The sequence below is a fragment of the Aethalodelphis obliquidens genome, unplaced genomic scaffold (genome assembly GCF_003676395.1).
Source record: "Aethalodelphis obliquidens isolate GAN/ISIS:26980383/991018 unplaced genomic scaffold, ASM367639v1 scaffold108, whole genome shotgun sequence".
NCBI classification, from domain to species: Eukaryota; Metazoa; Chordata; class Mammalia; order Artiodactyla; family Delphinidae; genus Aethalodelphis; species Aethalodelphis obliquidens.
The window spans coordinates 882,419-949,754 of NW_020838052.1; the positions used below are offsets into that span (position 1 = coordinate 882,419).

The 67,336-nt window shown below is 44.9% G+C and overlaps 2 protein-coding genes and 1 non-coding gene across 8 annotated transcripts; 2 read left to right on the plus strand and 1 right to left on the minus strand.

Moving 5' to 3' along the window:
• Positions 1–12,287: 12,287 nt before the first annotated feature.
• On the minus strand, positions 12,288–49,390 carry ITIH6 (inter-alpha-trypsin inhibitor heavy chain family member 6). The gene is given in 19 exon segments (XM_027096785.1): positions 12,288–12,499; positions 13,760–14,079; positions 14,081–14,132; positions 15,114–15,227; positions 25,814–25,851; positions 27,181–27,271; positions 29,502–30,488; positions 30,491–30,553; positions 30,556–30,602; positions 30,604–31,355; positions 31,357–31,550; positions 32,279–32,450; positions 38,169–38,285; positions 43,026–43,195; positions 45,358–45,537; positions 45,540–45,601; positions 46,445–46,464; positions 46,466–46,556; positions 49,380–49,390. Coding segments are annotated over 19 exon segments (3,693 nt in total).
• Positions 43,277–60,733, plus strand: MAGED2 (MAGE family member D2). Of its 6 annotated transcripts, none has more exons than XM_027096764.1 (13): positions 43,277–43,287; positions 54,096–54,169; positions 54,555–55,046; positions 55,620–55,928; positions 56,049–56,112; positions 56,372–56,451; positions 57,007–57,101; positions 57,804–57,883; positions 57,977–58,019; positions 58,364–58,426; positions 59,519–59,633; positions 60,006–60,412; positions 60,599–60,733. In XM_027096764.1, the coding sequence occupies exons 2-12, from the start codon at positions 54,125–54,127 to the stop codon at positions 60,402–60,404; spliced, it is 1,785 nt and encodes a 594-aa protein (XP_026952565.1). In that variant the 5' UTR covers positions 43,277–43,287; positions 54,096–54,124; the 3' UTR covers positions 60,405–60,412; positions 60,599–60,733. The 6 variants fall into 6 exon arrangements, with proteins under 6 accessions (XP_026952565.1, XP_026952563.1, XP_026952562.1 ...); XM_027096762.1 differs by lacking the exon at positions 43,277–43,287 and adding an exon at positions 52,382–52,590; XM_027096761.1 differs by lacking the exon at positions 43,277–43,287 and adding an exon at positions 53,128–53,221.
• On the plus strand, positions 59,229–59,357 carry LOC113614951 (small nucleolar RNA SNORA11). The gene has a single exon (XR_003430792.1). It is a non-coding gene; the product is annotated as a small nucleolar RNA SNORA11 (small nucleolar RNA).
• Positions 60,734–67,336: the final 6,603 nt, after the last annotated feature.

The window sequence follows — 67,336 nt, forward strand, 5'->3', positions numbered from 1 at the left end:
TCTTTCTCTAGTTCCCTTAGGTGTAAGGTAGATTGTTTATTTGAGATTTTTCTTGTTTCATGAGGTAGGGTTGTATAGCTATAAACTTCTCTCTTAGAACTATAGGTTTTGGATTGTTCTGTTTTCATTGTCATTCGTCTGTAGGTATTTTTTGATTTCCTCTTTGATTTCTTCAGTGATCTCTTGGTAATTTAGTAACGTATTGTCTAGCCTCCATGTGTTTGTGTTTTTTACGTTTTTTCCCCTTTAATTCATTTCTAATCTCATAGCATTGTGGTCAGAAAAGATGCTTGGTATGACTTCAATATTCTTAAATTTACTGAGGCTTGATTTATGACCCAAGTAGTGATCTATAGTGGAGAATGTTCCATGCACACTTGAGAAGAAAGTGTAATTTGCTGTTTTTGGATGGAATGTCCTTTAAATATCAATTAAGTCTATCTGGTCTACTGTGTCATTTAAAGCTTCTGTTTCCTTATTTATTTTCATTTTTGATGTCTATCCATTGGTGTAAGTGAGGTGTTAAAGTCTCCCACTGTTATTGTGTTACTGTCGATTTCCTCTTTTATAGCTGTTAGCAGTTGCCTTATGTATTGAGGTGCTCCTATGTTGGGGGCATATATATATTTATAATTTTTATATCTTCTTCTTGGATTTATCTCTTGATCATTATGTAGTGTCTTTCCTTGTCTCTTGTAACATTCTTTATTTTAAAGTCTATTTTATCTGTTATGAATATTGCTACTCCAGCTTTCTTTAGATTTCCATTTGCATGGAATATCTTTTTCCATCCCCTCACTTTCAATCTGTATGTGTTCATAGGTCTGAAGTTGGTGTCTTTTAGACATCATACATATGGGTCTTGTTTTTGTATCCATTCAGCTAGCCTGTGTCTTTTGGTTGGAGCATTTAATCCATTCATGTTTAAGGTAAAGCATAATTCAAAAGGAGTCATGTACCAATATGTTCATTGCAGCTCTCTTTAGAATAGCCAGGACATGGAAACAACCTAAGTGTCCATCAACAGATGAATGGATAAAGAAGATGTCATGCATGTATACAATGGAATATTACTCATTCATAAAAGGAAACGAAATTGAGTTATTTATAGTGAGGTGGATGGACCTAGAGTCTGTCATACAGAGTGAAGTAAGTCAGAAAGAGAAAAACAAATACCGTATGCTAACACATATATATGGAATCTAAGAAAAAAAAAAAGGTCATGAAGAACCTAGGGGTAAGACGGGAATAAAGACACAGACCTACTAGAGAATAGAGTTGAGGATATGGGGAGGGGGAAGGGTAAGCTGTGACAAAGTGAGAGAGTGGCATGGACATATATACACTACCAAACGTAAAATAGATAGCTAGTGGGAAGCAGCTGCATAGCACAGGGAGGTCAGCTAGGTGGTTTGTGACCACCTAGAGTGGTGGGATAGGGAGGGTGGTGGGAGGGAGACACAAGAAGGAAGATATATCGGAACATATGTATATGTATAACTGATTCACTTTGTTATAAAGCAGAAACTAACACACCATTGTAAAGCAATTATACTCCAATAAAGATGTTAAAAAATAATTATCGATATGTATGATCCTATGACCATTTTCTTAATCGTTTTGGATTTGTTTTTGTTGTTCCTTTTCTTCTCTCATGTTTCTCACTTAGAGAAGTTCCTTTAGCATTTGTTGTACACCTGGTTTGGTGGTGCTGAATTCTGTTAGCTTTTGCTTGTCTGTAAAGCTTATGATTTCTCTGTAGAATCTGAATGAGATCCTTGCCGGGTAGAGTAATCTTGCTTGTAGGTTCTTCCCTTTCATCACTTTATGTATATCATGCCAGTCCCTTCTGGCTTGTAGAGTTTCTGCTGAGAAATCAGCTGTTAACCTATGGGAGTTCCCTTGTATGTTATTTGTCATTTTTCCCTTGCTGCTTTCAATAATTTATCTTTGTCTTTAATTTTTGCCAATTTGATTACTATGTGTCTTGGTGTGTTTCTCTTTGGTTTATTCTGTGTGGGACTTGCTGCCCTGCCTGAACTCGGGTGGCTATTTTCTCTCCCATGTTAGGGAAGTTTTTGACTATAAGCTCTTGAAATATTTTCTCTGGTCCTTTCTCTTTCTCTTCTCCTTCTGGGAGCCCTATAATGTGAATGTTGTTGCATTTAATCTTGTCCCAGAAGTCTCTTAGGCTGTCTTCATTTCTTTCACTCTTTTTACTTTATTGTGTTCCACAGCAGTGAATTCCACATTCTGTCTTCCATGTCACTTATCTTTTCTTCTGCCTCAGTTATTCTGCTCTTGATTCCTTCTAGTGTTGTTTCCATTTCAGTTATTTTATTGTTCGCCTCTGTTTGTTTTTTCTTTAATTCCTCTAGGTGTTTGTTAAACATTTCTTGCATCTTCTCGATCTTTGCCTCCATTCTTTTTCCGAGGTCCTGGATCATCTTCACTATCATTATTCTGAATTCTTTTTCTGGAAGGTTGCCTATCTCCACTTCATTTAGTTGTTTTTCTGGGGTTTTATCTTATTCCTTCATCTGGTACATAGCCCTCTGCCTTTTCATCTTGTCTATCTTTCTGTGAATCAACACTACTTTTGCCTTATTAATTTTCAGTTCCAGATGATATGTTCACTGATGTAACTAGGGTGTTAAAGTTGCCTACTATCATTGTATTATTGTCAATTTCTCCCTTTATGTCTGTTAGTGTTTGCTTTGTATATTTAGGTGCTCCTGTTTTCAGTGTGTTTATGTTAATGAGTGCAATATCCTCTTCTTGTACTGATCCCTTTATCATTATATAATGTCCTCTTTTTTCTTTTGTTTTAGACTTTGTTATAAATTCTATTTTGTCTGATATGAGTATTGTTACCTTCCCTTTCTTGTCTTTTCTTTTTACATAAAATGTCTTTTTCTATCTGTTAACTTTCAGTCTGTGTGTCTTTAGCTCTGAAGTGAGTCTCCTGTAGGCAGCATACAGATAGGTCTTGTTTTTTATTCAATCAGCACCCTAGGTCTTTTTTTTTTTTTAACATCTTTATTGGGGTACAATTGCTTTACAATGGTGTGTTAGTTTCTGCTTTATAACAAAGTGAACCAGTTATACATATACATATATTCCCATATCTCTTCCCTCTTGCGTCTCCCTCCCTCCCACCCTCCCTATCCCACCCCTCCAGGCTGTCACAAAGCACCGAGCCAATATCCCTGTGCCATGCGGCTGCTTCCCACTAGCTATCTACCTTACTACGTTTGTTAGTGTGTATATGTCCATGACTCTCCCTCGCCCTGTCACAGCTCACCCTTCTCCCTCCCCATAACCTCAAGTCCGTTCTCTAGGAGGTCTGCGTCTTTATTCCTGCCTTACCCCTAGGTTCTTCATGACATTTTTTTTTCTTAAATTCCATATATGTGTGTTAGCATACGGTATTTGACCCTAAGTCTTTTGATTGGATCATTTATTCCACTGATATATAATGTGATTATTGAAAGAAACACACTGCCATTTTATTACTTGTTTTTCAGTTGTTTTTGTAGTTATTCTCTGTTAATTTCTTCCTTTTTGGTTTGATGATTTTCTTTAGCAGTATTTGCGTTCCTTTCTTTTTAGTGTCTGTGTATCTATTGTAGGTTTTTGACTTGTGGTTACCAGGGTGTTCACGTATGTTAACCTATAACTATACGTACTTTTCTAAAACTGGCAGTCATTTAAGTTCAAACACATTCTGAAATATGTACACTTTTTATCCCCCACCCCCACATTTTTTGTTTCTGATGTCACATTTTACATCTTCATGTTTATCCCTTAACTGTTTATTGTAGTTATAACTGCTTTACAATTTTTTAAATCTTTTAATCTTCATAGTAGCTTATTTAAATGGTGAAACTCAGTCCCTACTATATACTTGCCTTTACTATTGGGATTTTTCCTTTCCTATAAATTCTTACTTCTTGTTATAGTCTTTTCTTTTCCACTTAGAGAAGACCCTTGAACATTTATTTAGGGTGGGTTTAATATTGATGAACTCTTTAGGTTTTGCTTGTCTGAGAACTTCTTTATCTATTGTTCAATTCTAAATGAAAATATTGCTGGGTAGAGTATCCTAGGTTGCAGATTTTTCCTTTTCAATCCTTTGAATATATTATGCCACTCCCTTCTGACCTACAAAATATCTGCCAAAAAATCAACTAATAGTCTTGTGGGTGTTCCCTTGTATATAATGCTTTGTTTTTCTCTTGCTGCCTTTATAATTCTCTCTTTATATTTAACTTTTACCATATTAATTATGATATGTCTTGGTGTGGGTCTGTTTGAGTTCCTCTTGATTGAGACCCTCTGTGTTCCCTGTACTTGGATATCTGTTTCCTTCTTCAGGTTGGGAAGTTTTCACCCATGATTTCATTCAATAAAATTTCAACTCCCTTCTCTCTCTTCTCCTTCTGGGACCCGTATAAGGTGAATATTGGTATGCTTGATGTTATCCCAAATATCCCTTAAATTGTTATCATTAAAACTTTTTTCTTTTTGCTGTTCTGATTGGTTGATTTCCAATATTCTATCTCTCAGATAACTTATGCATTTTGCTGTATCACCTAGTCTGCTGTTTATTCCTTGTAGTGTGTTTTTCCTTTCAGTTATTGTATTCTTCAGTTCTGACTGATTCTTTTCTATATTTTTGAGTTACTTTTAAAAATTCTCACTGTGTTCATCTATTCTTTCCCCTAATTCAGTTAGCATTCTTATTATCTGGTAGATTAATTAACCAAGGAAGTAAAAGACCTATACTCTGAAAACTATAAAACATTGATAAAGGAAATTGAAGATGATACAAAGAAATGGAAAAATATCCCATATTCTTGGATTGGAAGAATTAACATTGTTAAAATGGCCATACTGCCCAAAGCAGTCTACAGATTTAATGCAATCCCTATCAAATTACCCATGACAATTTTCACAGAACTAGAGCAAATAATCCTAAAATTTATATGGAACCATGAAAGACCCAGAATTGCCAAAGCAACCCTGAGGAAAAAGAACAAAGCTAGAGGTATCACACTCCCTGACTTCATACTATACCACAAAGCTGCAGTAGTCAAAACAACATGGTACAGACACATAGGTCAGTGGAACAGAACAGAGAGTGTAGAAATAAACCCACACACTTATGGCCCATTAATATACAACAAAGGAGGAGAAAAGATATATAACGGAGAAAAGACAGTCTGTTCAATAAGTAGTACTGGGAAAACTGGACAGCTACATGTAAAAGAATGAGATTAGAATATTTTATCACACCATATATGAAAAATAAACTCAAAATGGATTAAATACCTAAACATAAGACCTGAAACCATAAAACTCTTAGAAGAAAATATAGGCAGAACACCCTTTGACATAAATTGTAACTATATTTTTTTGGATCTGTCTCCTACAGCAAATGAAATTTAAAAATACTAAAGAAATAAGACCTAATTAAACTTAAAAGCTTTTGCACAACAAAGGAACCCATTGATGAAATGAAAAGACAACCTACTGAATGGGAGAAAATATTTGCAAATGATATGACCAATAAGGGGTTAATATCCAAAATATATAAACAGCTCATACAACTCAACATCAAAAAATCAAACAACCCAATTAAAAACTGGGCAGAAGACCTGAATAGACATTTTTCCAAAGAAGACATATGCATGGCCAATAGGCACATAAAAAGATGCTCGATGTCACTAATTATTAGAGAAATGCAAATCAAAACAACAACAAGATATCACCTCACATCTGTCAGAATGACTATCTTCAAAAAGTCAACAAATAACAAATGTTGGCAAGGATGTAGAGAAAAGGGAACGCTTGTACACTGTTGGTGGGAATATAAATTGGTGCAGCCACTTTGGAAGACAGTATGGAGGTTCCTCAAAAAACTAAAAATAGGACTACCATATGATCCAACAATTCCACTCCTGGGTATATATCTAGAAAAAACAAAAATATTAATTCAAAAGATACATGTACCCGATGTTCATAACAGCATATTTTATAATTGCCAAAATATGGAAGCAACCTAAGTGTCCATCAACAGATGAATGGATAAAGAAGATATATATATATATATATATGCGCATATATATATACATACACATATACATAACTCAGCCATAAAAAAGAATGTAATTCTGTCATTTGCAATATTGTGGATGGATGGACCTAGAGAATATTAGGCTAAGTGAAATAACTCTGGCAGAGAATGACAAATACTATATGATATCACTTATATGTGGAATGTAAAAAATAATACAAATGAATGTATATAGTGAAACAGAAACAGACTCATAGATATAGAAAACAAACTAGTGGTTACCAGTGTGGAGAGGGAATTGGGGAGGGACAAGTTAGGGGTATGGGATTAAGAGATACAAACTACCATGTTTAAAATAGATAAGCAACAAGGTATATTGTACAGAACAAGGAATTATAACCATTATTTTGTAATAACTTTTAATGGAGTATAATCTATAAAAATATTGAATCACTATGTTGTACATCTGAAACTAATATAATATTTTTAATGAAATATTAAAATATTCAATTAAGAAAAAGGAGTGTGAATGTGCACCAAGGATAGAGTTTTGTGTTTGTGCATTCCCACCCACTAACACCTCAGAAAGGCATTCTCTTCTCCCCTCTCCTCTCCTCCCATCCTATCAGACCAAGCTCCTCAAGTCTGGCTTCAAACACCATCCCTTGCCCCAAGCTGCACTGGTTCTACTGGCCCTGGAAGAAAACTCACATTTCTCATCCACACTCCCTCTTTCCACTTCACTCGTTTTACCCTGCCATCCACTCTCCTCACTAGATCACTCTCATGCTTACCCCTGTCACAAGGCTCAGTATGAGACCACTCCCTCTCCTAGTCTCTCCTTTTCTCCTCTTTGTCAATGGTAAAGCAATGGTAAAAGTCCTACAAGGCCTGGCATCAAGAACACCTTCAGATCCTTTGTGTCCCATTCCTATGTCTCCCACTGTTTGTGTATCCCAGTGTCTTTGTGTCTCAAACTTTGAGTGTCACAGTGTTTGTGTATATCCCAGCAACATTGTGTCCAAATGTTTTAGTTTCTGTGTGTCCTAATGTCTTTATGCCCTGGTGTCTCTGTGTTCCAGTGTTTGTATGTCCTAATGACTGTGTGTCATAGCTTTTCTCTATGCCCAAGTGTCTATGCGTCTTGGGGTCAGTGTTTGAATATCCCAGCACCGTGTCCCCACTGTTGGTATTTACCCTTATGTGTAAATGCCAGTATCTCTGTGCCCCAGTGTCTGTACATGTCCCAATGACTATATTGAACAGTGATGTTATCTTAGCATCTGTGTATATCTCAGAACCTTTGTGTTTCCAGTTTCAATATGTCCCAGTGGCTGTATATCTCAATGTCTGTGTTTCCTAGGGTCTGTGAGTTGCAGGGTCCAGGTATGTTCCAATGACTGTTTGTCCTAGTCTCTGGGTCCCAGTGTCTGTGTCCCAGGGTCTCTGTGTTACAATGTCTTTGTGTGTCCCATTGACCAAGTGTGCCTGTGTTTCTGTGTCCCAGTCAGTGGTTCTTATTGTCAGTATGTACTAACTCCTGCTTTCCAGTGTCTATGCATCCTATTTACTGTATGTTCCAATGTTGTATATTTCCTGATGGCAGTATATCCCAGTGTTTATGAGCCTTACTTTCTGTGTGTTCCCATATCTGTATGCCTCAGTGTTTGTGTATCCCAATGCTTGTGTTTCCTGGTGTCTGTGCTTCATAGAATCTGTGAAAGCCCCAGTGTTGGTGTGTCCCAATGTCTGTGTACCTTGTGTGTGTGCACCAATATCTATGTGTTCCAGTGCCTGTATATCCCAGAGTCTGAGTATCCTAGTGACTATGCACCAGTATCTACATTCCCAGTGTCTGAGTGTCTCAATGAATATATATCCCCATGTCACTGTATATCAAAGTTTCTATGTGTCTCAAGTTCTATGTGTCTCTGTCTATGTACCACAATGTCTATGTATACCAATTTCTCTATCTCTGTAAATAAGTGCATTAGTGTCCATGTGCCCCCAGTGTCTGTGTGTCATAGTGTCAGCATGTTGGTTTTATAGTTCAGTTTCAGTGTTTCTGTGTGCCTCAGTTTCTATCCCAGTCTGTGTGCCCTAGTGTTTTCATACTAGTGTCTGTGTTTTAATATCTGTGGAAAGAGTGTCTGTACGTCCCAGTGTCAGTGTATCCCCATGTCTGTAAGTTTCAGTGTCTATGTGTCCTAGTGTCTATGCAAGTCCCAATGGACTATATGTTCTATTGTCTGTCAATGTCTGTATGTCCCAGTGTTTGTGTGTTCCAAAGTGACTGTGTGTTCCAGAGTAAGCATGTTGCAGTGTGTCTATGTATTTCAGTGTTTTGTGTGCCTTAGTGTCTGTACCCCAGTTTCTGTGTGTTTGAGTCTGCATATCCCAGGGTCTACATGTTTCAGTGACTGTGTCCCTATGTCAGCATGTCGTATTCTGTCTGAGTTTCAGTGTTTGTGTGCCTTAGGGACTATATCACACTGTCTGTATATCCTAGTGTTTGCGTGTCCTTGAATCTGTAGGTTTAAGTGTTTGCTACTGTATATGCCAGTATCTGTATGTTTTCTGGTGTCTGTATGTCCTAGTTTCTGAGGACCCCAATGTTTGTATGTTCCAGTGTGTACCACAACATCTCTATGTGTCAGTGTTTGTGTGTCTCAGGGTCTGTAAGTCCCAGTGGTTGTCTCAGTGTCTGTGTACCTTGTTTCCCAGTGCCTAGGTGCCCTAGTGACTGTACATCCTAGTGACTGTACATCCTAGTGACTGTACATCCTAGTGTCTATGTGTCTCAGGGGCTGTGTCCCAGTGTCTGTACACCCAAGTATCTGTGTGTCTCAATGTTTATGTATCCCAGTGTCTATGTACCTCAATGTCTATAAGTCCCTGTTTCTGTCTACTGACTATGCAACAGTCTGTGTGTCAAAATGACTGTGTGTCACAGTGTATATATAACTCCCAGTATCTGTAGATCACAGCCTCTCTGTACTCTAATGCTTGGGTGTCCCAATATCTGTTTATGTCCTAACAACTGTATGTTCTAGTGTCTGTGTGTCTTGATGTCTGTGAGTGTTCTGGTATCTGTGTTCCTCAATTTTTATATGTCCCATGGTTTGTATACCCCAGTGACTGTTTCCATGTTGCATATGTCTCTTAGTTTCAGTGTTTTTGTGTACTTCAGTACCTGTAGCCCAGTGTTTATGTGTCACAACATCTGTTTGATCCAGTTCTGTGGTGGTTCTATGGTGGTTCTGTGTCTCTGTGTGCCTCAATAACTGTATGTCCCAGGATGTGTCCCAGTTCCTGTGTGTTCCAATGTCAGTGTGCCTCAGTGTATGTATATTCCAGTGTTTGCTTGTTCCACTGTTTGTGAGGTAAAGTGTCTGTGTGTCTCAATGTTTTTATATGTCCTTATGTCTGTGTGCCTCAATATCTATATTCTATTGTCCGTGTGTTCCAGTCTCAGCATGCTCCTGTGTGTCTCTGAGTTTCAGTTTTTGTGTGCTTCAGTCTCTATACCCCAGTTTCCTTGTGTCCCAGTGTGTGTGTGTGTGTCCCAGGTTTTATGTGTCCCTGTTTGTGTATCCCTTTTTGTGTTCCTGAGTCTTTACATGTTCCTGAATCTTTTCACTTTTCTGAGTCTTTATTGTGTCCTCGAGTCATTGTTCATCCTTGAGTCTGCATGTTCCTGAGTCTTTGCATGTGATCTAGGATCTAGTGTCTGTTCATCTCCATGTCAGGGCACCCATGAGCCTCTGTGTTCCAGTATCTGTGTGTTCCTATCTTTGTGCATCCCCAAGTTTTGCATATCCCTGAACTTTTGTGATCCAGTGTAAGTGTGTCCTGGAGTCTCTATATTCCTGTCTGGGTGTCTCTCTCTGAGCCTCTGTGTTCTAGTGTCTATATTAATGAATCTGCACATGCCTCCTTCTATGTGCCCTTGTTTGGTGAGTCTCTGAGTCTATGCATCTCTGGGGCTTGGCTCTCCATGTCTGTGATTTTGTATTTATCCTACTTCTCCATTTATTTTCACCAGCTTTTGCCAATGTTTCTGTATTATTTTCTTGATGTTGCTGTGTCTTAAGTTGCTCTGTGCCTCAGTGCCTCTCTTTCTTAGTCCATTGATCTTTTTCTCTAGATTCCCATGACTGTGTTCTTGTTTCTATGGGTCTGTTTGTCAGGGTGTCTCTCTGTATCTGTTCCTCTTTTCGTCTTGCTCTGTCCTTGGTATGCTTTTGATCTGACTCACCACGTCTGTGTCCCTGTCTCTGTTTGTGTCTGGTGTCTGGATCCATGTCTTTTTATTTTTGACCCACTATTTATGTGTCCTTGGGTCTGATTCACTGTCCCCATCCATTCATCTGTGGCCTTGATTGCCTTTTTGTGTGTCTTTATTTCTGGATAACCCAGGGGTATCTTGATTCTGTGTCTTTGCCCATTTGCTTATGTTCTGTGTATCTGTTTCTCTGTGTCTAGGTTTCTTTATTCCTATCTTGATCCTTCCAGAAGTGTGCCTGTGTTTTTGTCCCTATGTCTAGCCTGTATTCATACGATTGTGTTTGTGAGTTCACATCCCCATGTCTACTTGTTCTAAGATTTCTGTCTCTGAATTCCTGTGTCCCTGTCATTGTGTCACAATGTCCCCATTATTCCTGGGCCTCTATTTTGTCTGTCCTTATATCTCTGTTACCTGGTCTGAAACTTATCTCTTTGGTGGTGTTTGTCACTGTTGAGGTGTCTGCATCCCTATGTCTTTGTCGCTGGATCTCTAAATATATAAGTCTATGCTCCTGTCTCACTCTTAGTGTGTTTCTGCATGTGCGTGTGTCCTTGGGTCTTTGTCACCAAGTCTGGATCTGTGTAACATCTCTATTTCTATGTCCTTATAGGTCTCTGGTCTTGTATCTTTGTGTTCTCTTCTCATCCCCCACCCCATGTCTGCATGTCATCATGTCTATGTGTTTCTACCTCTCTGTCCTTGATATCTTGGACTGTGGTTTTGACAAATGTCCCCCTGGTTACTTCTGTGTCCTGTGTGTCTTGACTCCTCTGCTCCTGTGTCTGGATCTCTGTGAATCTTTATCTTTTCACTTGTATGCTGTTATGTCTCAGTGTCTTCACATTAGTCATTGTGTGCCTGTCCCTGGGTGACCTCATTTTTGTCTCCCTGCCTCTTTGTTTGTGACAGGGACAGCACCTCAAAATGGGGATACAGAAGCCCAGCAAGTGGGCATCTGTTTCTCTGGGTTTATGTCCCTGATGCTGTCACTCTGGCTTCCTGCCCCCCTCTTTGTATGTCTACATGCTCTTATGTCTATTCTCTTTATTTTGAGATCCTTGTGTTTCCACATGTCTCTATCTCTATTTACCCATCCATGTCTGTGTCCTCGTTGCTGTCTTTCTGTGTGTGATTCTGTGCCTTTGGTTGTGAGTATTATATGTGTGTGTCTACTGCTGTGTCATGGGATCCTTTTTGGTTCATTCATTCAGCAAATATTTACTAAGCACCTACTATGTGCTAGGCCCTAGGGATACATAGATGATTCAGAAAAGGTCCTTGCCCTCAAAGAGCTCACAGTCTAAGTAAGGGATCCAGACAAGTAAATAGATGATTACTACATAGTATGATAGGTGAGCTTGAATGGAATGTGGGGGTGGGCTATGGTAACAGGAGGGGACCACACTCAATCTATGGGAGGGGTCAGGGAAGGCCTCCTAGAGGAAGTGACAACTAAGACTTGAAGAATATGTAAAATTTACCTGCATGAAGCCAAGGAAGGGAGTCCCACATAGAAGGAAAAGCACACGCAAAGGCCCATTGGTGGGAGAGAGCATTGTTTGCTAGGGGAACTGTAAGAACTTTAAATATGTCATCAGAGCCAGAGGTCATGAGCAGGACTGGTGCTTCAGTTTTTTGTTTTAAGGAAGTCACTTCTAAGGCTGCTGTGGAGTATGGATTGAAAAGAGTAGAGACTGGAGACAGTAAGGACTGTGAGGAGGTAGAAGTCCCTAAGCCTCTAGGTCCATAGATCTGCATGTCTTTGTGTGTGTGTTCTGGTATGTGTGTCACTTAGTGCATGTGTTAGTGTGCATGTCCCTGTGTGTTTCCACGTCCTCGGAGCTTTGTTCCTGGCTCACCCTATGCCCTGGCCTCTGGGTCTCCAAAACTCAGGTCTCCTGCTCTGGGGTTCAGGGGCCATCACAGGACATAGGCAATGTAGGGGTGGCCCAGCAGCTGCTGTACATGAGAGTGCTTCACCAGCCAGCAGGAAGCCCAGTGGGGTGGCAGCCTTGGTGAGTCCTTCAGCAGCCTCTTGCCTAGGATCACAAGCACATCTGGGTCCTGGTGCCTCCTCAAGCTTGGCGCCATAGGCCCTGCCACCAGCTGGATGTCTGCATGCTGGAAATGTCCTGAGGGAGAGAGATGCAACACCAGTTAAGGCAGTGGTCTCAGTCCTACTGACAGCTCTGAGAGGATCCTAAAGCAGGAAACCTAGAAGGAAAAGTGGGAGGGAGGAAGGGCAGCAAAGGCCTGGAGGAGGGAAGAGGCTGAGCATTGTGTGAAACGTGGAGGAGCCAGATGGGGCAGTAGTATGAAAGTAGAGAGCCAAGGTGGATGAGATGGCAGCAGAGGGGTTCAGTCCGGCTTGAAGGAGATGACAAGGCAGATTGGAGAAGTGAGGAAGTTCAGAGGAAGTAAAAATATCTGTCCAACCCACCATCACTGCCCAAACTCTTTGGCGTGTGCCTCTGCCTCAGGTTCTGCTAGTGTCTCCTGACCTACAGTCTGGTTTCCTGCAATCTCCCTTTACAGTAGCCTCCAGAGGGATCTTTGTAATACTCAGATCTGACTGTATCTTTCACCTGCTTATGCCTTTTCATGACTCCCATTGCCTTCAGGAAAAAGCCAAATTCCTCATGCTGGCATTCTTGTCTGATCACTCCAGCTCCATCTCCTCCAATCTCCATTCCTTTCCTCTACATGTTTGCTCAGCTTTACAGACTCAGTGTGGGTCTGTCTACTATAGGAGATCTTTCTTGAACTCCAGAGCTGGGCAAGATGCCTCACCCTGGGTTCCTCCAGCTCCCTGGACTGCTTTCTGTCTAGCACTGATAACTCCCTGGGATCACTATCCATGCCTGGGTCTGTCTTTTATATATATATATATATATATATATATATAATTGCTGCATAGGGTCTTTGTTGCTGTGTGTGGGCTTTCTCTAGTTGTGGCAAACGGGGGCTACTCTTCATTGTGGTGCATGGGCTTCTCATTGTGGTGGCTTCTCTTTGCTGTGCAGCATGGGCTCTAGGCGCACAGGCTTCAGTAGTTGTGGCACATGGGCTCAGTAGTTGTGGCTCACAGGCTCTAGAGCAAAGGCTCCATAGTTGTGGCACACGGGCTTAGTTGCTCTGTGGCATGTGCGATCTTCCCAGACCAGGGCTCGAACCCATGTCCCCTGCATTGGCAGGCGGATTCTTAACCACTGTGCCCCCAGGGAAGTCCTGGGTCTGTCTTATTCCTAGACCAGGAGCTCTCCAAGGGCACAGCTTGGCTCTGATTCCTCTTTGTGGTTTGAGGGTCAAGGTGCTAGGGGCTCATTGGCCTCTCACCCTGGCAGAGTCTCTCTTGGGACTGGTGCCCTCTGACCACTATCAGCCTCAGTAACACTTTTCCAGCAGACCACGAGCCAAGGGGCTGAAACCTGAGCCACTGATCACATAGAGCCCCAGGTGGGGTAGTTGCAGGGTGCTGGCATTCTGGTAGCGGTGCTGGAGGACTAGGAATTCAAGGTGGGGCCCAAGGCAGAGGATGAGGTGGGCTGTAGCAGCCGCATGGAGCTCCAGCTGGGACCTCTTCAGTAGGGCTGACTGATCCCAGGACAGAAGCAAGGTACCCTCACCTTGCATGGATATGGAACTGCGGGTGAAGGTGATAGTGTAGGCCTGGGATTTGTCTTTAGTAACTGTGATGGTCTGGAAGTAGGTACTTGTGCCCTGGCCTTGATGGTGTCCCAAGCAGCTGTCCACGTACATGCAGCCCTGGAGGGAGAAGAATGCTTGCTGGGAGCACAGGCTTTCACATGGTCATTCACATAGTCACCCACAGCACAGGAGGGGTGAAGTCTCAGGGCCTGAAGTTCAGATGAAGTGGTGCAGATCTGTGGTTAGAAAGCTAGCTCCTGAGGAAAGTGCTTCTACCACAGCCCATCTATCTGCTCCTTCCTGTGCAGTGTATGAGCATGTATGTATATGTGTGCATGCTTACCCCAGTGGGGCTATTTGCATGTATGTGCTTGCCTCTGAGTGTGTAAATGTGTGTGTTTAGTTCTGTTCATATGAGTATCTCTGGACATATCAGTGCATCTGCGTATTTGGGGAAGGTGTTATGGTAGAGCGTGTATTTTTTTTGGTTGTATGTGTATATGTGTCTCTGGATATGTTGGTGTTATAAGTCTTGGTGAATAGTTTATGTTGTGTGTGTCTGGCTGTGTGTTGGTACATATTGTATAACTGGGGGTGTCACTGTGCATGCATCTGGCTGTGTGTCATGGTATTTATGTGCTTTGGTATGTTTTATATGTCTAGAATAGCAGAGTATGTGTACCTATGTGTGTTGAATTCTTGTGTATTGGGATGAGTGAGGTTACCAGCGCATGTGTGTGTGTCTGAGTGTGTTGATATATGTGTCATTGTGTAGATCTGGGCATGTGTTGTTCATCTCTGTGTGTCTGGATGCTTATTTGTATGTTACTATGTGTAGGTGTGGAAAGTGTCAAAATATATGTGCCTAGATGTGTATTTTTGTGAGTTTACTGTATTCCCTAGTGTGTGTGTATGTGTCTCTGTGAGTGTCTTGGTGTTAGAGTATATTTGTGTGTGTTTCCATGTGTCTGGGTATGTCCTTGTGTGTTAGTGCGGTGCACTGATATGTGTTTGTATTAACCCACAAATGTCTGGGGGTGTTGACATGTGTATATCTGGCTGTGGAGTTATATGAGGTAGAGTCTTTGGGGCTATCACCTGCCTTTGGGTCATCTATGAGCTGTAGTAGGTCCCCTGGGCACCCATCTAGTGTGAAGCGGATCCTCTCTTTTGAGCATGGGCTGTGGATCACAAAGTGGGTGTCCCCATCCACTGCAAGGCAGGAGGCACAACTCTGAAGTTATGGTCCTAGAAGTGAGGCAGGAGGTAAATGGGTGCCCCAGGGTAGGCAATTGGAGATTCGTTCCCTAAGGACAGAAACTCCAAGATGAGCATAGCAGGACAATTGAGAGAGGAGGCTGGGCCCTGCTCAGATAGAAGATAAGAGACCATATATTTCTCATTCTCAAAGTCAAGGAGACCTTCCCAACTAGAAAGGCTCCTTGGAGGTCAAAAAGGGAGGGGGCGCCACCCCATAGTAAGTGATTTCAACTACCCATAGGCCTCTTAGGTGGCATCCATCTTGGCGCACACATTGGGAGGATCCTGAGATATACCAAATACGGACTCTGAACCAGGCAAATCAAAATGATTGGCTAAAGGAAACCTTGAGGAAATGCCCCATATAAGTGATTTAAACTACCACGAGGGCGTGACTCTCTTTTTGAGTCAATCCCTGTGTCTATACACACGTACTGTACTCTTTTTCCTCCTAATAAATACTTTACTTGTTTCACTACTTTCCATCTTTGTGGGAATTCTTTTCTGCAAAGCTGAAGGGCCAGAGCCTTGTCACTGACCACTGGTCTAGTGGCTAGGATTTGCTGCTCTTACCACCACGACCTGACCTCAATCTCTGGCCAGGAACAGAAACCCTGCTTCAAACCGTTGCAGGCTGAGGCACCTGAAATCATATTTGGTTCCGACACCTGGGAATTCAGGCATTCAAGGTAAACAGTGGGTTTCACCCAGCTGCGGCTTGAGGTCCCTGACTTTTGCTCTTATTTTCTTTCTCACTCTCCACTTCACTTTCTTTTCAAGACCTGCAGGGCATAACCTCTGTCTGCTCACAGCGTTGTGGCTACCCCAACAACATTGAGGGTGGCAGGCAGATTCCCCAGGCTGTGCAGATTCAAATAACACTTGGGTGACAGCTGATGCTATCCTTTGGGACATGGTGGAAACGTGATTTCCAACTGAGAAGGAACCCAAGGGGTGTCTTTTTCTCTCTCTTGCTCTCTCTCTCTCATTGTCCTGTATGGAACCCTCCACTACGCTTTTCTTTCAGAAATTACTTGCACAACAAGGTCTCTTTCTCACTTCGTATCTCTGTGCCCTTTTAGGGAAGGATTTCCTGGACATCATTCCTAAACTGCATCCCCGCCACTGACAAACCCAGTGCTGCCTGTGTGAGACAAAATTGTCAGACCCTTCCCAGTTCTATCTTAGCTGCCAGACAGGGCAAAGGATTTTGGGTTCTTTTGCTGTCTAGTCTCTCACCTCACTCAACGCCCAGAAATTTACTATGAGAATTTCTCCACCTCCCGGCCCTGGAACCTTGAACCCTGTGGCATCTTCCATAGCGCCCAACTCCAATTTCTCCAAGGGTTCCTCTTTGCATCTATGGGACCCCCTTCACTCCAGGTCTTGGCAGCCTACACACTGCTATGGACAGCCTGTCTGGCTGGCCGCTACCCAGAAGCCTGAATTATAAACTTTGTAGATGCTCAGTCATGAGGAATACACCCCAGCATAGGAAGACTTATCACAGGACATAAGCTCTATAGACAAGGGATCCCTCCTAAGGAAAGTCCTGGCAACTGGTCTGCACTGGTTCAAAGGTCCTCCCCTGGCCATGTTGGGGGAGAAGGCTTGCACAAGTTACCATGGAAGACCAGAGACATCTGGTCAGAAATCGATGGGAGAGTAGAGGACACTTGAAACCTCATCAGGTTTGAAGAGAATTTGGGCTATGCCCTGAACCCCTTCAGGTTAAAGCCTCCTGATAAATGTTTCCAGCATGCCAGATTCCATTCTAGAAGCTCTCTCTTGTTCTTGCTTGCAAGTTACTCAACATAGGAGGATCCCCCTCCAAGCAAGAAGAGACACCTCTGGAGTGTATCCTTAAGAATTGGAAATTTTTTTTAAATAGAAGGGCTAAGAAAGGAAAAACTTAAGTTCTACTGTAACAGTGCCTGGCCTTTGTATAAGTTAGGGAATGGAGAAAAATGGCCTGAAAATGGGTCTTTAAATTACAATACCATTCTGCAATTGGATCTTTATTGCTGCAGGGTGGGAAAGTGGACTGAGGTTCCCTATATTCAGGCTTTCATGGTCCTTTACCAAAATCCCACCTCTTATAATTCAAAACCTGGGGAACCAGAAAACTCTCCTGACATGTTAGATGATCCCCCTTCTAAGCTCTCCCATCTCTCAGGGGCAAACCTAGCTCCTCCTCCTGACAGTATCCCTACTTCTCCAGAGCCACCTACTTCTCTTGCTCCCTCTGACTGACCCCAAACTGCACCTCCTTATGTCCCACCAGACCCTCCATTACCCCAAGAGAGGCTAGTCCTTCTTGGGTAACTCACAGTGAAGCTTCCTATCACCCAGGATCAGGGAAACTATGCCCTCTTAGGGAAGTAGCAAATGGAGAAGGGACAATCAGAGTACATGTGCCCTTCTCTTTAACTGACTTAGCCCAATGCAAACAGAAACGGGGCCAATTTTCTGAAGACCCTAGTAAGTTTGTTGAACGGTTTCATGACTTAACTTGGAAGGATGTCCAAGTAATTCTATCTATTTGCTGTACTCCTGAGGAAAAACAGAGAATCTGGACAGCAGCCCAGGGACATGCCAACCAGCTTGCCAGACACCAACCCGAACATTATGCTATGGGTGGAGATGCAGTCCCAAATCAGGAACGCCCTTGCAGTTATAATTTGCAGGCAGGAACAGAAGCCAGGAAGCCTATGCTCCAATGTGTATTAGAAGGGATGAGAAAGTGTATCAAAAAGTCAGTTAACTATGAAAAGGTTAAAGGAGTGACCCAAGAAGAAGAAGAAAATCCAGCCCTCTTTCATAGGCAGCTTGTGGAGACTTTTAAGAAGTATACCAACATAGATCCCTCCACTTCTGAAAGTCAGCCCCTGCTGGGACAACACAACATTTTATTAGTCAGTCCACCCCTGATATTAAATGGAAACTCCAAAGATTACAATTAGCCCTACAAACACCCATGCCCCAACTACTAGATGTGGCATTTGGGGTATTTAATAATTGAGACCAAGCTGAGAAGGAAGAGAGAACCCATCATGAGAAAAGACAGGCCAGGGCTCATGCAAAACTGATAGGTGTTGCTGTCAGCCATGCCTTGCAACCTCAGGACAACCCAAGGGGGCCAAGAAAGTCCAACTCTCCATCTGGAGGTAAGACCAACAAGGGGGAATGCTACAAATGTAAGTCAACTGGCCACTGGGCCCAAGATTGCCAGAAAGAGCCCCCCAGGCCATGCCCAACCTGCAAACAAATAGGTCATTGGAAGAGGGACTGCCCTCAGTCCCAAAGAAGAAGGGGGGCTCCCGCTCCCAAGATGGCCATGCTCGACAACTGAGGTGGGCTGGGGATTCTGGTGGCTCCCCCCAATGAGATGTCTTATCTCCATCGAGGAGCCCTGGGTAGTCCTTGACGTGGCAGGTAAGAAGATTGATTTTTTAATTGATATGGGAGCCACTCACTCTGTCTTAATTTTTCACTCTAGACCTCTTTCCTCCAAAAGCTGTACTGTGACTGGTGTTGATGAAAAGCTTAGCACCCATTGCTTTACTGGGCCTCTCACTTGCCAATTTGAGCAGTGGTTGATTTCGCATGCCTTTTTAGTTGTACCTGAGTGTCCCACTCCATTACTGAGGAGAGACCTTCTGAGCTCCCTCAGGGCCATACTCGATTTCGGAGGCCCCGAGCAGCCCCTTATCTTGACTCTGACTAAGACAGACCAACTGGAAGAGCAAGGTCCTATTCCCAGCCATATTCTACAAGCAGTGGACACTTCAGTATGGGAAAAAGGAATCCCTGGAAAGGCCATAAATGCCCAACTGTAAGAATTAGTCATAGACCAGAAGCTGCCTACCCTAACAAGAGACAATACCCTATAAAGTTGGAAGTGAAGAAGAGTTTACAACCCCTTGTAGATAAATTCTTAACGCATGGCCTCTTGGTGCCCTGCCAGTCTCCGTGCAATACTCCTATTAGGCTAGTTGTTAAGCCAAATGGGGAATGTAGGATGGTACAAGACCTTAGAGCAGTAAATGATGCAGTGGTCCCTATACATCCCCTCATGGCCAATCTTTATAACATATTAGCCCAAATCCCTGAGGACACTAAATGGTTTATTGTACTTGACCTCAAGGATGCCTTTTTTTTGCATCCCAGTTCATCCCTCATCACAATATCTATTTGCCTTCTAGTGGACTAACCCCGGCTCAGGCCAAATGCAACAATATACCTGGACAGCATTGCCTCAGGGGTTTTGGGACAGTCCACACTTTTTCACCCAAGCCCTAGGAAAGGAACTAAGGGAAATACACATGAAAGAAGGGGCTATTATACAGTATGTAGACGATATATTAATATGTAGTCCCTCCATGGAGGCCTCAGATCAAAATACCATTGAAGTGCTTAATATCCTTGGGGCCTGGGGTTACAGAGTCTCTCAGATAAAGGCACAAATCTCAAAACAACAAGTTAAATATCTGGGATATATTATAAACCCTGGAAGTAGACAGTTATCTCCAGATAGAAAACAAGCTGTATTAGGCCTAAGCACACCAAAGACAAAGAAACATCTCTGTACCTTTTTGGGCATGACAGGATTTTGTAGAATTTGGATTCCAGGATTCAGGCTAATGGCTAAGCCCCTATATGAAGACACTAAAGGCCCAGATACAGAACTATTACTTTGGAATGGGGAATAAGAAAAGGCTTTTTAATGATATCAAGCAGGTCCTCACCAGAGCCCCTGCTCTGGGTCTCCCCAATTTGAAAAGCCATTCATCTTGTATGTGGCTGAAAAGCAGGGGACAGCTTTTGGTGTCCTTATACAGAATCTAGGGGAAGTTCCTCAGCCCATAGGCTACTTTTCCAAGCAACTAGACTCCATGGCCCGAGGTTGGCCTGGCTGCTTCCGGGCAGTAGCTGCCACTGCTTTATTAGTGGAAGAAGCCAACAAGCTCACCTTTGGACAGCCACTGGAAGTCCAGACCCCTCATCAAGTGCAAGGGATTCTAGATACAAAAGGTCACAATTGGCTAACTGGAGGCCGTCTTATTAAGTACCAGCCTTTGCTCCTTGACTCCCCAGAGCTAACCCTCAAAACTTGCCACACTTTTAACGCCACTACACTAATGTTTGCCGAAAGCCCAGAGCTAACACATTCTTGCCTCAAAACCCTTGACTGGGTCTATGCCTATAGGTCTGACCTAACAGACCAGGCCACAGAAAACCCTGAGGAAGAATGGTTTACTGATGGCAGTAGTTTCATTAAACATGGAGTTAGGAGGGCAGGGTATGCTGTTGTGAGCATGCATAGTGTCAGAAGCAAAACCTTTGCCACCTAAAGGCTGAACTGATAGCTCTAACCCAAGCCTTAATCCTAGGGGAAGGAAAGATTGTAAATATATACACTGACTCAAAATATGCCTTCCTTGTTTTACATGACCACACAGCTATCTGCAAAGAGAGAGGACTCCTAAATGCAAGAAATTTCCCTATAAAATATAGGGCTGAGATTTTACATCTCATAGAAGTGGTTCAAAAACCAAAACAGATAGCAGTCATTCACTGCCACGGGCACCAAAAGGGAACTTCTCAAATTTCCCAAGGAAACAACAGGGCAGATCGGGAAACAAAGAAAGCAGTCTTGATGCCCATAACTGAAATGGCATTAATCCCATCTCTTACCCCTTCTAACGTTATACCCAGGTACTCAACTTCCAAAGAGAACTGGACATGAGACAGAGGAGGAACTAAGGGAATGGATGGCTCGTGGCACATAGATCAGAAATTGCTCATACCTCTCTCTGACCAATGGAAAATTATTATAGGGCTACAAGATTCTTTCCATCTGGGGAGAGATGCAATGTTTATAATTGTTTTCCGTCTTTTTACAGGGAAAAGGCTCCCAGAGACAATTAAAAGAGTTACTTGAGCATGTGCCCTTTGTGCCACCCATAATCCAGGAGGCAACTTCAAGCCTCCCCCTCTTGTTAACCCAGTCCAGCGATGTAGGACTTACCCAGGAGAGGACTGGCAAATAGATTTCACTCAGATGCTCTCTTTCCAGGGTTTCAAATACTTACTAGTCTTTATAGATACTTTTACTGGATGGAGAGAGGCCTTCCCTACTAGAACAGAGAAGGCAACTCAAGTGGCTAAGGTTCTCCTAAAGGAAAGTATTCCTAGATTCAGGTTGCCCCGTCACCTTCAGAGTGACAATGGACCTTTGTTTGTAGTAAAGATCACTCAACAGCTTTTTCAGGCTTTAGGGATTAAATACAACCTCCGTTCATCCTGGAGACCACAGTCTTCAGGAAAACTGGAACAGGCTAATCATACTCTAAAGAAAACCTTGGACAAACTCCATCAGGAAAGGTCAGAGTCGTGGTATTGCATGCTGCCAATAGCCCTCTTAAGGGTCAGAGCAGCCCCTAAAACAATCACTAAGTTAAGCCCTTTTGAAATGACATACAGAAGGACATTCCTTACTCTGGACATGCTAACTGACCCAGAAACCCAGGTTCATCTTAAATACATTATAAACCTAGGCCCGGTGCAGAGGCTATACAAGAGCCTGGCAACAGAGTACAGCCCTCTCCAGATGACAGTCCCAGTCACTCTGTTGTAAAACCTGGAGATTGGGAACTTTTAAAGACCTGGAAAAATGAGTTCCCTGGTCATCAGCTACTCACAAAATGGAGGGGTCCTTACCAAGTCCTGCTGAGCACTCCTATAGCAGTTAAACTCCAGGGGGTCACCAGCTGGGTTCATCTGTCCAGAATTAAACCTGTTTCCACTGATATGTTACAAGAACCTGAAGACCTACATTCCAGCCATTCCTGTGAATCCACCCCTTCCTCTGAGTCTCCACAGGATCCGGAGGACCCAGAAAAGCCTGAAAATTCCAGGTGGATGAATGAACCTCTCCAAGACCTGAAGCTTTTATTTGAAAAGGACAAAAAGACTTCTTAGACCCTAGGCTAAGTACCCATAGCCACTATCTTCCTTCTTGCCTTCCAGTACACTTACAGAATAATTGATAGGCTCTGGTAGATTTAGATAACTATTGTCTTCTTTGCTCTCACCTTTGCTTTTGGAATTTACTAAACTTCTCTGCCCATGCTAGGTGATTTAAATATGACTCTGACTGGTGCTACTATGAAGCCTTAGCTTTTCTATGCCTATTTCCCTTATCCACAGGATGGACAGCAGCTCTGGTTCTCATTGCACAAACTCTTGCTTCCTCCACTCTATTGACGGAATGCTGGATTTGTTTACCCTGAGCTAAGTCCATTGTGGACCAGAGCAACCCTCTTGTCCATCTTGTAAGGAATTATAGCCAAGTTCCTGATGGAAAATGGTCTTCTACCAGAGACCCAAGGCTCAGAACGGTAATGTACGGAGTCAGAATTGTTCATTTTCCTACTGAAGAAAATTCTAATGTCTCTTGCCTAACCCTCCCCTTAGCAACAGAAGGAGAATATGAAGTCAAACTGGGAGGACAAAGAACTGGCATTAAAGCACCCCAGCATTTTATAATGCCCCCCCAAGCCAGAATTCCAGTTACTTATTTGTGTTCAAACTCTAACTCGCTACCCAAAGGAAGAACGATCCACACAGGAGAAGCAGATAGTAGGACGGATGTGGATGGAACGGGTTGGTTTTGTAGCTGCAGAAATTTTCCATAACAATAGAATTGGATGGCTAGGTCTTTTTTTTAAAAAAAAAAAAAACATCTTTATTGGAGTATAATTGCTTTACAATTTTGTGTTAATTTCTGCTGTATAACAAAGTGAATCAGCTATATGTACACATATATCCCCATATCCCCTCCCTCTTGAGCCTCCCTCCCACCCTCCCTATCCCAACCCTCTAGGTGGTCACAAAGCACCGAGCTGATCTCCCTGTGCTATGCAGCTGCTTCCCACTAGCTACCTATTTTACATTTGGTAGTTTATATATGTCAATGCTACTCTCACTTCGTCCCAGTTTACCCTTCCCCCACCAGATGGCTAGGTTTTAAAACTTTGGGTGAGTTAGTCTACCGTGCCCTGCCAGGATACATTTTCATATGCCAGGTAGATAAAAAACCATGCACCACTAATTGCCTACAAAATAACTCCATGCCCACACAGTGTATGCTGGGAACCTTGATTACCCCTTTCTTAATCCACTCCTTAAACGAATTCAAGCACTGGGCCACTTCATTAAAACTGTTCACACAATTAACTCGAGATTTACCTGGTGGCATCCCGGATGCAGACGCCTATTTCTTTGGGTATACATTGTTACCATGGTGGGGAGTAGCCGCCCACCAACATGTCCTTCGAAACTTGTCTTATACTCTTACTACCATAGGTAACAGTACTGCTAACTCTCTCACTAATTTACAGAAGTCTCTAGATTCACTGGCCAAAGTGGTACTTGACAACTGACTGGCCCTGGATTATCTGCTGGCAGAACAAGGAGGGGTACGTGCAGTTGCCAACACTTCTTGTTGCACATACCTTAACACCTCTTCCCAGGTAGAGGCCAACATTGAGAAAATTCGACAACAAGCCACCTGGCTTCAGCAGACAATTAACCACCAATCCTCGGTATTATGGGTGGGAAAATTGAAAACTGGTTCTCCAGCTTGTTTTCCTGGATCCCACAAGATATTAAAACCTTTCTAATGCACTATGATAATCTAAGTGGGAGGGAAGTCCAAAACGGGAGGGGATATCTGTATGCGTATGGCTGATTCATTTTGTTGTGTAGTGAAGGCTAACACAACATTGTAAAGCAACCATACTCCAATAAAAATTAATAAAAAAAGAAAGGGATTTAAAAAATGTAACAGGAAGTGGCTTTAAAAGTAAAAGTATAATAATATTCTTAAAAAGAAATTAAAAATAGAATTAATATTAGATTCTAATTAAGTTCACTCAAAAGATAAATTAAATTTAATTAATTAATTTTTTGGTATACACAGTTGTTTCCTTTATTGGTTCTAGTAATTATAATTACATGTATTTATTAGAGTTCTTTAATCTTAAAAACTTTAATTTCTAGTGATATCTAAGAATTAAGCAATTGTGAACTGTCATGCCTTCCTATACCAGCATTCTTTTTTTAAATTAATTTTTATTGGAGTATGGTTGCTTTACAATGTTGTGTAAAAATAAAATCATGAACCAAAGAAAAAGAACCTCTCTGATGGGAGGTTTCCATTTTCTTATAACCTTCCTTGTTTCAGCCATACTGATTTATGTTATATTTTGCCTAGTGCTCTGTTGTCTTCCATACTGTTGCAAATTTGCAACCAAGACCTTTCAGTCCAAGAAGGAGACCTGGAACCAACAGGTTCAGAACTTCCATTTTAGAAATAGAGAAATATACTAAAATTTTAAGCCTGAGATTAACAAAGATATGCTGACCTTGTATAACCAACTTCCTACCCTTGCTTGAGTCTCTGATTATAGTAGTCTTTTGCTAGTCTTTAGCCCCTGCTTCTCTAATCTAATTATTTAGTTTGTTTTCTCTAGGGCATCACAGGACAATGGTGGTGCAGGGACTCCAACCACTCCCCACAGCCAATCCTGCTGAAATAACAGAAATCACCCTGGGGCCCCTTAATGAGACAGGGCAAGAGTTCTGTGACCCCAGTTAGGTAGGGTCTACAAGACCCTTGCCAGCCTGAGGAAGCTATGGAAGATAGACCTTTGTCCTTCATCTTCCCCATAAATATTTCTTGGGGGCTACTTCTCTCACGGGGTATTTGAGGCAGGAGGTAGATGCCCTCCCTAGGGCTAAGCTATTGGAGATTCAGTACCGGTGGACCGATACTCTAAGATGAGAATAGTAGGACAATTGAGAGAGGAGGCTGGGCCCTGCCCAGATAGAAGATAAGAGACCACATAGTTCTCATTCTCAAAGTCAAGGAGATCTTCCCAACTAGAAAAGTCCTTGGAAGTCAAAAGGGGAGTGACACCCAACTACCCATAGCCCTCTTGGGTGGAATCCATCTTGGTGCACACATTGGGAGGATCCTGAGGTATACCAAATACGGACTCTGAACCAGGCAAATCAAAATGATTGGCCAAAGGAAACCCAGAAGAAATGCCCCATATAAGTGATTTAAACTACCATGAGGGCTTTATTCTCTTTCTGAGTCCGCCTGTGTCTATCCACATGTACTGTCTCTTTTTCCTTCTAATAAATACTTTACTTGTTTCACTACTTTCCATCTTTGTGGGAATTCTTTTCTGCAAAGCTGAAAGGCCAGGGCCACTGGTCTAGTGGCTAGGATTTGGTGCTGTCACTGCCACGACCTGACCTCAATCTCTGACTGGGAACCAAAACCCTGCTTCAAGTCACTGCATGCTGAGGTCACTTGAGATCAGAAGGAATGGGAGAGGAGGGGAGGGAAGGAGTGAGGAGAAGGTAGGAGGCCATGTCTATTTCCCCAGAGAGACAGCCCAGACCCAGTCCTAGTGCACAAGCTGTCCTGTACTCAAACAGGACAGCGAGGGTGGCTGGCTTACCCGAGGATGAGAAGGTGAAGATGCTTGGCAACGTGCCTACAAAAGAGAGGGGGAGGGATTCCCTGGTGGCGCAGTGGTTGAGAGTCCCCCTGCCGATGCAGGGGACACGGGTTCGTGCCCTGGTCCAGGAAGATCCCACATGCCGCGGAGCGGCTAGGCCTGTGAGCCATGGCCTCTGAGCCTGCGCGTCCGGAGCCTGTGCTCGGCAATGGGAGAGGCCACAACAGTGAGAGGCCCACGTACCGCCAAAAAAAAAAAAAAAAAAAGAGGGGGACTGTGTTGGTAAGAGACTGATCCATTACATTCCTAGGTACTCTGGGGCCCCCTGGCCTCTCAGTCACCTCCTCCAAAATAAACCCCAAAATCCTGAGCTCAGCATTTAAGTCTTTTCTGATATCTAGTCCCTGCCTAGCTCTCCAGGCTCCTCTGCATGCTCCAGCCCAACTGAACTGACTATTCTTATGAGTGCCCTGCCTTATCTTGCTAGTGACCCTTTGCTTCTGTTTTTTCCTGTCACCTGGAATGTTCTCCTTCCTTTAGCTACTAAGGATCAATTTCTAGTTATTCTTCCAGGCCAACTCAAATGTTATTTTCTCTTGCTCTCTGTCTGTGGTAGGTAGAATTCTAAGATGCCCCCCAAGATTCCCCAGTATACACACCCTGTAAAATCCTCAGGGTGTGATATGGTGAGTTATCACTCCCATAAATAGGTCATGGTATGTGGTGCAGTTGATGAAATAAGGAGATTATCCAAGTGGGCATGACCTAATCACACGAGCCCTTTAAATCTGGGTCTGGAGATCAGAGGCAGAGATGTCAGAGGGATTTGAAGTATGAGAAGGATTTAACAGGAGGGAGATTCTCCATGGCTGTCTTTGGAAGATGGACGGGGCCACGTGGCAAGGAATGCAGGAAGCCTCTAGGACCTGAAAGTGGCCCCAGGGGCCTCTAGAAGCTGAGAGTGACTGCTAGCCAACAATCAGAAAAAACCAAAAAACCCAAAGAAAACAAAAAACCCCCCAAAAATCCCACAGCGATCTCAGTCTTAATACAAAGAACTGAATTCTGCCAACAACCTGAACGAACGTGGAAGACAATGAGAACTCAGTCTGATAGACACCCTGATTTTAGTCTTATGAAATCCTGAGCAGAGAACCTAACTAACTCTTGCCTAGACTTCTGGCCCATAGAACTGTGAGATAATTAATGGGAGTGTTTTAAGCTACTAAGTTTGTGGTAATTTATTATGCAGCAATGGAAAATTAATACATTGCCCCTCCTCTGGGATCACACAATGCCTGTGAAAATTCTAACTGAATGGAAATGAAAGCTCAGGGATCTTTGTCAGGGGAGCTCTTTGTTCAATTTTTGCTAGCCCTGCAGAACTTCCCTGAGATTCCATGCTGTCTCCAGCTCCTCCCAGAATCTCCTCAGAATTGCTGTCCCAATGTGGATTTTCTGCCAAGTGTAAAAGAAATAAGAGAAATCCTTCACACTCTGAGGGCAAAGATGTCCTCGGCCCACCAAAGGGGAGACTCTCCTTCTGACCAGGAGAGTCTTCACTGGCTTCCCAATCTGACCTGCACATTGCCAAGACTGAGACCTTATGTTCTCCATAGTACCTTAGTCTTTCAAGCTCAGTTATGTTCAAAATTCTTTCTTATAGCATTTATGCATGCATTCATGTGATCATTTATTTATTCATTCAGGCACTGTTCAAGCATCAGGGATATGGTGGTGAAAAAGTCAGTCATGATTTCTGACCTGGTGAAGCTCATATTTTGGTTGGGAAGGCAGGCATGAATGAAATTATAATTACCAATGATGACAAATGCTATAAGAAAAAAGAACAGATTGACGGAGGGAGTTGCAGATCCTTGACATAGTCTGGGGCAGTAGGAAGGGGTGAGAAGGACATTTGACCTGAGATTTAAGGCATGAGCTGGAGTTTGAGTGGCAATGGCAGAGATGAGAGTGGCAGGTAGGGAGCAGGGCAAGGCAGGTCAGAGCAATTTTCAAGCAGGGGGAACAGCTTGGAAGAGGTCTCTGAGTGGAGGCAGGGATGGGGGTAAGGCCCATTGGAGGAACAGGAGGCCACTGGGGCTTGAGTTCAGAGGGTGAGTGGGAGAAGGTGAGGTCAGAGAGGTATGGGATAGAGGGCAGATCATGCAGGGCCTTGAAGCTCATAAAGAGGACTTTGGACTTTATTCTAGGTATGATAGGAAACCCTTGAGAGGAGTTAAGTAGGGAAGGAACATGAAGTGATCTATGTTTTGAAACGATCGTTTTGGGCTTCCCTGGTGGCGCAGTGGTTAGGAATCCGCCTGCCAATGCAGGGGTCATGTGTTCGAGCCCTGGTCCGGGAGGATCCCACATGCCACAGAGCAGCTAAGCCTGTGTGCCACAACTACTGAGCCTGTGCTCTAGAGCCTGCAAGCCACAACTACTGAGCCTGCGTGCCACAACTATTGAAGCCCATACACCTAGAACCCGTGCTCCGCAACAAGAGAGGCCACCACAATGAGAAGCCCATGCACCACAATGAGGAGTGGCCCCCGCTCGCTGCAGCTAGGGAGAGCCCGCGTGCAGCAACGAAGACCCAACACAGCCAAAAATAAAATAAAATAAAATAAATTTATATAAAAATAAATGATCCCTTTGGCTGCTGTGGGAGAATGGCCAAGAGAATATCTCAAGAGAGGAAGCAAGAAAACCAGTGAGGAGGCTGGAACAGTTTTGTTGGTGAGGCACAATGGTAGTCTGCCCTAGGATAGTGAGAGTTGGGGTAGTGAGAAGTGGGTGCATTTGACAAACATATTAAAGGTAACAGTGTCAGGAATTGAAGATGGATGGGATATTGGGAGGGAGGGTGGTGAAGGATAGGGGTATGTCAAGGATGTCATGCCCAAATTTCTATCTCTATGACTTATTGCCACCAACACCTGGTTCTAATCCTGTCCTACAAGGTCACCCCAGGAAATGTCACTCCTCTCAGGAAGGCGAATAGTGAAGTGGTGAATCACATTCAGCATGGGACCAGATTATGTAGGTTCAAATCTTTTACTAGCTATGTGATGTGGAACAAGTTATTTCACTTCTCTGTGCTTCAGTTTCCCCATGAGTAAAATGCAGATATTAAGAGTTTTTTGGTGAGGATTAAATGAGGACTACAAGTACAATATGTAGAGCAGTACCTGCACATAGGAAGAGCTAAAAAATGTAAACTGTTATTATTTCACAGTCTTTGGGAAATTTAAAGACAACTGTCATCATCTTCCCCAATTTTTATATCCCTTTCATTAAGCAGGGCTGTTCATAGAGCACAAAAGAACCAATCAGAGCTGACTGGCCTAGTGATGCTCCAATTTATAACCCCACATCCCTTCTCTGCTTGGGAAGCATGAGCAATTCTCTTGTCCAACAAAGCAAATGTCAAAGCCATAGCTTGGCCAGTTCATTTCTGTGCATTCCCCAGTCTTAACATCCCTTCTCTCCCAGGGCCTCTAATTATGTGCCTATGTGCTGAGGCCCAGAGAAGTTAAGTAGTTGGTTCAACGTCTCAAAGTAAGCAAGCAAGCAGTTTGAATCACAAGAATTTGCACAAGCTTTGTATACTTCTAGCTCCTGGTTCCCTCTATTCATACTGCTCCCCCCCCTTGTGGCTTGACCTCTTGCCTATGGCACTCACCATCTTTGTCAGGAGTGAGGAAGGTATAGAAAGCCGGTGGGTTCAAGGACTCCACAAATTTGGACTCCTCCATTGACTCAGACAGCAGCTGTAGCTCCTCAGGGATAAGGAGCAGGATGACCGCCTCAGGGAGGATGCTAGAAGGCAGCAAGACTGGCAGGTTTGGGGGGTTGCCTTCTGGCATAGGCCTGGAGCTGTTGGGTAGGCCCATTGTTGGGACTCCTGACACAGATGGTCCCAGAATTTTCCTGGTGCACTGGGGCTCTGGCAACAGGTCATGCTGATGCCATAGCCTTCCAGGGGGCAGCAGAGAGGGCAGGGTGGGGTGAAAGAGAGTAGGGAGGGGCTCTCCAAGGACAGAAATTGTCATGGAACTGCTGGGACTTGTAGGACTTGAGATAGCGCTTAGAAGTATGCTAAGGCTCTGAGGAGGTGGGGACCTGAGTTTGTCAGGTCTGGAGGGTAATGAGATTTTGGGTTTATTGGGGATTGTTGTCTTAGGTTTGGAAAGTGATAAGCTTAGGGGAGTTTGATGAGGTGGGGCACTAGGTTTAAGAGGCGATGGGATTTTAGGGGTCTTGGGTAAGAGGATCCCAGGTCTAGGGTACGGCAGGTTGTTTGGGGTCTTAGGAGCAGGAACACTTGCTCTGGTGTGTGATGGGTATTTGAAAAACTGATGTGTGGAGACTCCAGCCCTGGGCTGTGACAGACTTTTGGGTGACTGTGATGTAAGTACCCCAGGTTGGGGGTGTGATGGGGCATCTAATTTAGGTTGTGATGGAGAACCAGGTTTGGAATGCAGCAGAGTAACATGTTTCATAGAGCCACCTTTGGGCTGGGCTGGGGTGCTAGGATTCAGAGGTGGGACTTGTGTCTTGGAATTCATGGGTAATAGGGTACCAGAATTCTGATGTAATGGCGTGTTGGGCTTCAGAAGCAATAGGCCACCAGAATTTGAGGGCACAAAGACAGCAGGTGGTATCCTAAAGTTGGCTGAGCCAAGTTGCCAGAATCCTGTTGTGCTGGAATTTGGGGCTTTGGTGTGCGAGGGTGGATGGGGTACTAGGGCTCTGACCCAGTGGCTCCAACTCCTTGGAACTGGGCAGGAGTAGTTGAGGATAAGTAGAACTTTGGTTTCACAAGCCTTGATTTGGGAGAAACCTTGGGAACCAAGGCTGGCTGGGCTGTGCCTGCCCTTAGGCCATGACTGCTGGTGGATGAGGGCATGATGGTGCCTAGTCCATCTGCGGTGAAAGTCTGTTTCCTGACTTCAGTGGCTTCTTTGGGCTGCACCATGACCAGTGATGTCAGAGGTGTGACAAAATCTTATTCAAAGGACAGGTTGAGGACTTTGGAAGCCAGCAGGTGGTGAGTGCTGGCATCGTGAGCTTGGAAGTGTGCCTCCAGCAGTTCTCCAGAGGTGATGTTGGCCCAGAGGCAGCGTATGAAGTGGGCTACATTGGGGGCTGGCTCCCCTGGGCAACCAAAGACATTCTGGCTGCTGTTGGTGGCCACCTCGCTGTGGCAGGCCCCGAGAAGCCGACCCCTGGGGCCATGGGTTGCCAGGTAGATGTCTAGTTCCTGCTCTCCTGGTTGCACTTGGCCTGCCACCACCAGCTCCGAACCACCAAAGTAGTTGGGGAAAAAGGCCCAAGGTGAGGCCCCAATCAAGCCACCTAGGTAGTCCAGATGCACATCTACCAGCAGAGGCATGGAGATCTCTTCACAGAGGCCTTCCAGCTGTAGGGCTGTGTTGGTGTCCTCACATATGGGCCAGGCTGCTCCTTGGTTCTCCAGGGACAAGCGACGCAGCAGTGGGAAGTCAGCATCATCCCCAAAGGCCAAGCTGACCTTGGGACACTCTGTTGTCCAGTGCCTGACGGATGTTGGAGAGGATCACACTGGGAGTTGTCACTCCAGCCATGGGCTCCCCATCTGTCAGGAAGATAATGAGAGGAATCCTCCCCACACTGTGGCCCCTCCCAGGCTCCTGGTTTCTATGGGTCAGCACTGAAGTAGCTGCCAGCAGAGCTGCATTGATGTCAGTCCCTAATTGGAGAGCAGACTGTGAGACCATTTTTTCTAGTAACTTCTACCCGCATTGGACACACTGGGTACCTCACCAACCTCCCAGGCAGAGTCATATCTCCTTATCTTTGCTCACACTGTTTCCGCTGCTCATCCTTCCCAAATCCCCACCCACACACAGGCTCCCTGAGATCTGACAGTGGGGCCCACATGTCCTTGGTTTTTATCACTCCCTGTCTCAGACTGCTCTGACTGTTTCCTGGGGGGATGTCTCATTCTCTAGTCAGATTGGCAGATCCCCAAGGATAGCATCTCCACCTCCATGCTACAGGGGAAAAAGGGCTGAGTTGTCAGGAGGTGGTGGGTGGGGGAGACTTCAGTAATCATCTGAGAGAGGATTGATCAGAAGCCAAAATCAGGGCAGCAGCTTGCTCAAATACTTAGAAATAAATATCTAGATTATTGATAAAAAAAAAAACAAAAGTTTCAGCAAATTCTTTTGAGTATGTGCTTTAAAGAGGAGGAAATTCAGCCCCAAAGAGGAATGTGTCCTAAAATACATGGAGATTTAGCTATGCTCTTTCCACTAGGCAAAGAAACACAGAAGGACAAAGGGACATATTTGTGTAAAATGTAACAGTGATATTTCAGACATTATGAGAGGTGAAGTGGATGGGTGCATGAAGGGAGGGTTTCAAGAGTTTCCCATGTATCCACAGCCTGCCAATTTGGGTGGGTAGGTCTAACACAGCCAGCAGCTTCCACGTGCCCCAGGTAGTCCTTGGCACTGGGGACATTCTGGATGGTGGCCTGGATGGAGCCTCTGGCTTTCCAGACACTAACTGTGTCAGAAAAGGAGATGATGTTGAAGTAGTCGCTGACCGGCAGGTTACCAAGGATCACACTCATGGCCTTTTTAATCTGTGGGATATAGATGATGTGAAGGAGATGGACCAAGACTTGAGGTCTTGTTCAAGACTGAAAGGCTCTTTCTATACAAGGTACTAAGTGTTGTATGGTTTTAATGTTCTCTGACTCCAGCACTTTAAGTCTAGGATTCTTAGGCCAAAATGCTCTATAGGCTCTAATGGATCAAAGCCTAGAACTGTACTGTCCAATGGTAACTGCTAGCCACATGTAGTTATTTAAATGTAAATGTAAGTTAGTTACAATTAAAGAAAAAGTTAAAATCCTGTTTCTTCATTTGCAGTAGCCACATTTCAAGGGTTCAATAACCTCATGTTGCCAGCAGCTACTGTACTGGACACTGTTTAGAACATTTCTATCATCAAAAAAGTTCTACTGGACAGTGGTGGTCGAGAAGGTTCAAGTTCTATGCTTTCAGAGAGCTAGGATTCATGAGTTCTATGGTTTCTGAGCCCATGATCAAGGATTCAATGATTCGAGGGCCCTAAAGTTTAAGAGCTTTACGACTCCAGGTATTTATAGCTACCTTTCAATGACTTTGCATGCTTTGGTTCTCTGTTCTCTCTAATCTGTTCTTCTACCTCAATTTCTGTTTCTTCCAGGCTGGTCTTCTCACCAGCCTCCAGATAACCTAGATTCTATTTCGTCTCCACAACTTTGTCCTTTACTTATTCATACCTTCATAGTTCCTTCAGTTGCTCTTTCTCTGGGCAGCCCTTCCTTGATTGCCTGGTCTGATCCATGCCCTTCACACCCAGATATTCCCTGTCCCACACTATTTGCTGACTATCTTACGTGGAATATTTTCATTCTCCATACAGATCTTGAGTCCTCTGAGAACAGGGCTTAGATTGCTACTTCCTCTTGGCTCCCTTCTCCATGACAATATTTAGTATAGGGCTACGCTCAGGGAATACAATATGTAGGTTCCAGTATTAGGGTACCATTTATAGGATAATTGCTATGCTCCTGGCAGTGCAACTTTAGATGCATCAGCTCATTTCATCTTCACAGCAACACAATGAAGAAGGTACTAATATTATCCTCATTTTACAAGAGATGACATTAAGGCTCAGAGAGTGGAGTGGCTAGCTCAAGGTCACACAGCTAGTCATTGATAGACCAGGGACTCAAATCTGTATTTTGGAGGTGGTAAATCCAGTGATTTTAAGCATAATATACACCTTCAACCTTTTATAGAGGTGTGGATTCTAGAAACCACAGGAAGGACATTTGTGGCTTGCCTTTCTCTACATCTTAAACTGATAGAAGATGCCTTGAATGCTTTTAAGGGAATCAGAATATTTCCTGCCATAAGATGAACTCAGGGGATAAGTCACACATTCTGGGATCAGGAGCTGAGCACCGGGGACTTCCCTGGTGGTCCAGTGGCTAAGACTCCACAATCCCAATGTAGGGGGCCCTGGTTCAATCCCTGGTCAGGGAACTAGATCCCACATGCCACAACTAAGAGTTCTCATGTGGCAACGAAGATCCTGCATGCTGTAACTAAAAAAAGAAAGAAAGAAAAAAAGATCCCACATGCTGCAAATGAAAAGATCCCACATGCCACAAAGAAGATTCCACAAGCTGCAACTAAGACCTGGAGCAGCCAAATAAATAAATAAATATTTAAAAAGAAAAAAGGAGCTGAGCACCATATTCCTGCTTCCATTGAGAGGGCTGACACATAAAGGATGGCTTCCCTGAGAATCTCCTGTTATCCAGGGACAGATTACATTTTTAAAAGTATGTTGTTTAATCTCCTATTACTTTGAGATTTTCCAGCTATCTTTCTGTTGCTGATTTGTAGTTTTATTCCATTTAGTCTGAGAACATACTTTGTATGATTTATATTATTTTAAATTTGTTAAGGTGTGTTTTATGGCCCACAATGTAGTGTGTCTTGGCAAATGTTCCACATGAGCTTGGGGCAAATGTGTATTGTGCTGTTGTTGGATGAAGCGTTGTGTAGATGTCAGTTAGATTCAATTAAATGATGGTGTTGTTCAGTTCAACAATGTCCTTATGGATTTTCTGCCTGCTGGATATGTCCATTTCTGATATAGGGAAGTTGAAGTCTCCAACTATAATAGTGGATTTGTCCATTTATCCTTGCAGTTCTATCAACTTTTGCCTCATGTATTTTGACACTCTAATGTTAGGTGCATACACATTAAGGATTATTATGTCTTCTTGGAGAATCGACCCTTTTACCATAATATAATGCACCTTTTAATCCCTGACAATTTACTTGCTCTGAAGTGTACTTGGTCTGAAATTAATATAGCTGTTCCAGCTTTCTTTTGATTAGTGTTAGCATGGTATATGTTCTTTGAATCCCATTACTTTTATCTATCTGTGTCTTTATATTTAAAATGGGCTTCTTGTAGAAAACATAGTTGGTTTTTGTTTTTGTTTTGTTTTGACACTGACAGCTTCCGTCTTTTTTTTTTTAATTTTTAAAATTTTGTTATGGTAAGAACACTTAACATGAGATCTAGTCTTTTAAATTTTGAAGCAATTTTTAAGTCCGCCGTACTGTTTTTTTTTTTAACATCTTTATTGGAGTATAATTGCTTTACAATGGTGTGTCAGTTTCTGCTCTATAATAAAGTGAACCAGCTATACATAAACATTATATGGAAGCTTCTGTCTTTTAATTGGTGTATTTAGACAAGTCATCATTAAGGTGATTACTGATATAAGTAGATTAATATTTGCTATATTTTAAACTGTTTTCTCTTTGTTTCCCTTTTTTTTCTTTGTCTCCTACTCTTTTCCTGCCTTCTCTGGTTTCAGTCGAGTGTTTTATATGACCCCATTGTCTCTCGTCTCTTAGCATATCCATTATGTTAAGAAAATTTCTTAGTGGTTGCCCTGGAGTTTGCAACATGCCTTTACAACTAATTACAGTCCACATTCAAATAACACTATACAGCTTCATGAATAGTTCAAATACCTTGTGACAGAGTAGTCCAATTCCTCTATCTTGTCCTTTATAACATTGCTGTCATTAATTTCACTTATCAGTAAACTATATTCACTGAATACATTGTTGCTATTATTATTTTGAACAAATCGTTATCTGTTAGATCAATTAGTTAAAAAATAAAATATATTATTTTACTTTTATTTATTCCTTCTCTAACAATCTTCCTTTCTTTATGTAGATCCAAGTATCTGAGCTATCCCGTTTTCATTCTCTATGGAGAACTTCTTTTAACATTTAGCTGTGCAAGACAGGTCTACTGGTGACAATTCTCTCAATATTTGTTTGGCTGATAAAGTCTTTATTTTTCACTTTGGAAGGACAATTTTGCTGCATACAGAATTCAAAGTGAGTGGTTTTTTCCTTCAACACTTTGAATGTTTCACTACACTCTCCTTTTCCTTGCATGGTTTCTCAAGAGAAATTCAATGTAATTCTTATTCTTGTTCCTCTATAAGTAAGATATTATTTTCTGTGGGCTTTTACAGGATTTTCTCTTTGTCTTTAATTTTCTGCAGGTCGAATAGGATATGCGTACATGCACATTTCTTGGTATTTATCCTGCTTAGTGTTCTCTGAGCTTCCTGGACCTGTGGTTTGATGGATGTAATTTATTTTGGAAAATTTGTATCTGTTATTCCTCCAAATATTTCTTCTGTTACTTTCTTTCTTTTCCTTATGGTATTCCCATTACACATGTTACACTTTTGTACATGTACACAGTTCTTGGATATTTTGTCTTTGTTTTTTTTTTAACATCTTCATTGGAGTATAATTGTTTTACAATGATGTGTTAGTTTCTGCTCTACAACAAAGTGAATCAGCTATACATATATCCCCATATCTCCTCCCTCTTGCGTCTCCCTTCCACCCTCCCTATCCCACTCCTCTAGGTGGTCACAAAGCACTGAGCTGATCTCCCTGTGCTATGCGGCTGCTTCCCACTAGCTATATATTTTACATTTGGTAGTATATATAAGTCCATGCCACTCTCTCACTTCATCCCAGCTTACCCTTCCCCCTCCCCGTGTCCTCAAGTCTATTCTCTACATCTGTGTCTTTATTCCTGTCCTGCCCCTAGGTTCTTCAGAACCATTTTTTTTTTTTTAGATTCCATATATATATATTTTTCATTCTTTTTTCTCTTTGCTTTTCAGTTTGGGAAGTTTCTATTGTCATATCTTCAAGTTCATTGATTCTTTCTGTGGCCATGTTCAGTTTCCTAATGAGCCCACCAAAGGCATTTTTCATTCCTGTTACAGTGTTTTATATTTCTAGTATTCTTTTTAATTTTCTTAGGATGTCCATCTCTGCTTAAATTTGCCATCTCTTCTTGTATGTTGCCCACTCTTCCCATTAGAACCATTAGCATATTAGTCATACTTATTTTAAATTCCTGGTCTGATAATTTCTAAGCTCTGCCATATCAGTTTGGTTCTGATGCTTGATTCATTTCTTCAGATTGTGTTTTTCCTTTTAGCACTCTTTGTATATTTTTGTTGAAAGCCAGACATGAGGTATGAGGTAAAAGGAAATGAAGTAAATAGACCTTTAGTGTGAGGTTTTATGTTTATCTTGTTAGGAGTTAGGTTGTGTTTGTTGGTTGCTGCAGTTGTGGGTGTCAGAGGCTAAAATTGTTTCTAGAGTCCTTGTTTTTGTTTCCTATGTTGTCTTGGATTTCCCTAGAGACTCTTTCATAAATAGAGTACAGGCTTCCAGTTCTTTCAACTGTAACCTCCTGCTTTTACACAGGAACCCAGCTGATATGGTGGTCATGCATGGGGGGAGGAGAAACATTCTATAGTTCTAGGATTAGGTCTCAGTCTTTTAGGGCACCTAGCTCCTGGAATATGCTCATCACAAGTTCTTTCAGCTTTTATCCTGCCTTAGATGAAATGGGAAGACTAAAAAGGTTTGGAGTTGGGTATATCCCTTCCCATACATTAAAGGCTAGAGGAGACAGTTTTCAATACTTCCCTTCTCCCAGTTTGGTTATATTCTCATAAAACACAAGTCAGTTAACCTTAGGGGGGATGGGCCCTGTGGTTCAAAATGTCAAGGTTAAAAGGTTACACTGTCCCAAGACACTAGAACTGTATATTTCTAGAACCCTAGAGTACAATGGTTTGAAACGCTGCTTCCAGAACTTCATGGATTCAGGCTCTAAAGTCAAAATCTCTTTGGCCTATGGCTCCAGGATTCTGTTTCAAGGGTGCTATGGTAGGTGGGGTACAAGACTGAAGCCTAGATGGACCCAGGGCTCTATGGCTTCTAAGCCCTATAAGGCCAGTGCACTGTATTCTTCTGGCTATATAGTCAAACAAAACAAAACAAAACAAAGCTGTGGCCCCTTGACAGTTCTGAATCTAAAATGACTACAGTTTTAATGTTTTGACTCATGCTTTATGATGCCAGAGTACTCTAGCCCAAAGTCTCTATGACTCTGGGCCTTTATGAGACCTGGAGGTTTGTGGTTGAGGCTCTTGATGGATTCAGGCCCCACAGTCCTATGTTTCAGTGTTCCTATGATTCTGTGGCTCCATATCTACGTGGCTCCTGATATGTAAGGTACCAAGACTCTAAGGTAGGCCTAGGCCTATAAGGTCCAAAGGTGATGGGATGGCAGGGTGTCTTGTCTCAGGGAACCACTGTACCAGCACTCTCTGCTTTCTGAGCTTTCTAAATCAAGAGCAATGAACGATCCCCAGGGTCCTTGTTACCTGCTTCATTTTGGTACCAAACATGGAGCCGCTCGCGTCAATAACAAACACCACGTTTTTCTTAACAGGTGGAAGGCTTCTGGGTGCAAAGTAATGAACAAAATAGCCATCGCAAATCTGGAGAAAAAGAAGTGGAATCAACAAAAACTGTGAAAGCCAGTCTAAATCAAGTCCCCTCTTATTTTGCTGCATAAAACCCTGCTCTTTTCCTTCCTAGGCCTTATCACTGTTGCTATTAAATAGGCATTTGTGGGATTGTTTGCTCAATGTCCATCTCCTCCACCAGAAGTGTATCTCTGCTGGTCAGGCTGCCAGCCCAGGGCCTGCCCCTGAGCTGTGGAGAAAATGAGACTGGCTTGTGGCCCAAGGCTCCAGGGATCAGGATCTCTGTAATATGTGAGTTCCTGTCTGTGAGAGCTGGGCTTGCATAGTCTTGAGGGCCCCTAGGGACGTTTTGCCTGGGCTCCAGGAACTGAGAGTGTTGTTTTAACCTCCCTCTATAGAGTGAGCCTGGGGCCCGGCTCCATTGCTGCCAGGGGCTGGGAGTTTGCAGGGCCTCCCTCTCCTCCTTAAACCTCCTTTCTGCTGTTGCTGGGCAGAGCAGGGAGGGGAGGAGGGAGCAGAGGCTGAGTGAGCTATTTGTTCAGAGGGGATTGGTTAGACCAGGTGCAGATGCCTTGGGCTATCGGGGATATGATTGGCTGCTGACCCCCTTCCCCCACTCCATCTCTCCTTCTGCAGAGCCTGGGGCCTGGGACAGTTGAGGGAAGGGGAGGGGGAAGCTGGAAGGGCCCCCAGGACCAGTGGCAGCTCAGCCTAAGGAAGTATAGGCTTGCTGAGGGTCTGAGCTGCCCAGGAGCCTGAAGCAAGCTCTGTCCTGGGATAACCAGCTTATTCTCCTCTCAGCCCTTCAGGCATTCTCCGGTCACAAAGCTGGACACACTATCTCCTCCCATCTTGGAGGGCGGGAGGGGCGTGGTGGAGAGCAGGAAGGAGATGGGAGGACATCTTGCTCTTCCCCTCCACCCCAGCCTTTGAATTAATTCACAAGCACAAGCGTAGGCTTTGTCTGCACTTTTTCCTGGCACTCTACAGCAGTTCCCCAAGCCCTGGATCAACCATCCTGCAACTGCCCAAGCCACAGGCAGAGTCCAGCTGCCCTTCTGTGTTCTTCCCATACCTGGGTAGGTGAGAGCTTCTGGGAAAATCACATTCCTACCTCTCCATGGTCCCAGGCTCACCAGTGACCCCACACCTCACATCCTATTATGTAAACCAGAGGCATGACCCAGGTCACCAACCTCTCACACTCCCTTCAACTGTCATGCCACCCCATTCTCAGGAAATGCCTCCCCTCCCTCTTCATGAAAAAATTAAGGGCACCAGGCCATGTCCCTTGGACTGCCCACCCCACCCTTGTGCAGGGTCCACACACCTATATGCCTCCTCCCTCTACTGAAAGACAAAACAATCCTTCCCTGACCCCATGCATGCCCAGCCTCCAGTACCTCCTCCACCAGCCAGACTCCTACTCTCCAACCCAGCCCATGCACCCGACTGGGTCTTCTTTAGAGTTTAAAAATGTTGGTGTCTTTTCCATCCACTAAGACAACCTCCATTCATCCCAATCCCACCCAAACTTCAAATCAGCTCCTTTCTTCCCGGTAGCATGCCAAGGTAATGAACTCGGCAGCTGCAATGGTCTTCTCACCTCCGGTTTACTCCTCTGCCCACTGCAGCCTGGCTCCCACCCCCACCGCTGATCCATCTCTCACCAAAGGTAGCAACGACCAGTTGGTTGGAAAACTCAGTGGGTGTATTTCAGTTCTCACCAGACTGCACCTCCCTGATATATTTCACAATTGACAATCACTTCTGCTCCTCAGAAGAATCTTTTCCCCTGGGATCCAGAGAGGATGAACACTCCTTATTCTCCTACCAGCTCTCAGGTCCATCGGATTCAGTCTCTTTCTTCAGCTCCATTTCCCCACTGTCCCTTAAACAGTGTTGCCTAATATTTGTCTGTCATGGCGTGCAAAGAGAATGATTACGTTTGTGTAGCACAATGGAGGGAAGTGGTGGGGATTTACAGCCCTGAATAGGCTGATGGCAGCTCCGTGGGGCCAGATACCCCAAGGGCTGTGGAGATCAATAGCTCCTAGACTGGGAAGCTCTACCTTAGCAACTGCCATCCTGGGTCTGCTCTTCTGGCTCTATACATTTGGCCTGGGTCACCTCCCTAGCTCTCTTGGATTCAACCCCTGAATCTCCACTGCTGACCCCACAACTCTTTCCCCAGTCCGATGCTCTTCACTCTTCCCCCTCCACAGCTTCATACACACTCACCATTGGACCTGTTCCCTTGGATGGCTGAAGCCTCCAATGTATGCTGCCCAAACAACAAATTCATTACCTTCCTCCCATCTCAGCCTTGCGTGTCTTTGTCATTTAGAGGCACCATCATCCACATGGTCACTCCAGATACAAACCTGAGTGTCACCCCTGAATCCTCCTGTGTCCCTCACTCCTCACATCCAACCAGCCACAAATTCATGCTGGTTTGATCTGCTGGATATGTCTCAGGCCCAACCCGCCTCGCCATCCCAAACTAATGAAGTCCAAATTTAGGGCTCCTTTCCCTCTGGTTTCCCTGCTTCTCCTGGGGCCCCTCCCGTCCATGCATCGTTGCAGCAGCTGCAAGGTCTGGTCTTTCTAAACACAAACCTCATAGCGTCATTCCCTCTCAGGGCTCCCTGGGCATGTTCAACATAAATTTTATGTTCCTTATCAAGCCCCTGCAGCACTCATGGCCTTCAGTCTCACCTCTTAGCATTTCTTGGGCCTCAAATCAAAACTCCAGGAACTCCAATCCACTTGTAGTTCCCTACACACCCCTGGATATTTCCAGCCTCTATTCTTTGTATCATGCAGCCCTCAGTTTACTAGACTGCCTTTGCCTTCTGGGAGCCCCCCTTCCCAACTTGGCACACTTCTTTGAATTCTTTAAGACCCAGGTCAGGCTCCCTGACCTCCTCACCCCTCATGATGGCTTCCATCATACTTATGTTGTCATTGATAAAGCACTTCTCATCTTGTGTCATTCTCGTGTCTCTCTGTTTCACCTGGAGACAGTGAATAAGATCTGTGTGTGATTCACTTCAGGGTTCCTGACATCAGCCAGCAGTGGGCATAACGGATTAGGTGCCCATGGAGTAAATGTGTTGGGCTTTGAAAGGCGGGCATACTCAAGTAAAATGGGAGGTGAATTGAGGGGTTCTTGGTTGGGGGATGCAGGAATCATAGCACACAGTGGATGGGAGTATCAGTCGTACTATTTAATGCCTAGTTCCGTCTGTTCTATCTGTATCTTTACTCCAGGCAATGATGGGAGAGGTAAAGAATGAACAAGCAGACAAATGTCTCAGTTCACACGTGCACGCGCGCGTGTGCACTCACACACACACACACACACACACACACACACACACACACACACACCAGAACACCAGGTTAAGGCCCTGCTGCCACCTACTGGCATGATACCCTCAGCTCCTATTCTGAGAGGGTGAATTGCTTCTATTCCCCTTACACAACAGGCCTCTGTTATACCTCTGTGCCTCTGCATATGCGATTCCCCTCTCTCTGCATGCCCTCCCCTTCATCCTATCGGCCCAGGTGGAGGTAAAGTCTATTCAGTTTTCCTATGCTAACTTAAAGGCCAACTCGTTCAGGAAGGCTCTCGTGAAACCCTCCTCAGTGGTATCCATACGTAACCCATTACATATTTATACACAGCCCTTAGAACCTTTTATGACTGCTCTGGCTCTATGTATCGAGTTACCTCAGGATGGGACATTTCCAAAGGGAGATTAGGGACTGTGTCCAACTCATTCCTGACTTCCCAGAGTCACTGAGGGCAGGACTGGGCTAGAGGTGTTTCCAGCTTGATGGAGGTGAGTCCACATATGAATGAATGAATGAATAAGTAAGTGCATGAGGAGAGGTGTAACCAAAGCACTATACTAGCCCAGAGCAGAGAGAGGAATTGTAAGTGGGGTGGGGTCATCATGGAGGTGGCACTGAAGCAAGGTTTTCAGGGATGAGGAGGACACTCGCCAGTGGAAAAAGGAGGGAGAAGACATTCCCAGGGCGGCAGACAGTATGAGCACATACTCAGGCACAGATGACTGGCAGGTTCAGGTGCTTTGGGACATTGGTGTGTGGTGTGGCGTGGTGTGGGGCAGCTGGAGGATGGTTTGTGTGCTGGAGGCAGTGAGAGGTGTGGTGGGAGAAGCAGGCTGGGACCAGACCTCTCAGGCTGCCATGCAATTGTTGTTGTGAAGCCAAGCGTCCCGGATCAGCCTCTACCCCTCTGGTAGAGCGTGGGACCTCTGCACATTCTTCGTGAGTGTGTGAGCTCAGAATTTAAGGGCTCCCTGTTTAGGCAAATGGCTCAAGTGAGGCAAAAAGAATTTTTAAAACTTAGAGACATCCAGAAAGCCCAAGAGAACATGAGAGTATCAGAGCTGCAGAAAGTGTGAGAGACTAATCGCTGGCCAATGGTTGCCTTTCCGAAAGGTCTGGTTAAGAGTGGGCTATGACTTGCTTCAGTTAGGAATGTATTCACCTGGATCTTGATTCAGTTTATACAGTTCTGGGTGTCCAATCCTTTGGGGGACACATGTGCCGCACCAGGTGTGAAGTCATGTGTCGCTACACACCGTCCTATCCGTGTTCACTAGTCCTCACTGATCCCTAGGGAGAAACAAACGTGCACCTTGTGGAGGCCAGCGCCTTGTTTCCCAGGTCTGTCTGACTCCAGAGCCCACGCTCTTTCCATTCTCCTGGCCCTCTCACCTGCACGTCTCCAACGATGTCCTCCATGACTACATCATACTGGACCACGAAGTCGGCCCTGATGCCTGAACTGGAGAAGGCAGACTGGTCTTGCAGTGTCGCGCAGAAGGTAATTCGGACACTGGTCTCTCCTCTCTCAATCCTGGTGGATGGGGGCGAGTCAGCCTCACCTGCATGGGTGGGGAGGGGTTAGGTGGGATGGAGAGCTCACCAGGCAGAAAGTCAGGTAAAGGGACATCAAAAGAGGCAATATCTGGGGAGGGTGAGAAGTAAGCCCTGCACCACCTGCTGTTCCTTTTGCCTGCAACGCCCCTCCACCTGCCCAAATGCTACATTCCTCTCCCAATCCTACAACCAGCTCCCCCTACTCTGCCTCTTCCACGGGCCCAGCCTGACAGACCCAGCCCCCACTCAGCTCCCAGGCTCTGGCAGCCTGGCCCTCACTCACAACTTCATCCTGGCTCATTTGCCATCCATCCAGGGAGCCCAGTCTCTGGAGGAGTGTCATGTCCCCAGGAGCCTGGATCTCCTCCCGGAGAGACCATGTCGTGTGTGTTGTGGAGAGAGACAGATACACAGTCAGGGCCTCGGTCTCCTCCCATGCCCCTTACTGCTGTGGGAAACTGCAGCCCAGCAACGTTCTCTTCTAGATAGAATTTCATGTGTTTTCTTCCCCCTCTGGCTTCTTGACTCTCAGAATCACGTGTGTGAATAAGACTTTTAGCGCCTCATGAAATCACAGATGAACTTCTGGTCCCGGATGTTTGCTGAGCTGGCCACAAGATCAACTCCTCTGGAATTTCAGCCCAAGACAAATGTCCATTTAGACATGCCTCTGTGCCTCCTTTTTTCCAGAAAATGGAAACTAGGGAATTCTGCTCCCCACCCCCCTTTCCTGCTACAGCTGTCAGGAAGCTTAGGGGCAAACTGAGCCCCCATACTCTCTGAGGCGTCTGCTTACATACATTCCCTTGGCTTCCTTCCTTTCAGAGGTCTTTGTTCTGTTTTATCCCCACAGGATTGGCTCTCCCCTCCGTTTTAACCTTTAAGGAGAAGGGGGGAGGGAGCTGCCATTTATAGCTTAGGGTTTAAGCATGCAAGCTCCAAGGACTCAGATGCTGCCTGTGGGCCCCTGGACAAGTTATTCACACTCTCTAAGCCTCAGGCTCCTCATCTGTAGCACGGGAAGGATAATAGCTCCTCTTTCATAGACAGTGTTTGTGCGAATTCAGTGAGATCATTTATGTAAAGCATTTGGAACCATACTTGGATCTTAGTAAGTGCTCGATAATGCTAATGATTACAATTATCATCAGGTCTTCATTACTCTGTACCAGTGATTTGCAGAGAGGAATTTTCTCAAATTCTCACAGTGGTCCTGGGCCATCGATTGCACGTCCCCATCGTACAGACGGGAAAAGTGAAGCAGAGCCAGTGAGTGATTTGCCTGCTGCCCCACCTTTGGAGAAGGTCAAAGCTGGGATTTGAACCCAGGTCTGTGTCTGTCTCTCTCTTGTCTGTATTCCATACTGTCTCTCTGGGTCAGCAGGATCCAAGTAGGTAGGACATCCGAAGCTAAACAGTTTAGCGAGAGTGGCCACATGACATGGGTGATTTCTCTGTGCCTGTCCACTTGTCCCTCAGCGGAGGCGTCTAGGCCGGACCAGTGGTTCTCCAATCTGACTGGACATCAAGTTCACTTGCAAATGGGTTAAAAAGATAGGTTCCTGGGCCCCTCCCCAACCTACTGAAGCAGACTCCAGGAGGGTGGGGTCCAGGAATCTGTATTCTGACAGCTCACATAGCGATTCTGCTGGCCGTAGCCAGTGTGGCCTTCAAACACCTTGAGATGGAAAAACAAACACCTTGAGATGAAGTTTGAAGCAAGCCTGGCAGCCAGGACATCCCTCTGGCATACAGGGCCTGAGATGATGTCCTCTGGGGCAGCCTGCACTTCACACTGTCCTCCCATTGCCCTTCCATTCTCAGTGGTGATTCCAGAGGAAAGCAAGTGTGGGCTCTGAATCCGTTAGCAATGTCAACATTTGATTTCATGGAGCTGACCCAGCAACTCCTTCTCCCCTTTTACAATTTCAGGAGGGAAATCACCACTGCGGGAAATGTGGGACTTGCTGGTTTCACACAGCTTGCAAGGATGAGAGCAAGTTTGTAACCGAAATATTTTCAACTCCAAACCTGCCCTCTTCTCCTTGTTTGAATGGGAAAGGAACCTAGGGCAGAAGTGGTATTAGAGGGAAGCAGAGGGAAAAGGGGCAGCTTCCCATTTAGGGAAGGCCAGTCTTATGGTTGACCTGTAGTGCTGCTCACATACTTGTGTGGGTGTTGGTGTGCAGGCGGCTGGTCCTCAGCGGTGGTACGTGAAGATAGCCAATGCCTGTCTTTTCTGACACTGTGACCTCTACACTCAGCCTTGTCACCAATTGGGGTCTCAGGCTCACCACCAGCTGGTACTGGCCCTGGTGCCGCTGCAGCAGCTCCTCGTAGGCGAGAAAAAAGTCACCTTTGTGGCTGTTGCCAGGCTGGTGAAGATGCGAAACTTCTCTGATTCTCAGTCCCTGGTCTTGAAAGGGAGGAGGATGAGAGATGGGATGTCGTGAGGAGGAGGGGAGCTGTTAGATGACCTAGTTCTGGCTACCCCCTCTCTGGCCCCAGCAGACCTGGCCAGGCTTCTGTTTCAGCTAAGTCCCTCAACCACAGTTAGTTATTCACTCACCCACTTGTTAAACTATCTCTCTCACTCATTCATCCTGTTAAATATTCTGCCTAAGAAATTCTATCACAGGCAGCTTACCCATAAGGAAACTATGTTAGTGAAAATCTGAATCTACAATAAAACAATAAGGGAGTAATGATTTATTTTATAAAAAGAGGTTTCAATTTACACACAATGTCTCTTTCCCTTCAAATAACCCCTCACGCCCACCCCTCCCCCATGCTTTAGACTAAGCTTGTTTATACGCCATTAATTCCTCAGTATGCAGTAGCCAAACCTAAAGTTTCCGTGCTTGATGAAACTCTTTTGGAGGCTGAGAGGAAACATTGAAGGAAGACAATACACTTCTGCCATCAGAATGGAACTCAGTTAGGAAACAGGATTTGATTTAGAGAAATCTCACTTGAACATAACCTTACCGGAAGATGCCAGTTCTTAAATAAGCCACATCCTGCTGGCAGGAGGAAAGTGGAAGTAGTGAAGTAAACTCCCATTTATTGAACACCTACTCTCTTATAGGTTTTGCTATTCATTAACTCACCTCATCTTCATGTAATCCTATGAAGTAGAGATCATTATCCCCACATTACAGAGGTAGAGATTGAGGCCAAGTGAGAACATGTGTAAGTCCCTGATCACACATCTAAGATGAACTTGTCATGTTTCAGACTGGTTGGAGCCTTACCTGATGCCTACATGAGCAGCTATTTTTTCCTTGCTGATGGGCTTCCTCATAGATTTTCTTTTCCTGGTGCTTCTCTTTGACTTCTGCAATGTAGACTTTATTGTTGATGGTCCTGATGGAGCAGGAAAGAGGAAGGACAGACAGAAACAGAGAAAGGAAAAAAGAGATGGTCAGTGACATAGACAGAAAGAGACATACAAAGAAGATGGAAGAGGAGGATGAGGGATGGGGAGAGAAAAAGAGCAAAATAGAACTGTGAAGCCAGAGTGAGAGAAGGAAGAAGAGAAGAGAGCAGAGTCCAGGGAGATAAAAGCAGGTGAAGCAGTTATCATTATCTCCATTTGTCAGGTGGGGAAATAGAGACAACACAGTTGGTATATGGTTGACTTGGTGTTAGGACTTTATGTTTTCCAAAGTGTTGAATGAATTCCATGTTTTGGCACATAAAATAATTTTAGGTGGGACACAACTGAACATTTTTATTACAATTGTTATATATTTACTGTAATGTGTATTAAAAATATAAGTAGCACGTTGAACACATGAGCTCATAGATATTGTTACTTAGGATAAGCCTAACTTAGGTAATCTTAAGTGTATCTATTTACAGAAACTATATTAAGTAACTAATATGGTGGGCGGCACAGGCAGTAAAAATTGTGAAAGCAGAATGCAAATTGCTGCAAAGGCATCTGAGATTGACTAGGGAAGGGGCCTTGACCTTAGCGGGCTCAGAGACCAATGAGATACTAATTCAAACTTGTTTTACCCCAGTTTTTCCTATTGCTCTAAAGAAGGTAATAAGGTATAAAGGAGTTCAAAGAAGGGAGGAAGCACTTTTGCCCAAGTCTTCCAGAAAAGGTCCTAGAGGAGGTGGCCTTGGTGGTGGGGGAGTTCAAATTAGGGAAGATTTGGACAAATGATCATCACTGGCCATGCCTCCTCAGTCTCCTTTGTTGGCTCCTTCTCTTCTTGATTCTAAATCTTTGGAACATTCCTAGACTCTGCTCTAGACCTCCCCTTCCTCTCCTCTGTTCTTTCTACAGTCACTCTCTAGGTGAGGTCATCTAGTCCCATGGGTTTAAATATCATTTGCACACAGAGGCCTCCCAAATCTGTATCTCTAGTGTGGACCTGTCTCCTGAACTCCAGACCTATATATCGCTTACTTGACATTTCACTAGCATTTCCAATAGGCACCTAAAGCTTAACATATCCCAAACTGAGTTCCTTGTAGCTCCTCCACCTCCCAAATCTGCTCCTCCCTTGGTTTTCCTTATCTCAGGAAATAGTTGTTCGGCTGGAAATCTTAGAGTAATGCTTGCCTCCCTTCTTCCTCTCATACACCACTTCTAATCCATCAGGGAATTTTGACCCTATCTTTAGATATGTCCACAATCTGATTACTTCTCCCCACACCCACAATTACTACCCTAATCCAAACTACCAACATTTCTTGCTTGGATAAATGCAACAACCTACTAACTGGCCTCCTTCTTTAAAGCCTTGCCTCCTTATTACCTGTTCTCTTCACAGCAGTCAGACAGATCCTAGATCCTGTTAAATCCTAAGTCAGACCATATCCCTTCTTTGCTCAAAAGTCTATGTGGCTCTTGTCTCAAATCAGAGTAAAGGCCAAAGTCCTCACCAGGACCTCCATGGTCCTATACTATATGGCTCCCTGTCACCTCTTTAACCCCATCCCCTCCTTCTCTTCACCTTATTTATTATTCTCCAGCCACCAAGGCCTCCTTGCTGTTTCTTGAGTTTTTTCAGAACACTCCTGTTTAAGAGCCTTTACAATTTCTGTTCCCTTTGTTTGGAACACTCTTCCTCCAGATATTGGCAAATCTTATACTCTCTCTTCTTTCAGGTCTTTGTTCAAATGTCATTTCCTCAGAGAGACATCCTTGATCGCTCCTAAACAGCGCCTTCCCACTCACTCTTTATCTCTCTTGCTCTACTTTCTATTTCTTTGTAACACTTATCCATAAACTGACATATACTTCCTTGTTTATTTTTCCCTTATCTGCCTTCTCCATTGGACTGTAAGCTCCTTGAGGGCAAGGATTTTTTCTGTATTAATTGCTGCTGTATCCCCAGTACCTGGAATGCTGCCTGGCACATAGTAGGCGCTCAACAATTATTTGTGGAATGGGCATTCAATACAGACAGCAGGAAAACACAGGGACCATGTTTCAGAGAACAGCAAGTAGTTAGATTTGGCTGGAACAGAGAGGTAGGGAAAGGAGTTATGGAGAGAAGTTTGGAGTGGTTGTATAAGCCTAGAGAATAAAGGGTTTTGAACACTAGACTCAATGAGCTCATATGACAGTGAAGACTAGATATGGAGAATGGGAGTCCAAGATAAATCTTGAAGGGGGGGATGGGTCAGATCTGGTCTTTGAGGAGTGATAGATAGTTCCTTGTCCTAGAGAACATTACTGCAACTCTGCAAGCGGCAGGAACAACAGTCTCTCTTTAACAAATGGAAGGCACAGGTACTGGGGGTGGTTGGGGTAGAATGAAGTTATTTGACCAAAGAAGCAGTTTCTAGGAACACTTGAGGAGGATATGCAACCTGCAGAAAAGACCACTCAGGTGGGAAGTGTTTCTAGGCAGCTGAAACAGACTATTGCTGTGGCTGGGCTCATGTGGGGGTGGGCTGAGCTGGCATTGCCCCAAGGTCTCCTGGGGGTTGTAGGGGTGTAGGGTGGGGCTGGTCTGGCAGCAGCACACTGGGGCCTCTCTATGTGTGCTACCTGCAGCAAGCATACTTTCCATGGAGTCTGCCCAAAACATTTCCTCCAGCCTGCTTTGCTTAATTAAAAAAATTATTTTGGAGTTTTTTCTATTAGAGCAAAAATCCACATTCTGTTTGACTGCTTAGCTCTTGTATCATTTGACCAGCAACCTCTCTGGTGAGCCCCCATACTCCAAACCCATGCTGTCTTTTTTGCCTTTGATCTTCCTGGGTCACCCACACACAGTGATCCTGGTTCCTTCCAGTCTTACCCATATGGAAATCCTGTTTCCAGGAAGCTTTCTTTGACTACCTCACCACCTCTCCCATGAACTCCCTTGCCAGGGACACACTGCCTACCTCCTCCAACCTTTCCTCTCTTCGGGGGAGTGCCATCTGTCCATCAAGGCCAGGAGGTTCCTGATGACAAAGCTCAGGCTCTAGGGCTGCTGTTAACAGAGGCTTACAGATTGTTTATAGCACAAAGCCCACCTCTGGTGAGGGGGTCTGTGCAAAGGCCGAAACTCTGCACGTGCTGGCCTCATTCATCTGCTAAATCTGAGTCACTCTTCCCGTTGGGACCATTTTCTAATTCACACTAAGGTATTATATGAGCCAATGAGGCCCCACCAAGTTCTCCTTATCTGCTCCTCCTCTCAACGTTTACCATCTCAAAGAAGGCACTGTCATCTACCAGGTCAGACAAGCTGAAATCAGGTGGGCACCTTCTATCTTTACTTACTCCCCACATGTATGCACCAGGTTGTTTCTCCCTCCTTATGGTATCTCAAATCCCACCCCCACTACGCTGTTCCAGCCCTCAGCAGCCCTTATGCGGATATTGCCTCAGGCTCCTTACTGAGCTCCCTGCTTCCCAGCTGGCCTTTCCAGCCCACCCCACCTCACTATTGTCACTCCTTGCTTAAAACCTTGCCATATCTCCTCATTATGGGCCACAGTTATTTCTAAAGTGGAGTACATACACTCTGGGGGTGCTGGAGTGTGTACACGCCAACACACACTGAGGGAGTGGGAAAACAATGTTAACACTCTACTTATAGGGTTTTCTCTTACATTGTCTATGTATATTTTTACATATGCTTCCAACACTATTGACTCCTCCCACCTTTTGAAATATTCTCTTCCTTTGGTTTTGTGGCATTACTTTCTCCTGCTTTTCGCTCTGTCTCCTTGGTCATTACTTATCTGTCTCTCTCCTGGGCTCCTTTTCCTTCACCTATGCTGAGGTTGCTGTTGGCCTCCAGGGCTCTTCCCTGGGCCCCGTCTCTTCTAAGGTTTTTATTCTTCCCAGGCCCAGGGAAGAGCCGTTAGTATTCCATATGTTAGTGAAAGGGGTTACCATCTACACATTTGATCTCTCAAATTAGATTCCCAAAAGTTGCCTTTGACACTTCCCTCCTCCTCACCCCTTTCCCTACATCCAACTATTCATAAAGCCTTGCTTTTTATTTCTTTAATATCTTCTGAATTCAATCACTTCTCATGACCTCCACTGCTACCACTCTAGGCCTAACCACAATCATTGTTTACCTGGATGACTACTCTCCCTTTTTCCAGGAAGACATCTAATTCATACTCCTAACGGGTTAGGCAGCTAGAGTGGTGTTCTTTCTAGAACACAAATCTATGTTGCATCCAAGCCTAGAACCCTTCAATAATCTCTCAGTGTTATCAGGATCAAGACCACAGTCTTTATCTTGGCATTCAAGGCTTGCCATGATTTGAAAGGGATGGGAATTTGGGGTACTAGAACTGGAAGAGAAGAAGGGCTGTGTCTAGTGTGAAATAAAGCCCTGTAGATGGGGGGAGAGAACCTAGGAGGTAAGAAAGTGGTGAGCTGATGTCACAAACTTGGAGGGAGCAACAATTTAGAGAAAAAGTCAGGCGAACAGAAGCCCACCATGAATATCTGTGAAGTATGTGTGTATGTGTGCATGTGTATGTTGAATTGTCCATAGAACATAGGGATTCATATTTTATTTGCTTAATAGAGGAAAAGGTGACTTCATAAAGCAGAAGACATAACCATTTGAATTACTTTTGATATAGGAAACATATTGAATATTAATTCTATAACTGACCACTGTGTTGACTTTTATTATGGTTTCTAACAACATTAATTGATGCTCTCAGGTTGTCCAGGTCTGCATTCATATACTCTGTAATTAATGATAATGTTGTTTACTTTCAATTTTTTATACATCTTATTTTGTTCTCTTGAATAGACCCAATTATTGATACTTATGTGAATTTATTACGTGGTAAAGGTGCCATTTCAAATCAGTGGGGGAAAAGATGGATTAATTTGCACATGGTGTAGGGATGAGGCTATATTTTTGGAAAATAATTAATCTTTATACAAAATAAATGTTGGAGTGATCAAACATTTAAATGTAAATAATAAAACCATAAAACTGCTTGGAATAAAAGCAGTGATTATTATAACAGGAGTGTGGAAAGCATCTCTAAGCATGAAGCAGAATCTAGTCATGGTAAAGGAAAACCTGATACATTTCACTACATAATAATTAATCCTTTTTGTATAGCAAATATTATCCTAAATAACATGAAAAATATTTGTAGTATATGCAACACATAAACATGCAAGAGACATTGCTGGTGGAAATGTTATTCTGTGTATCTTTTTAAAGTTGACAAGTTTTGTATCAAAATGGAGTCAGCACTGCTTGTAATAGTAAATAAAAAATGAAAACAATCTAAATGTCTATGTATCCTGGACTGGTTAAATACATTATGGGACATTTACAGAGAAAAGATTATGGAGCAGTTAAGAAAAATGTGCACTATGGAAAGCTGTTTAGAATATATAACTGGGAAAAAATAAAACAAACCCTGGTCACAGAACAGTAGGTATAGTGTACCATTTGTGGGGAGAAAACCCAAATAATTAGTATATAAATAGAAACAAATCTGGAAGAATGTATATCAGAACGTTAGTACTGGTTATTTCTGGGGCATGAGATAAGGGTGGCCTTTCATTGGTATGTTACATATTTCTGCATAATTTGAAATTTCACAACTACAACATGTTACTTTTGCAATAAGCAATATATATATATATATATATATATATATATATAAACATATTCAATGAATGAATCGCTTTGAGGCGGTAGTTTTGGTTTGGAATGGCTTCAGACCAAGCCTGGTACAGTGGCATAAACACGGGCTTCGGCGTCAGACAGCCCTGAGCGGGGCCCCATTGCCCCACCCCCGAGGAAGGAGAAGGGGGGTGGCAGGGGGCTGCGGAAAGGGGCTGGGCTGGGCTGGGCTGGGCTGGCTGCAGCTCTAGTCCAGAAGGCTGAGACTTCGAGAGGGACTGAGAGAGGGCAGACGAATTCCGGACTCGCTAGAGGACAAGGTGAGGGACGTTGAGATTGGGGTTTCCAGACAGTGGTTCCAGTCCCCTCGAACCTAGAGCCAGGCAGGTGGTCAATTTTTACTGCACCACTGCAGCTAGGGGAGAGGTTACTCGGAGTGGGATGTAGGCAACGAAGACGACCGAGAGAGTAGTAGGCTGTATGGACTGGAGAGCAGAGGCTAGTTGAGGAAGAGGGGGAGAAAAACTGGGAACCGGGCGTGTTGAGTGGTGGATGGAGAATATGAGGGGGAAGGGGAATACTGAGAGGAAGTGGAAATTAAGAGAAGAAAACAGGGGATGTAGAGAAGGGTTAAGGAATACTGGGGGAGGGGGTGCAATGGTAGCATGAAGGAGGATGTAAGGAATGGGAATCCGGAATTCTGTGGGGTAAATAGGAACGGCGATGGAGAAATAGGGAGCAGGGAACAAGGCAGAGGGAATACGGAGTGGTACGGAGTGGGGGATAAGGAATGAGGAGCGGGCGGGGGGGAAGGGCAGACTGGCTGGGACGGAGGCCCCCTAGGGAGGCGGAAAGGGGCGGGACCACTTCCGGCCTGGAGGGGGGAGGGCAGTCTGAGTTTATGAGGGGCTCAGAGGGAGTGGACCCACTCAGGAGTAGTAGAAGGACGAGGTGAGCAGGGGGGCCCAGCTCTGGATCCGAGCCCGGGAGGGGTCGGCCCCACCCTCTGGGATCTGGAGAAATCCTGCTCTAAGGACCGGATCATACCGGATCCATCCGGCCGGGAAGGGAGGGGACAGGACCCTGTTTGGCTGGGCCCAAGATGGAATCACTAGCTCAATACTGATTTGAGGAGGGGGGTGTATTAGGGAAGGGGCGGAACCAAGATGCGCTTGGCCCCTGTTTGGAGGGGGGCGTATTATGAAAAAGGGCGGGACCGGACGGTGCAGTGGACTTGGGCTGGATGTCAGCAGGGGAGGGGCCTGGACCCCCAGACGCTGCGACAATTTGAGAGAGAGGCTTGTTGGGGAGGGGGCGGGACCGAATGGTACTACGAACTTGGAGAGGGGCGTGTTGGAAAAAAGTACTGGACTGAGCCTCTATTTACGCATGCGCACTATGGATCTCTGGAAAGGGGCGTGTAGTGAAAGGCCAGCTTGGAGACAAGCCAGCTGCCAAATGCGCATGTGCACGGTGGACATCAAAGAAAGCTTCTGCTGGGAAAGCGGGCGGGGCTGAGATGGGCCCTGCAACGGATGCGCATGCGCACTGTCGACTTGCGGCTGGGGGGGTGTGCACTGGGAAAAGGGGCGGGGTCCTCAGAGCTGCCGCGCTGGCACATCTTCCTGGAGTAGGGGAGGGTACGGCTGCAGAGAATTGAGATCTAGGCGCTCTGGATTACTGAATTTGAGAACGGGGGCCTTGGGGGGGTGGGGAGAGGGTTTGGGATTGGGACCCTAGGGAAGGTGGGTATCAGCCTCCAGGCCGAGCGGGAGAGAGGACGTTAAGTGAGCTCGCCTCTTAACCCAGGCCTTCTCTCCTTCAGGCTCAGCTCTTGCCAGGCCAACTTGAGACATGTCTGACACAAGCGAGAGTGGTACGGGTCCAACCCACTTCCAGGTAAGCCCTTCTTCTGCCCTCTCCCTAGCTGCATTTGCTCTCCAGCCCCTGTTGCTGCCCCAAATCTCTTGGCACCTCCCCTCCCATCCCAGCCCTTCTCCATCTACCTACCTGCTTCGTTGCCGCCTCCCTCCCCCAAGTAGAGGGAGGGAGGAGGGAAGGAAGGAGGGAGGAAGGAAGGAGGGAGGAAGGAAGGCGGGAGGGAGGGTAGGCCCGCCCCTCTTCTGCTCAGAGGAAAGGGAGGCCTTGTTGGGCTGAGGTGGTCAGAGCACACTGCAAGTAGGAGTTAGTGTAGGTCAGAGAAGTGAGGCCCTGGAATTTTGGGGCCATTTGCCTAGTTGGGGGTGGGGAGAAGGTCTGTGAGCTTCCCTGCTTCCTCTTGCAGGCTGAAGCTTCAGAAGAGGACCGTGGCTTGAAGATGCAGACCCTATTGACAGTGACCCAGAACTTGGAGGTCTCAGAGGCACCGAAGGCCTCAAAGGCACCAGAGGTCTCAAAGGCCATGAAGGTCTCAAATTCTGCAGGAGTTTCAAAGACCACAGAGGTCTCAAAGGCCACAGAGGCTCAGGAGGTATCTGCCACTCAGGCCTCAGCTACCACTAAGCTGACTGATACCCAGGTTCTGGCAGCTGAAACGAAGAATCCAGCAGCTGACACCAAGATGCAGAATACTGACCCTCAGGCTGTGACAATGCCTGCTACTGAGACCAAAAAGGTCAGCTGTGGGGCTGATACGAAGGTCAATACAAAGACCCTGGAGACTGAGGCTGCTGCCTCTCAGGCTCTGGCAGATGAACCTGAGCCTGAGGGTGCAGCTGCACAGGCTCAGGAGAATCAGGATACTCGGCCCAAGGTCAAGGCCAAGAAAGCCCGAAAGGTAAGACCCTTGCCTTTCTGTTTCTCTCAGTTGGTTCATGGTTCTATAAACCTTTAGAAAGTTCCCTCAGCTCATCAAGGCTGTGGCGGGACACTAAGAGAAATGTGATATAATTCCTGTTTTCAGAAAGCTCACAGACTGGTGGGCACATGAGACAGGAATACGAACAGCTGCAATCTGAATGAAATGCAGTTTATATTTACATAGTAGCTACCATATGTCAGGCCTTGAGCTAGGCACATTCACACAGGTTATCTCATTAAATCCTGAAAGTAATCTAGTTTTGTAGAGAAGGAAGCTGAGTCCCAGAGAGGTGGAGTGACATGTCCAGGATGGTATAAGCAGAGCCAGTGGTGCACACAGGAGGAGGAGAAGCCTCAGGCCCCATCCTTGTGTTGCTCCTGGCCTGGTGGGAAGATGAAACTCCTGCTTGGAAAACAGTGAAAGACAAATCCAAGACTCAGGCAGTTACTACAAGAGTGGGATTAGAGGGGACTTCAGGAAGAGAGAAGATGAGGAAAAAGGACCATCTGCATCATCTGCCAATGTTGTGCTTGCTCTCCATTGATGCAGGTGAAGCATCTGAATGGGGAAGAGGATGGCAGCAGTGATCAGAGTCAGGCTTCTGGAACCACGGGCGGCCGAAGGATCTCAAAGGCCCTAATGGCCTCAATGGCCCGCAGGGCTTCAAGGGGCCCCATAGCCTTTTGGGCCCGCAGGGCATCAAGGACTCGGTTGGCTGCTTGGGCCCGGAGAGCTTTGCTTTCTCTGAGGTCACCTAAGGCCCGTAGGGGGAAGGCTCGCCGCAGAGCTGCCAAGCTCCAGTCATCCCAAGAGCCTGAAACACCACCACCTCGGGATGTAGCCCTTTTGCAAGGGAGGGTAAGAAACCTGTCCTTTCCACTCAGCGTTATTCACTGCTTTGCCTGCCCTCTTCTCTGCCATCCTCTCAAGTCTTCTGCAAGCATGTTTTGATCATTCCATCTTTTCCTCCTCTCCCAGGCCAATGATTTGGTGAAGTACCTGTTGGTTAAAGACCAGACGAAGATTCCCATCAAACGCTCAGGTAGAGTTCTACTAACCCTCCCTTCCCCCAGCTCTGTTCTCCATTGCCCTCTCCCCCATGTGCTGAGGGCATTTCTTGCTCTCCTGCTCCCACTTATGTCCTCCTAAAGTTCTAATTTAGCAGTAGTAGTATCTCTGTTCATTAGCTTAGAACGTGTTTATGCCACCCACAGCAGGGTTGGTGAAGGGTCTTTAGTTTGGGTATGGGGGCCACCCGGCCTCACTTCTGCCCAGGTGCTCGCAACACTCTCCCCTTGCAGACATGCTGAAGGACATCATCAAAGAATACACTGATGTGTACCCTGAAATCATTGAACGAGCAGGCTATTCCTTGGAGAAGGTGAAGGGGCAGACCTGGGGGATGGGTGCAATGGGGTAGCCTTGAATCAAACAAAGGTGTACATGTCTTTACTGGGGGGTACCACAGAGACTAATCCAGCCCCATCACTGTGCAGATGGGCAGACAGTGGCCTAGCAAGGGGCATAGACTAGCTTGAGGTCACACAGTAAGTCAGTGGTAAAATCACAGCTAGGACCCAAGCCACCCAGCTTAGTCCTGACTTCTGTCCACTGCTGGACATGTCCTATAATGTATTTCAGATGTTCTTTCTCCCTTTCATTCCCCACTCTCTGGCTGCCTAGATTCCCACTAATCACAAAGATGATGTTGATTAAAAATAATGCATTTGTTGCCTGTTTGCCGTGTGCTGGCCACTCAGCTAAGTGATTTAAGGGCATTATCTCACTGATGTTTCTCTCTCACACACACACATACACACACACACACACACACACACTCACACACACACACACACACCCCTAGTCACAGGGGGAGCTGTGGGATGCCCAGAAAGCTGAATTCTGTGATCTCACAAGCTGTTTTCCACATCTGCAGGTATTTGGGATCCAATTAAAGGAAATTGATAAGAATGACCACTTGTACATTCTTCTCAGCACCTTAGAGCCCACTGATGCAGGCATACTGGGAACGTAAGCTGGGAAAGGGCTGGGGTGGGAGGGAGGCTTCTGCTTTTGCCCATGGTACTACTCCATCCCTGTCCTCTCCCCACATCCCCTTAGGAAGTCAGGAAAGACAGAGCCTAAAAACCCCTATTCCAGCTCCTGCACGTAGTTGGAGCCCTGCACACAATAGTGATACCTGATTATGATTTACTGTAGGGTGTAGAAGCCTGGGGCAGGGCACTCCTACTGTCAGGCTTTTTGTTTCTCCCGAAGCTTCCCAGGAAAGCAGACCTGTCATTGCTTATCTCTTCCTGTTGGCCTTGGTAGAATGGTTCTCACAGGAGGGCTTCCTGGTATGAGTGGCTCATGATGTTTGAAGGCCAGGAGCATCAGTGGGGCTGTGCGTAGAATTCTCTTGGAGCTGAGGGGTCTGGGAGAGCAAGAAAGGACTCACATTGGTTGGGTGTCCGGGTTGTACTGGGTTGACAAGTACAAGTACAATTCTATCCTCTCAGCAACCTGGGGAGAGGAGAATGTGATTTTCCCATTTTATGAATAGGAGAGTCTAAGTGCCTTGCCCAGGGTCACATAGAGCTTGAAGCATAGACTGGGCAGAATTCTCTCATATGTGAAGAATCTGGGAGAAGCTAGCCTAGTGAGCTGGCTGGTGTGTTTTTTTGCAGATAGCTCCTGGATGTAAACCTTCTCTCTGTCCCATTATTCCCCTAGGACCAAGGACTCACCAAAGCTGGGTCTCCTCATGGTGCTTCTTAGCATCATCTTCATGAACGGAAATAGGTCCAGCGAGGGTGAGTGGCTGGGCTGGCAGCTGAATGGGGGGTCATGGTCGGAATTCCACATGTTCATTTTCTATCCCTGTTTCCTTTTGCCTCCCCTTGCAGCTGTCATCTGGGAGGTGCTGCGCAAGTTGGGGCTGCGCCCTGGGTATGATTGGGCTCTGTCAGTGCTTGCTGTCTGTGTTGTCCTTTGGCAAGAGAAGATGGTCCCAGGATTGCATCAGCCTGGTGATCTGGTGGAGTGGGCAGGGTTGCTGGACTGGGTAGAGGGTCCAGGGTTCTGACCTGGGTGGATGGGGAAATGGTCCTGAACTCTGCTGTCTGTCTCACTGACTCTTGGGCTTCTGTGGAGCTTCCATCTTAGGTTGGAAGCCTCTTTTCCATGTTGGAAATGTCTCTGCCCACATCTGGGAAGTGCAACAGCCCCAATTATATTTATCTATGTATGTAATTATGTATGTATGTATGTATTTTATCATTTTCTGCTGTCAGGATACATCATTCGCTTTTTGGGGATGTGAAGAAGCTCATTACTGATGAGTTTGTGAAGCAGAAGTAAGTGTCTAGTGTTCCTGTGTTCCATGCATTTTGCCTGTCTTAGAACTGAGTAATAAAGCTGTGGTGCACGTGCATGTGCATATGTGTGCGTATGCAGGTGGTAGTTTATTCCTGAGGTAGTGGCAGAGAACAGAAGCACACATTTCCTGACCTACTTGTACTCTCACATATGCCTTTGGAACAATTCTTCAAGGGAGGGATTGTCATCACCAGTATTGTACGCATGAGGAAACTGAAGCTCAGAGAGGTGAAGTAATTTGCTCAGGGTTATTATACAGGTAGCAAACGGAAGAGTTGTATTTAGATCCTGGCCCCAATACCTTGGTTCTTTTTTACTATGCTAGCTAGGGCTTCATAGAAATTAATCTCCATAAAGAAATGCCATAGAATGGTAGCTTTAAGCAGCCACGTACTGTGCTGGGGTCTTGACTAGTACATCTCGTTTCATTTTCATAACTACCCTGCAGAATAGCTGCTGTCATCTCATCCCCTGTATCAGTTGAGGAGCCTAGGGCTCAGAGAGTGGAAGCCTGAGCATGGCTCCGGCTGGTAAAGGATTCATTTGGACTTGAAGCCCAGACCTCCTGACTTTTCTGGCCAGGGCCCACCCTATTCTTGGTCCTTGGAGAACATGTGTGCACTCATACAAGTGTACCAGCACACACCTGTGGGCTCACATACAGATGGTCGAGAGTATGCATGGAGTCCACTGCTCTTGGTTGACTGTTTCTTCCTGTACAGTCATTTTCTAGGGTGGACTGTCCCAGGGTTCAGCCAGGCCATGGACAAGCCCCATGGTGAGGTGTGCTCAGAGCAGGGGGCCTGAAGAAATGGCTCCTCTGTTTACAACACACCCAACAGGAACCTGGGTTATTGTGACAAGGGGCACAAAACTCGTGGCCTTCCTATGAACAAATGCCCTACACGTGCCCCCTGCACCTCCACGTGGCTGCTGGGCAGGACCAGTGGGATAGGGCTGAATATAGGAAGAAAAGCTGCAGTATTTAGTGGGGGAGTTTTCCACCTAAATGCATGAGTGGGCCACGAGTGGTCTTACAGACATAAAGGCTTTGAACCTCTCTTTTCAAGGTACCTGGACTATGCCAGAGTCCCTAATAGCAATCCGCCTGAGTATGAGTTCTTCTGGGGCCTGCGCTCTTACTATGAGACCAGCAAGATGAAAGTCCTCAAGTTTGCCTGCAAGGTAATTGGAGAGCTGTCCAAGCCTGGCACATCAAGAGCATGGGGTGCCACTGTTTAGGGTAGGCTGTGTGCAGAGCAGCCTGCAGCTCATGCATGAACATTCTGAAGCCTGTATTAATGTGCAAACACTCTATCTGAATAGTTTAATCCTTAAAACTAACATGTCATTGCCTTACTGCAGATGAGAAAACTCAGGCTCAGAGAGGTTGTCAGGTGTTATGTCCAAGGTCGCAGAGATAGTAAGTGTCAGAGCAGGGATGGAATATTAGGTGTATAATTACTAGTAGTATTTATTGTATTACTATAATTTGCATCCTGTAGGCGCTCAGTGTTCAGATTATGATCCTTCAGATGGTTGTTATTCCTGTTTCAGGTACAAAAGAAGGATCCCAAGGAATGGGCAGCTCAGTACCGAGAGGCAGTGGAAGCAGATATGAAGGCTGCGGCTGAGGCTGCAGCTGAAGCCAAGGCAAGGGCTGAGATTAGAGCTCGGATGGGCATTGGGCTCGGCTCTGAGAATGCTGCTGGGCCCTGCAACTGGGACGAAGCTGATATTGGACCCTGGGCCAAAGCCCGGATCCAGACGGGAGCTGAAGCTAAAGCCAAAGCCCAGGAGAGTGGTGGTGCCAGCGCTGGTGCCAGTGCCAGTGGCAGCTTTGGTGCTAGCACCAGCCTGACAGCCACTCTCACGTTTGGGCTCTTCGCGGGCCTTGGTGGAGCTGGTGCCAGCACCAGTGGCAGCTCTGGTGCCTGTGGTTTCTCCTACAAGTGAGATTTCAGGTATCTATTTAGACTTGGGGGAAGCCGGGCCTCGGGGGAATGGGATGAGGAGCTGGGTGGTTATAGGAAGGCCAAGGTTGGAGGACCACATGGAGAGTGTGAGAAAACACTACTTTTGGCATTTTATTCCTTCTTTTTTGGTGGATATCAGTTGACTTTTTGATTTTCTTTTACTTGTGTTTTCAGATATTCCTAATCCCAGCAGTCTTTCTCTTCGAGCCAGGGTGCATCCTCAGAAACCTACTCAACACAGCACTCTAGGCAGCCACTATCAATCAATTGAAATTGACACTCTACATTAAATCTATTTGCCATTTCTGAGTTTATTGCTTTTTTTGGTGGGCTGTCACATTTTGGTATCACATTTTAAAATGAATTGGGAAAGTTTCCACCTCAATCTGTGCTTAGCTTTAGGTGACACTGTCAAATAGAGTAAAATTAGAGCAAAATTAGCATGTTTCTCTAGGATAGGTTGGGCCCCATCTCTAGCCTATAGAGCAGGCAGGATTGCAGTGGTGTGAAGAGTCATGGGGATTATAGGCATAGAGGACACACTTTGAAGAAGAGCCCTGAGGTGGGCAAGTCTGGAGAAGAAAAATAGAGATTGAACATCAAGTATAGACTCTCCTTTTGAGAAATTTGGGTGAGACAAGAAGGAGGGAGAGGGAGGTAGCTAAAGGGAGATACGGGAACAAGTAGGGATTTTCTTGGGAAAAGAGAGAGAGACTTGAGCAGGCAGGAGCCAAAAGACAGGGAGATGTTGAAGGCTGACTCGTGCAGCCCAGTCCCTGAGGAGGTGGGTGGGGAGGACCTGTGGGAAGGGACTGTACAGAAGGGACTTGGAGAGGGGACTGTGGAAGGATGTTAGGCAGTGGAGAGGCCCCAGTAGAACATGGAGCCCATGGTTTTTGGGAGACCCCTTCCCCGTGGCAAGGTGCTCAGTAATCTTGTAGGAATCAAGATGAGTGTTAGTTTATTCCAAGGTTTTCATTCTGTTGTTTGGTTGTGGAATAAGGACAAGACCAAGGGCAGTGAGTGTGTGAGTCTGAATCTTCGTTACTGTATCCACAGTGTCTGACATATAGTAGGTTCACAGAATGGTGGAAGAGATGGACCGTGGGACCCAGGCAGGCTTGGTGAGGAAGATGAGGAGATTGTGTGACAGACTGGGAGACAGTGTAGGGGTTTGTGGACAGGAGTCTCTGAAGTCTATGAATAAGGCAGAACATTAAGTGAATATAGTAAGTGCCTGCTACGTGCCATGTTCTAGGTGTCTGGGAAGGAATGTTGAGAGAACTGGAAGGATAAACTGGGGCACTAGTCAGATGGTCAGACAATGGGATGATTATATTTAAGAAGAGAGCAGAGATAACTCTGGGTGATGAGAAGGTCCAAGGAGTAGGTGGTTAAACGGGAGAGAAGGTGATGGTTCCTATACATGAGGGGTCAATGGCCTGGGAAGATGGGGTATTGGTTGGGTTATCCATTTGGACAGTGAAATCACCGAGGATGGAGGCAAGTGCCAAAGTCCCTTCGTGTAGTCCTCCCAGCTCTAGTGCCCACTAAGGCATGCGGCCTGCAGGCAATCAGAGATCCACCTTTGCCCTGTTTTGGGGAGTATTTCCCTGGACCTTTCTTTCCAGGAAGCTCTCATCATCTAATTGCCACATTACCAGATTCCTTATCTGGGACAGAGTCTTGCAAACAATGAGGCTCTAGTAACAGCTGCCTTTCCCCTCCTGTAGACTCTGTAAGCAGTAAAGGAACAAGGTTTGCTGCTTAGGGAACAGGATCTAAAAAAGAAAAAGCTGCACCTGGAGCAAGGTAGTTCCTTGCCTGTGGTCATGAATTGAGACCTGCTTTTGCTGCCGAGGTTGTTCTTCACTGGAAACAAAGATTCTTCCATTAATTCCATAGGCCATGGTCCCTTCTGGGTGGATAGTACCTGGGAGAGGTAGACAAGGCCAGAGGCAGCTTAGACCTAGGAAGGACTCTCTAGTGGGTGGGTACCATGTCCAGGGCCCTCTCAGACTTCCAGGTGATGTCCATCTGAAAATGGAATGGGTGGGGGGGGTGATGGTGAGGGGTGGCAAGGAACTTGGGGACTATGATTCTAATAAAAATTGAGTTCAAAGTGCTTGATAGAGATAAGGGTGAATCATAGTCATGAAGAACTCTGACCTTCCCACTTACCTTCCCTCTGCAGACCACTAGGTTTGCAGGGCTCCCTACCTCTTCTCCTTTCCTACAAGGCTTAGACTTTGACAGGGCAAGTGATGGACTTTTTCTCACTACCCAAGTGTAAGGACTGAAGGCATGTGAGGCAGGGAGGAAGAGATCAAGTCCAGTTCCAGGCAACTGGGGAGTGGCCAGAGCTAGGAAGAGGGAGTGCCAGGGGAAATGGGGATAGACCCTGGTTCATGTTTTTTGTCAGCTTGGAGGCCACTACTACAATGGAAGAACTCCCACAGTATATCATTAATTCCAAATAATTCTAGAATGTATCATATATCCTCCATTTGGCTAGGAGTGGGAAAAGCTCCTAGAGCAGTTTATCTATTTTTTATTATCACTCCCCAAGAAGCCTATTTAGACATTTTTGTCCTAATTGCTACCCCCCATGAAATTTGAATATCACAGATATACTGTATATCTATTTAAAAATTATGTACATTTGCACTTTATACATAAGAAGATATTTTATTCAATATAGGGTTTATAGTGACTAAATAAAATGTTTAAAAGTTTAACAATTTGTAAAAGCTATGAACATTTAACTATTTGCTGAGCAACTTTAAATGTAACCTATTTACACTGTAAGGTATCAGAGTGCATATGTAAATTAGCAATTTATGTAACTGATGATATTAGCAGTGTAATCAAAATTTTAAAATACTATTCAAAACATTTTTTCAGCAGAAGTAAAACAAATGAAGTTTTAAATTAATTTCTTAAAAATTATTTTTAGTGAAATTAACTTTTAAGTGTTGCTTGATATGAGAAAACTTTTAACTAGCTCTTGGATATTCATTCAGGTATCATCAACATTTTTCTTTTCAGTACTTGACATAATTAATGATAGATTGAATAACTTTTGTAGAATTAAATAAAAGCCATTTTTCTTTAATTCTCAAAGCCCAAACAACACACAGAGCCACTGAGGATCAAACATAAAGGCAGTCAATGGCAGCCAAAAGGCACAAGCTGGTCACTTCTGCAAGAATGAGCAATAGATTGAAAGTCTTCCAGTCATAGCCATCTATTTGCCATGGTTTTGTAGTGTTGATCTTGCATATATTTTGTGTATTTTCCTCATTGTTGCTCATGTGAAACCCAAGAAAACCCAGTAACAGAAATTAAATATTAAAGAGTAAGATTCCTCAGGTAGGGCTGAGCTTTAGAGGGCCACAAACTATTGTAATTTTTGTGAAAGTTTTTTGTGATTTTTGTCCCCCACAAGGACCAATTTTCACTCCCTTGTGGGGTGATTACCCACCATCCTATCTTCCCTTTACCCCTGCATTGAGAATAGAAACCCTACAGCAACATTTCACCTGGACTGAATAAAACAAGGTAGAATGAATGCTGAGTGGGGTGTGGGGAAGAAGAGAGAGAGAGAGGGAGGGAGAATGAGAGGAAGACAAGAAAGGAAGGGAGGGAGGGAGGAAAAGAAAACAAGAAATATCTACTAGAGACCAACCATTTGTGAAAACAAAATGGATAACAATATTTTTCTCCAAACTTACACTTTCAAAAATGCTTTGGTCCAACATAATACTATTAATCCATGTACAATTGCCATTCATCCCTTCAAAAGGAGATCACCCCAAATCTTATTACCTACTATCTCCAGCCTCCAGTCTAGGAATTTTTGGGTGATGTCCTTTTCTTTTCTACCTACCTTGCAACCCATTCTAGATATGCTACAAGCTATGAACTAGATTGTACATTGAACCACCATGACCTGTGAGTGTATGGGTATTGTATCATTTGGATAATCTTTGGATCATCACTGTGTATGATGTGGATGAAGGTACTAAGGGGATTTCCTGGGACTCATATACTCATATATAGAAGGTAGATTAAGCCCTGCTCCAGTGGGTCCAGCAATCCTGAACTGCAAGTTGTGTGTTATGCTCCTGAGACCTTAGAGGTTGCCTCCACAATGACTGTGTGGAATCTGAGCTCTTGGAGGTCCTACCTGTATTGGCTGGCTGTAATATGCGTTGACCTTTTGCCACCAGACATAGCAGTGCTAGGGTCATGCAATGAATCTCCTGAGTTCCAGACATGCTCTTCCTTACCCCATTGTGTAGCAGAGAGAGTCCCTATTTCCCCTTGATAGTTGGGACCACTCATCCCAGCCACATAGTAAACACCCTTTTTTTTGCCTGTTGGTTCAATGTCATGAGGAACTCCAAATGGCCAGGTGGAAGTCTCAACTTCCTGTGAATCAAAGTTTTGCAATTGTTTCACTAAGTAAAGTGATGAGAGGTGCCATTCCCATTTCCACCCTTTGGTTTCTAGACCTGTGTATTCTGTTTATGGGAGAAAGATCATCATATATTGGTCGTTGATTCACAGAATACACTGAATTCTGCAGGATGGCCCCCGGAGCTCACAAAGTGTTGTTTCCTAACTGTCACCAGAACTAAATCTTCCATAGGCCATCCCACCCTTCTGCAAAGGCGGTTGCTTATGGGTGATTGCCCATCGTCGTTAGACCATTTGTCTTACCTCTTTCACTGTGAAATGTGTTCCTTGACCAGAAAAAAAAATTGTATGGGATATCTCAATGATGTACAAAGTGTATAAAGTAATTAGAAAATCCAAGGATGGTGGTACTGGTAAAAGCACCAGGGAAGGCAAATCCATTCCAGAATATTTGATTATTTCCATAAGGATAAATTGATGCCCACTCCCTGATGGAAGAGGTCCAATGTAATCCCTCTGTCATCCAAGGATTTGTTGGTCTCCCCAGGAAATGGTGACATATTGGGGTTTCTGCTGTTGAGAAATTGGGCACTCAACAGTGTTGGTAGCCAAGTCAACCCATGTGATGGTAAATCCATGTCAAATCTCTGCATAACATCCATCCCTTTTACAATGGCAGTTTTGTTCACTGGCTCATCTAACAAGCACTGGAATGTCTAGAGAAAGAGGTTGACAGATTTCCACAGGCTGGGTCATCATGCTCCCTTTTGTAAGCATTCACATGAGACACAAATATTCTCACACTCAGCCCATTCCGAGAGATCTGTTCACTTACTCCTCATACATACGTAGGCAAAGCAATTAGACTGTGCCTTACATGTAATAAGCGCTCTCTAAGTATTTTGCTGCCTTGTTGTTATGACTCAGTTCTCCAATCTTGTTCCTTCCCAGTGTCTGACAATCTGACAAGACTGTTAATTGGCATTTATCAGTGCCCTGGCCAGGTCACTTTCTGAATTAAGAGATCAACCAGATGCACAGCTCCGAGTTTTGCCTCCTAGGAGAATTTCCCTTCCTTACTTCCCATCAGGGTCACATCTCAGTGGGGCTGTTAACTTCCAGTTAGTTCCTACTTATCATACAGCATCATCTGCAAACCATGCTCCTGGGTTTTTTCTTCTTCAGTGAGCTGGTTATTGGAAACTCACCACAAGGGCCTAGAAGTGAGCTGAGGGAGAGCAAGCAGTGTGGCATGAGTAGGGACTATGGGAGTTTGTGCCTCCTATAATTTGCTTTTGCTTTCAGGACCTGCTCCAGACTGACTTTGTTTATACCACTGCTCTTTGGTGATGGAGTGTTGTTATTGCCTGTCCAAATTTATGGCTTGGCGGATCAGATGGCACCAAGCCTAGGATGGGCAGCTCAGTTTAAATGGTCACTTGGGGTCCCATGGTTAGGTGTTCAAACTCTACCAGGGCCAGTGATTTAACTTTGTTAACAATCATCAGGTGCCAGGAGCTGTTTCTCAAAAGGAGGGTAATTATTTGACAAAGAGCATGGCTTATGCTCCAAAACTCTAGAGACTTGTGCTTAGATTCTCTGCTTAGGGCTTGTCACAGGCCCCACACAGCATCCCAATCTGTCACAGACGCTCACTCAACTCACTCAAACATTTACTTGCTCATTCCACAAACCTCTGCTAGTGACTACAGTGTTCATGGCCCGTGCTGGGTACTGGGGTGGCCTGTTCTCAAGAACAGTGAGGGAAACAGTGACAGCACCAAAAGGAACCACTTGGGTTTGTGGGAGCCCAGATGAGCAAGTGATTCACCCTTCTTCTGCATATAGGCATGTTATTAATCACAGATGTTGTGTGAGGAACATCTGCACAAATGTACAGTTACAGGCACACATTTTCATGTACAAATATAGGCATTGTGTACACGCATTCTAATTACGGAATATGAGTCAGCAGTCAGTGTGTTCTGGTGGAAGGAGTCCTGACTGAGAGACAGGCGAAGAGGGTTAAACTGCCCCAGCTCCCTCACAGGGTCCCCGTGTGGCCTGGGGCATGTCTCTGGCCCTCTCTGGCTTCATGTCTGCTGCCTGTAACATGCGAACAGCATTAGCTCACCCAGCCTGGTCTTCATGAGCGTCACATTAGATAGTAGATGGGGAGCACCCAGAGTACTTTGTGCCCCAGGAGACTTATATCTTCGCTAATTTATCTTCAGTTTACCGATTCAGCGAGCCATCTGCTTTTTGATGGCATTCTGACTGATGAAGAGAGTAAATGGGAAAGAAAAGGGGAATGAGTGAATGTGTGAGTAAGGAAAGAGTGGGTGAATGTAATGTGAGCAAATGCATGAATGAATCAGTAAATATGAATGAGTGAATGACTGCATGAGTTGATCAGTAACCTTCTCCTATTTATTCTACTAAGGGATTCAGAGCCCACACTTGCTTTCCTCTGGAATCACCACTGAGAAT

Coding starts and splice junctions, on each gene's coding strand:
- MAGED2 (XM_027096764.1), top strand. CDS start 54,125: ATGTCTGACACAAGCGAGAGTGGTACGGGTCCAACCCACTTCCAG. Junction 56,452..57,006: donor CAGGCTATTCCTTGGAGAAG/GTGAAGGGGCAG, acceptor CCACATCTGCAG/GTATTTGGGATCCAATTAAA. Junction 57,102..57,803: donor GATGCAGGCATACTGGGAAC/GTAAGCTGGGAA, acceptor TTATTCCCCTAG/GACCAAGGACTCACCAAAGC.